Below are 71,644 nucleotides of genomic sequence, written 5' to 3' on the forward strand. Positions count from 1 at the left end.
ACAACCACAAGCACAGTGTCCCTCCTTACTAACTGGCCCATCTGTAGATGGTTATAATCTTGTCTTCTTCGCCATCCTTTCATTACTCTGTTAGGGATACCACTAGCAGAAAATAATCTACTAGAATGCATTAACTAGTAATCCATTTAAGTCTGAACAACTTTGCGTTGCAGTTTCATTAGCAAAATCCTCTTCAATACCAAGCAACTCTTTCATCTATTGGTTAAAAGAGATTAGTTCATGGTTCCTTTTTGGCTCACAAATCTTTCCCAAAATTCTGGTGACATGAGCTCCTACCATTTCTCTTTGACTTAAGTTGGTGCAATAATGATTCTTCAAATTTGCATCCAAAAGGCATATGTTGCTTTCACGCAATCCCCTCTATGACCAAGTTCTGTTGTACGTACTTTGGTATGGGATGCCAACCAAAGGAATGGCTTGATTTTTTTCAGGTACTTTGCTCTCCAGATTCAGCTCCAAGAAGGGTAGCCTTCATCTCGTGTACCTGTAGGCAGAAAACAATAAGCAGAAGGAACAAAAAAAAAAAATGCACATTAGAAGACGGAAGCCATCTGTATTTATTTATCATTCTCTCTCTTCTCACTGTTAGTTCGAGTGCGAGTGATCATGTCAATGATTTCAGGTTGGAACCAAGTTCCCAGCTTGCAAAGATCCCAATCACCGTTAAGTAGAAACTAGGAATTATTCATACACTTTTTCCGTGGTATGACAGAAGAGGCTCAAAGACACATCAAGTCATCAACCTCCAATAAGGGCATTCTCATTTCAGATCACACATCGCTTCTGTAGCCTTTTAGAATATTTAATCAAAGGTTAATGTACAAAATTACTCTTTGAAGTATTTTCAAAGGTGCAATTGCTATCTTTAAATTTTATAGGTGCAATATTTCTCCAATATTTTAAAAATGAACAATGTTATTATCCAATTTTAACAAATCCAAATATTTAATCATTATAATATTTCAATTTAAATTTTAATAATTAATTTAGATTAATAAAAATTTAAAGATCTTTAGTTATGTACGTAAATTAGTAGTAAATAATTATTAAATCTAATTTAAGACATATTTAAATTAATATTTTTTAAAAAATTATTATCATCATCATCATTATTATGAGAGAAGAAAAAGAAATGTAAGAGAGAGATTAATAAAGTAAAAAAAAAAAAAAAAGGAAGGGGAAGGTAACGGATTATATTGTGTGCGTAGGTGTATAAAGTAAAAAAAAAAAAATGAAGGAGGGACTTTCATAGCGTAGGACCCACATAGTTTTAAAAACACACAACCCCTCTTCCTTTCATTTTCCCTTCTCTTCTCGTTTCCATACGTGCGCGCAGAGAGAGAGAGAGGGAGAGAGCGCAGTCGCCGGCAAGAGGAAGGCTTATTTTTAAAGGTAAGACTTTATAATACAATATTTAGAGTATTATTTTAAGTTTTTTAATATTATATTAAATATTTTAAAAATTTTTTAAGTCATTTATTTTCTTTAATTTCTGATTTGATGATGATAAAAAAATTTAAAATTTATAAGAGAGATAAATTTATATTGAATAAATATAGTTGTTAAAATGTTAGTAGTATAATAAATATTTTGGAGTATTAATTTATTGATGGGATTTGAGTTTGAGACTTATGAGTCACTTTCTCAATCCCTATATTAAAATATTTTTTAGTCAAATCATGCAAACTAGTACAAGTTAATTATCAAAGCACAACATCACATTTTAATTTTTACCTTTAATTATCGTAAATAAAAATAAATATTTTTTTAAAATTAATTAATGAGAGTACTTATCTTTTTTTTAATTTAATAAGAGTATAATGATCAATTCATTAAAAAATATGCTAATAACTTTTTGTATTTAGGGATAAAAAAAGATTCTAAAAAACCTATTATATTTAGGGATGAAGGAGTAAACTCTAGATTCTTATGGATAGATTTTTGTTAAATTTAAAAATATATATTAATTTATTGAGATTTAGATAATTATTTAAGATGAGAAATAGATCATAATGATTATAGAATGGTGATTCTAAACTTGAGATTACGTTTATATTTTTTTGAGTATTTTTATGTGTGCATTGATGAAATAAAAAAAATTAATAATAGAAATTAGATTAGAGGTTGATTTTAGTTTGTTAGTATTTATTGATGATTAAAAGAGGAGTTAAAAATTTTATTTGAAAGTACTAACTCTAGATTTATAATAATAATGAGATTAAAAATTATGTTATATTCTCTAATTTTATTATTAGAGTTATTTTTATTAGTTTCAATAAATTTTAAATAATATGTTATGTGTAGATTGTGTTCTTGGTGAAGATTATGGTGGAAGAGAAATTATAAAAAATAATTTATTAAAAAAGCCATGAGGTAATAATACTTTAATTTATAATTAGTGTTGTTTTATGTTAATTGTGTGATTATTCAAAAAATTGTGAATTGTTGTTGAGAAATTATTTTACTATGTTTAGAAGAAATTGTGAAAATTGTGAATATTTATTTTGAAATATTTTGTCAAGTGGGATGTTATATTGTAATATTGTTGAAAATAAAAAATTATAGAGATTGTAATGTTGTGTAATTGTATAATGTTGATATGTAATTATTTGATTCTTGTGGAAGGTGTTAGAAAACTTGTCATTATTATTACTATATTTTTGTATCACCCGGTACACCCCTATTATAAGCCCAATAGGTGGCTTGTAATTTACCTTTAACCAAGTAATTTAGTACTGAGTGAAGGTTACGGCTCGAGGTCAATAAAAGAGATAATGATGGTTGTTTGTCATTTATTACAACATTTCTTGTATTTTATTTGAAATTTTAGATTGTTATTTTCTCACTTAACAAGCACATATTTAATTGTTTGTGTACATTATCATAAATCGACTTTGGTTGCAAAAAAATTTTTAGTCTCATTATGTGGTTAAAAAAATTTCAAGAGAGGAGCTATGAGTGGCATGTGAAGGAGTTTCTTAGGCTAAATGGTATAGATCTTGTAACAACCCTAGCTCACCGAGGGCCTCTCTCCCTAGACTTTCGCCATGCTGGACACACCTCCCACTTGGCCTCACATAGGACGACCCCTGTTAAGAGAGCGTCAAGAGACAAAGTTTCTCCGTAGTAGTATGTGGGATTATTCTCTTGTGATAAATTTCGCAATAAGAGCTTCCCCAAGTTTGATCTTCCAACCTCTCTTACTGAATAAAATTGAGGCTAAACTTAATACCACTGAGCCAAGTTGGTGATGAAACAAAGCAAATGGCCTAAACAATTCGCACAAACATCATTGTCGACCCTGACACAACTCTAAGATAGAATAACACAAAAAAGTTTAAAAGAAACTCGAGCATCTGCTAGAACCATACTTAGAGCATAACCCTTACAGGAGGGGGGACCAACGTGGTTACGAACCACTTGGATAAAGCGCCTTACATGCAGCCTCATGGTTTCCGCTTGCAAGTAATAGCAATTATTGCTTGCAAGTAATATCACGGATAGCCTCAAATCCCTCGTTTCCTCATCCTTCCAATTATAAACATAAGCGAAGCAACCTACACCATGAAAACTTTGTTAGAAGGATGCAACATAAAGGAAATTGGACCATTTGGGATGAAACTAAAACCACACGCTTAGGAAAGTTGTTATGCAATTGCAAAAACCAAAATACACAAAAGACTGTGAACACCACCACAAACAACACACTAAAGTATCACCAAGCACCTGCACAAAGTGCACAAAATTTGAATTGAACAACCTAGCAAGAAAAAATAACCACATCATCTCAACCACAAAGCCAAAAAAATGACTTGGTGTCGAAGCAAATCACACAAGAAAAACTTACTAACAACAGTGACAACCAGTTTGAGAAAAAAATGGACTATCTGATTCCTTGAAACACACACAATAACACTAAACTGAACTTGAAAGGGGGAAAAAATAGGAAATGCACCCCAGAAACAATGCCTTGAGGTGTGAACACTGCACGGTAACCGACTGGGTGACTACTGTTCAAGTAGTATTGTGGCAGATGGTCTAAAGTTTGGCTAGGTAGTTCGATTCTTGAATTAAGAAAATAACCATTAAGATCAACTGGCCTATTAGCTCAGTTGGTTAGAGCGTCGTGCAATAACGCGAAGGTCACAGGTTCGAGACCTGTATGGGCCAATTTTTTTGGTTTTCATAAACATTTTTCTACGTTCAAACTGCAAAGCATATATTCATTCTGACCCTCGATCCCTCTATCGATATGGTTCTCCGCTTAATCGTCTGCACACAACACATTGGAAAATGGTTTTTTTTCTTTTTTTCTCCCGTTTATTCGCGTTTTTGGAATCTCGCTTGCTTCCTCTTTCCGATTTCCAGTTTGTAGTTTAATTATCTGATGTTGTGAATGTCAATTTGTTCAAGGTTTGCTTGGCATGTTTGTTGCCCCTCTTTCTCGTTCCAATTGTCAACATACTGCCCCTCCTATTTTATTATATCGTGGTATGTTTACCTTCCGCACTCATCTTCCAATTTTACGCTTTGGCTCTCTCTTTTCCTATCGCTTCACTGCTTTCATGATCTCATTCTCGCAGCCTAAGATTTCGGAGCCCTTTTTGATTGTTTTAGTACTATGTAGGATTAAAAGCTAGAATTGTATATGATAAATCATAAATCTATAAGGGCTAAAACTAAAAACATAGCAGGAAATTTTGGGATTCTTGATTCTTAATTGCTTCATCAAATTCTTGGTTCTCGGTATGCATACATCTTTAACTTACAATCCTTCTTTTCCCTTTGGTTCATTTATAAATTTTAGGGAAAATCTATGCTCTTTTCGGGTGGGAGTACAGGAAACCGGAGAGGGCTCCTCCAGCATGTCCGTACAAGCCTACAGCAAAACGGGATAGCAAAGTGAGTGAATGCCTGATTTTGTTCAGGCAATGTAATGGGCTAATTAAATTGATTCTGTATCCATCTCTAATTTTAGTTTATGTATTAATAAAACAATCAACACCTTTTCTATCAAGGTTAAGAGGCCGTTCTATTAAAACGAAGATAGAATTGGTCATCTTGTGAAGGAAATCTTTGTTGATTTCTAGTAATAGGAAGTGGCTAGTGATATTATCCCTGATCGTTGAAGTAACCATCTCATACGTAGATCGAGATAGGTTGTAACTATCTCTAATTAGTAGTTCACAAAGATAGGGCCAGCCAGGCGGGTCATGAACCCAAATTCTGTCCTGGCAATACAATTCTCAGCAGCAACTAACCCCCGGGGGGGGGGGGGGGAAGTAAAAGCTAAACTAGTCATATAGTGAAAAAGTTATCCAATTTTCTATTGACATAATAATTCATTCAATCTTTTATCGTCTTGATGCATGCTCATTAGAAATCATTTGATTTCGAATGGGAAAGGAAACATTATATTCATTAACTAAGATAATTTGTCTGATGTATTTGCATAGATAATTGATTATTATAATATAAGTGAAGTTATTGCTTCATTGTTGCTTCTCAGTAACTAATCTGCTAGTATTCTGATACACAAACTCCGAATTAGGTGGAGGCATTTCTTCTAAAGCAACTTTTGATTAAAGTAGGATATGAGATTCTTCATGCTCAGGAACAAGTTTGAAGTAACAAATGTAGTAATTAAGTATGACTTACGTGCTTCATGCCCTTGTTATAACCCTATTCATTTCAAGTAACAGATGTATCAAATGGCACACAAGTTTTATTCCTCTCAACATCTCTTTGTAGAGCTCTTACAGGAGATTTACTGTTATAAAAAGCAGCTGAGCAGGAATGATAGTTAAGGTTTCAACAGGAAAAACATATATTTAGGATTTTGTTGTGAATCTGAGAATCTCATCCCTGCAACCTGTAAGTCCATTTTTGTCCTCGAATAGATTTGTTGGGCGCACATGTCTATGATTGTCACAGATTGATATACTCCATGGGAATCTATGGTCCTTGTCCCAAAAATATCTACCTCTCTCCAGGTATTCTGTGTAGTCTCCGTGGTTGGTGTATGATGCTGGGTTCTGTATTCAAATCATAGGCGATCCTTCCTTTTTGTGTTGAAAGAAACTTCTTCCCTTTTTCTTGTTTTGGAAGATGCCACCAAAAAATGTGATCTAGAAATTGTAGTTTTGTCAGTGTGATTTCCAAAAAATAGGATTGGTCAAAGTTAAATGAGTGTCTTCAATTTTCTCTTTTTCCTCCCGGATTCAGTGTGTGCTTGCTTGTATGTATAAAATGGACACATCACCTCTTCCTGATAGCCATGAAGATAAAGGTGTAATGCAAACAAGTTTATGTAGTCAAACACTATAATATATCAATGGAGACACAGAATCTCATTTATCTCTTTTAACTGACAAGTGACAACCAAGGTATGGACGAGCTGAGGCTGCTGTTTGCTGTGATCTGGATTGTTAATGCACTATTAAGCACAATCCAGATCAAGGTTCTTACACGAAGTGAGAAACCTCGTGAGATATTGATGTGAACATCCCCATATTGTTAGGCAGGGATTTTGTAGCCAAAGCCACGTGTTTAGGAACTATGGATATTTTTGTTTGAGTTTTTTTCATTAAAGACAAGGTTGAGTTTATGGGCTTGTGGTTACATGAATTAGGACAGTTGGTTTTATAGATAAAAAATAATGACTTTTTTTTTTTTTGGTTTTTACCATGAGTATTTGCCCTTTATACCCTTCATTTGACTTTGTTGATAATGAATTGAGTTGTGCTGCAAGTTGCCATTTTGGTAAGTTGTCCGGTTTGTGTCTGTCTGATCACAGCGCACAATTTTAGGAGCCTGATTACCACCAAGAGGATGGTGTTATGAAGGGATAACTGGAAATTGGTTTTACGTGTTCTGTGATTTTTTTACTATATCTCGTGCAGATCTTTTCCCAGAGAAAGAAAATGTACTATTCAGCTTTTTATACATTCTGATCTGTGTATAGATTTGGCTTCTGGCAATCTCTCTCTCTCTCTCTCTCCCCCCCCCCCCCTAGCATTTTATTTTCGAAAGTCATGTATACTATGAAATCATCGCCTGGACTTTATTATGGATTCTGTTTTGGAAGTCTACCATGCTCATGGCATGCGTCTGGGAGTTTATGACATCTTGATTTTGAATATTAATAAACGCTTGTGTTAATATGTTTCATTTCACGGCTACCTTGCTCGTAAACTAAAATACACCTTCATTGTTTTTGCAGGTTGATGCAGATGCTGGACCGGCTCCAGTTGAACCTGTTGAACCTGGAGGAATAGATTCGAAGCAGGATTAAGCCGGGGTTGTTACTCTGCTATAAGGTTGGATTGGACGGCAAAAGTATGACCTCATTTACATGGTTTGAGACTGTGTCCGTAACTCTTTCTATTACTGGAAAAAAAAATGAATTTATATGAGGGCTAAGGTCGTTAATGTTATAACTTGGTATAAAGATGTTACGGTGAGTATTTTGGTTGTAGAGATTGTTCCCATCTGTTCAAATGGGCAGCCATCAGACTTCAGCTTCATAATTTAGCGACCGAAAATAATTCATTTATCTGTTTTCCTTCGTTAGTTGGGGACAGATGAGAATCAAACGCGTAAGACTGAATTAATACAAGGTGGATGAAAGCACATGTTGACAGTGGAGCAACGGCATATAAGTTGATTTAAACGTTAGTAGTTTCTATCTGCGCGCGCGCGCAGTATTTCTCAAAATAATGTACAATTCATTTGCGGAGAACAATTCTAGAATCATGCAAACGATGGCATTTCCGCATATGTAGGAGACGGGGTCAATTGGCATAATTTTATGTAGGGAGAATGATGGAGAGTTTTTAAAATAATCAATTAATTTAAGTTAGGTATCAAGTGTCAAAATTTAAGAATTTATTACTCAATTTTTGAATTTTACAATTCTATTGTAATGAATTTATAACTTGTATTTTAAATTTTAATTAAAAAATATTTTTTTATTCTTCAATCATATTAAAATTTTAAAAAAAATTATAAATTTATCACAATATAATTATAAAATTGAGAAATTGAGTTATAAATTTCTAACATTTAATACTTAATTTAAATTAATTAATTTTTTTGAAATTTCTTTATCATTTTTTCATTTTATTTGCCTTAAAAGTCGGCTTTGGCCTTCCTATTTCCAGTGCGGTCGTGAACAAGAAGAAGCCGTGTTTGGCTCACCGTGTAAGATTAGGGAGGATGGTATGGATTTAGGGCTTACACATAAAGATAGAATAGATATGAAGCTGCATGGCAAAAGTATGATAAGGGTGAGGGGTTGAGGACGTGGACTTGGAGGCGGCGGACTCCCTGGTTTAGTGGAGCTGTTTTCAACTTTGCAGAATAAACAAGCCATTTGCTTCCCTTTCAGAGAGAACCCACGAATCCATGCTGCTGATCCCGTGGGGCCCCTTTGCTTCCCTTCTGAATTCTGATTCTTATTCACGTCTCTTCCTCCTCTCTTTAGGTTTTCAATGGGAAAAAATATTCATTAAAAGACTATTTATCAAAAATCCGTTTGTCAAAAATTTATTTATATTTAACTGCATATTTTAAAAATTATGAAAATTGTTTGGATGATATGGGAATTTATGCCCTCATCTAACATTTCAAGAGTAAAAAACTAAATGAAAATATACGTTACCGAGTGGACTTTAGAGAAGAAGTGTGTATTTCATTTTCTGTCTTTGTCAAAAATTTATTTATACTTGGATATATTTTTTTAAAAAACGTTTTGTAAATTGAAAGTTGACTAGATAATATGAAAATCAGTTGAAATTAATTTCAATCCACATTCTAAACGTTAAAAGCTATCCAAAGCTGCATTTTTGAATTTCAAATAAACCTTTAGATCAGCGCAATAATAATAAATATCTAAACTGCAAAAAATATTTTTTAAATGGGAAAAGCTATAACCAAAAAAGATATCTAAAAGCATTGTAGTGATATGGGATCCACGCAAAGGACTTTTATAGATCCAAAGGCTGAAACCGGGCCCAGTCTGCATCATCAATTGAATTTCCACGCCGTGACTAGTTTTTCATTAATGTGAGCGTGTGGGGGAGAGCGGGCGTCCTTGTCACAAGTATTTTAAGAGCCCAAAAGATGGTTGTTTTGCAACGCTCTCACCCCAACATGCAAGCACCCAACATCTCATATACTATTTTGGGAGTATCTTATCTTTAATTTAATGAATGTTTCTACCTTTGTCCAAACCCAACAACTGCTCTTGCTAATCAATTCACGTCTTTAATTTCATGCTTGTCCTCCCAGTCATTCAATCATACAATTTTGACCCCCCGATTCCGCGCATTGACTTCACCTTACATTTTGTACTCAAATACGCTTGCCGCCCAAAATATAGCTGACACGTTTCAGACATGTTTTTCGCGAAAACCCTGGTATTCGACCCACATGTTCAGATGTCACGCCACATGACTTGGAGAAGTAAGCCGTGACAGTGGAATAATATATTAAAACCTCATATTCGAAACCAGTGTCAGTTGACTCAAATAAAAGCCGCCTGATATATTCAAAATTTGTAGACAGAATATTATATTAAAAGAGATACCACTGTTTAAATCAAAACATCATTCATTTATAAGATTCAAAGCTGAACAATAATTAAAAATCCTTTATATCTGGATTAGTCGATAGGATTAGAAGAATAAGGTCCAGTCAACTCTGATCAGTACTAAAACCAAAAGCATCCCTTTCAAGAAGAGAGTCAGATGGAAAGAAAAACGGTGCTTTTTTTTTTTTTTTTTCCTTCTCCCTGAAATACAAAGGACACAAAAAATATACAAAGAGAGTCTCTCTGCTCTCCATGGAAGAATATCCACTTTAGGCGAAAACCCTGACCACCAAGGCTCCCACTTTCCTAAGTGGCATTGTTGATTATACATGTAGAATAATATATATTGATATATCTGAAAGGGGCGACACGTGTTGATTTGGGCGTGTTTTTATTTTATTTGGAAGGAGGGGAAAGAAATGGAAAGAGGGAATATGACGTCATGGGATGAGGTAAGCATTGCGGAAATGGGAAGTGGGGTGGGCACCAGCCACAAGCACTGGGTGGTGGAGTTCGTGCTTTCCAGTTTTTGGGCAGAGACGCGTCAAAATGCTGCCCGCCCTGTTCCCACCCCCTCACTTGTCACTATCCTTCCCTTCAATTACCAATATTTGCAAATCCAGTTGTCTTTAGAGGGTTACCATTTGAATCACACAAATTAATTATTTAATTAAAAATATGATAATATTTAATTTTATTCTTAATTATTATAAATGAAAATAAAATTTTTAAAATAAATTAATGAAAATAATTATTTTCTTCTTTTTAATTTAACAAAAATTAATAATTCTTCATTAAAAAATATATTAACAATATTTTATATTTAGGGATAAAATAGGGATGGAGGGAGCAAGTTACAAGTAATAAATTACCAACAGTCCAATACTTGCATTTTTTTAAGAAAATAATTTTAATCTTTCAAAATTATCATACTCAAGCTCCTCGTTAATTTCTACCACGATTCATAACTGGGCAATCCCTCTGTTCAGAATTTATATGTTCTTCTCCCAGGCGTGATGAAGCGAGCACTCTGTGAAGTCCCTGTCAACTCGTAAATATTATATATATATATATATATATATATAGAGTTCAGGTTCCGGTTCTTGAAAAGAATAACAATAAAATATTATGAAAGCAAAGCGCTCACCAGTGCAACTGGTTCTGGCCTAACGTCTGTGAAATTGGTATATTCCATCATCGGATTCTTTATTGCCACAGATTCTAAGTCTAATTTCCAGGCCCACCTCTGCCCCACTTCCCCAATTAGTTCTCTCTCTTTAAAAGCAAAAATTATTGGTAGCCCGCCATCCCTGACTCTCCCGATGTTGCCTTTATATTATATACACTCACGTTCCTTTATTTAATTTCGTAAATCTTATATTCCACCTCAACCCACCTGTTTATAGCTAGAATTAAAAATAAAGGCTGTAGTTAGAGAATCATCCGTTTAAATTTATTTTCATAACGGTTTGGGCTAAAAATAATATTTTTTTAAAAAATTGAGCTTTTAAACTCAACCCTGATAGACTCTAAAAAATGGATTTGAGTTCGGGCTGCCCTTTAAGATTTGTTTTTATTTTTCTCTAAAAAAATAAAATTTTTAAAATTTTTAAATTAATTTAAACTTTAAAATATATATTTATACTTTAAATTAAAATTTTTATTATTTATTGTTAATTTTTAAACATTATAATTTTATTTTTAAAAATATAAAAAAATATTATAATTAAAAATTTTAGTTTTTAAAAATCCCAAAAAATAATAATAAAAGTTTACGAGTCCAACCCTAAACTCTTTATGTAACAGCCAAACTTTAAAAAATTAAGTATTTTAAAAAAATCAAATTTAAGGGTTGCCCTTAAGGGCCGGGCCTATATGAGTCGAATCCGCTCATTTTTTAACTCTATTTATTGCTTGTAAATTCAACCTACGAGTAGTTTTACACACACACACATATATTTCTACAGTTAAATCTTCACTGTACCATAATTAGTCAATTAATATCATTGAAATAACGTGATTATTGAATTTCTGCCGCTAAGCAATTCTTTTTCTGCTTTACATAAATCAAGAATTTTAAGTTGATACATGCAGAGTATATACAGCATGTATTGATAAGATAAGACCCCCAAAGACGTGGATGTGTTGGGGAGCACCGGCATGAGTTGAATAAAGGAGGCGAGGCTGGGGATGGGTGGGTTGCTCCTGGGTGTCCGTACAGGAGCCCATGAAGCTTCCAGGAAGAAGCACCGACGTAGTATTATGATGATGATGATGATTTAAAAATATAAAATATTTTTAATTAAATTTCACTTTTAATAAAATAATTTTTTATTTTTAAACTCACTTTATTTTTTATATTTATTTTTATTAAATATCTTATAATAAATATAAAGTTATTATTTATAGAGATATTTTTTTAAAAAAGATAATAATTATATTTTAAAGAATTAAAAATATTTAATATTTTTAAATATTTAATTTTTTTTAAAAATATTTTATATTTTTAAATGAAGAGAGTGATAATAATAATGCAAAACAGAGAGTAATTAAAACTGAAAAAAAAAAGTAAAATGTCAACATCGCATCAGAGCAGGGGAGGCAAGCAGAGGAAGCCGGAAGGGTAGAAATCAGAAATGCACAAGGACGGGACATCCACTCGTGACTCACCCAACCCTTTTCATACCTATCATTTTTTTTTTTTGGGTTCAATCATGCCTGTCATTTATTTCTTACAAAAAAAAAACTTGGAGTACGGAATTTATTCCTAGAAAAGGCTTCAATGAGCACAATATTAATCGGTTTCTCTATCTGAAATTAATTATGCACATTCTAATTCTAATTCTAAATTCTTCATGTACCTCGTGAAATAAGAAAAGGATTTATGATGTCGCCAATTTTAACACCGAACTCCATATGCGATTCCCCACGTTTATACGATTAATGATAACGTTGGGAAACAAAAAGATTGATATCAATAGTGAGTACCATATTATATATATATATATATATCCCCCAAATCCTCTACCTCCCTCTCAACCAACGGTCACACCTGCATCCCTTTCGTGGAATCTATATGTGGTGGGTGCCTTAACTCTTAATTTTTCTTACCTAACAAGTATTTCATGTGGTCTTATATAAATTGTGGATTTAATCAACTGGTTGTCAAAATACAGGCACAAAATAAAAGAAAGAACATTAAGTCACAATTTTACCTTTTGTTGTGCCATGTATCTTAATTCAAGGGTTGATATAACTATGGAGGAATAATTGAAAGGTATTTTCATAAAATCATCGCCTTTAACTCATCGTTTTATTAAACATAAATTTTCAATCATCTATAAAATCATATAATTGTAATGCAGACACTCTCTAAATGAGAGGATTTGAGATACCCACAGAATTCAAATGCTTTTATAGGAAAGGATATTTTAAGTTTAAAGTATTTATTTGGTTAAAAAAGAAGACGGTATAAACTATAAAGTAATTATCATTACCATAATAACAATGATAATGATGACAATAATAATGAGCTGGGTTAGAAGGATCGGGTGGCAGAAATGATATTTTATAGAATGATGCGGTCGTCGGCTCGTCGCTGTGCATCTATTATCAAGTGCGGAAATAGTCAAAACACACGAGATTGATAAAATGGAAACTCCAAGTGGGGGAAAGTATCGACAACGGATCCAAAGGCTCCATCACCAACCGCTCAAACATAAGCGAGAGAGACGCAAACCTCTGCCTCTCCCCTGTATCTTCTCTGCTCCTCCATCTGTGCTCGCACTGTAGAAAAAAGTTCTGCGAACACCTCATATTCCTCCCAGATTGTATAGTGTCAAATATCTTTAGAACTCTACCCAGAAGAACCAGTAGCACCCCGAGAACACTATGGGCATTTTGCACGACGACGTGGTGATTATTAGGGAACCCGAGAAAGAAGGCGACCCAACCGTTATTACTGTGAATTGTCCTGACAAGACTGGCTTGGGTTGCGATTTGTGTCGCATCATTCTCTTCTTCGGACTGAACATTGTCAGGGGAGGTAACTCAGTTTTCATATTCCTTTCACTCTTGCGCTTAAACCATTCTTACTCTTTCTTTTCCTTTGCTTAGACCCTCCAACAAGTTTCTGGAAATAATGGATTTGGATTCCATTTAAATAAAATTAAAAAGAACCGTTTATTTTTCTTCTTTGTTTTGGTTGTTGCTATCGATTTGAGAGCTGGGAAATATGGTTGTGGGCTGCTTTGGGTTAACCGCCCGGTGCCTGCTTGATGAAACCGACGTAAATTAGAAAATCAGTGAGCGGTATTTCATTTTGGATTCGACCCTGCGAAGCAAGTTTCAAACATGTCAGACTGATCCTCTTTTGTTTATTTTGATGCAACGAAGACGTATCAACCGATGGGAGATGGTGTTACATAGTATTCTGGGTGAATGGGAAGCCAGAAACGAGGTGGAACTTGTTATTAAATAGGCTAATTGCTGCGTGCCCATCTTGTTCTTCTGCTTCCGGGATTTCTTACTACCGCTCTGAACCACAACCTCCCAAGCCTCCGGACGTCTTCCTATTAAAGTTCTGTTGCTATGATCGTAAAGGGCTTTTACATGGTAATTTTTAGAACTTTATTTTCGAATCCACATCTTGAATTATCAATCTTCTGGTTGTTGTCTTGCTGATTGTGAATCGGGACTATTATTGACTGGTCCTAGACGACTTCCTTCTTAGCAGTTGATATCATTCCATTTCTTTTCTTTCTGCTTCTCGACAAATCTGTACGTTTTCCAATTCTATTTCCTTACTGTGTATTGTTTAGGGAATAAAGGGGGGGGTTGCGCTGCCTGAATCTACAGAACCTTCCTGAATATGTTGGTGATGAATTTTACACGCAAATAATTAATTTTTTTTATTACGGTGACAGATGTTACAGAGGTTCTATGTGAACTGGAGCTTACCATAAAGAAAGTGAAGGTATCTACCACACCCGATGGAAAAGTGATGGATCTGTTTTTCATCACTGATACCAGGTTGGTGACCGCCTTATGCTGTCATTTTCTGCCCCCTTGTTGTTTCTTCATTTCAATTACTCCAAAAGAATCAGTCCAATGCAACTTTTTGCAGACTTGTATAGTGATCCCGTTCTATCCTTTAAAAAATTCTGCATCTGTTCAAGGAAATGCGGTACAAATTTTCCGGTGTCTTTTAAATATTTGATGGTTTTCTCCAGAAGATTTGGGATGTGATTTAGGACAATTTGAAGCAAAGTAGCTGTGTACAAAATGACTATTGGATGACAACTCAGTCTCTTATAGCCTTTTAGTGTTGTAATATTTCGCTTTTATATCAGGGAGCTTTTGCATACAGAAAAGAGGAAGGAAGACACAATTGAACAGTTGAGGGCCATAATGGGGGATGTCGTAGTTAGTATTGACATTGAATTGGTCGGCCCAGAAATCAGTAGTTGCTCTCAGGCATCTTCGTTCCTTCCAACTGAAATCAGAGAGTATGATTTTGACATGGAATTGTCTGATTCAGTCAGAAGTGCAACTCTCACATCCGAGAGTGTTTCTATCACGATGGACAACCTGCTGAGCCCTTCACTCACGCTTGTCCAAATCATTTGCCAAGATCACAAAGGCCTTCTTTATGACATAATGAGAACTCTCAAGGATTACAACATTCAGGTACATGCGCTAAATCTGAAAACACAATATTCTTGAAACATGATTATGTCTTCAATCTTCTCTGCATTTGACAGTGTCCCAGTTTTGTGGATAACGGCATCTATTTAATATCTGTATGAATCTAATGGTGTAATGGTGAGGCAGATCTCTTATGGGAGGTTCTCAATAAAATCAAGAGGAAAATGTGAGATAGACTTGTTCATAATGCAAGCAGATGGGAAAAAGATACTGGACCCTAACAAGCAGAGGTCCTTGTCTTCTCGCCTCAGGATGGAGCTGATTCGTCCTCTCAGAGTAGCGGTGGCAAGCAGGGGTCCTGATACGGAGCTTATGGTGGCAAACCCTGTGGAGTTGTCTGGCAAGGGAAGACCTCTTGTTTTTTATGACATTACTCACGCTCTCAAGAAGCTTGGCATCTGCATCTTTTCGGTACTTACATCCTCTCTATGCTCCAAAACAAAAGTGGCGTCTCCTTTATGTGTTACTCATACTGGTTCTTTACTATAGAATAATATAAATAAAATGAAAGTGTTGAACAGGCTGAAATTGGAAGACATGCGATTGGAGACCGAGAGTGGGAAGTATATAGAGTTTTGCTTGATGAAGGGGAAGGCTTGAGCGTTGCGAGGAACAAGATTGAGGAAGGAGTTTGGAGAATGTTGATGGGTTGGGAAAAATGAACCATGCTTGCCGACGCTGTCCCTTTTGGAAGGACCTTTATATGTACAGTAGTGTAATTTGGTCTGCCACTATATAGCTATCGTTAGATGTAATTGTGAAATAAATGTTGTGAAAATGTTTAGAATTTGATATAGTTTTAAAGAGCTGCTGTATTTTTCTAACATGGTGTACAGAAATGAGTAGATAAAGGAACAACTAGATTAAAAAGGGCGGAGTACAATACAAGAAGCTTATTGTAGATGTAAGTGAACTGCTGTAACTTGGTAAATACAAGTTAATGCATGTATTCAACTCTTTCTTCTCCCTGTAGTCTATAATATAATTTATGCACACACACATATTGCTAATAACCTGGTGCTTAATCTGTCCGCGACCAGTGGCGCTAGTTACACCATCTTCATTGATGGCACTTATGTGTGACGGTCTATATTTGCGGCTGTTCCTGAAGTACCCTGCATGTGATTGTTAAGGGATCCGTTGTCCGCATAAATGACTGTCCAGACTCAAAGATTTGTCCAAGATTTGATTGCTCCACTGTCGTGTGGTCCTCGGTTTCATAAACAACGATCGAGGATGTTAGGCCTCCAAAGTTCCAATTCCAAAGCTTTCATTTTCAGATTTAAAGAGGGTGTTGGGGCTTAGACTTTGGCCAGTTATCTCCTGCCCGTGTGGACGTCAAATTACAGACTTAAATTCTTTGAATGATTATTACATGCCCCAAGATGATTAATCCTCCGTGGTTGTTTGCCTTGAGATATTTTACGCGACGTCCCACTGGTCATGGATTGTGATTGCAGATATATTCTATCCGTTCTAGTCATCCCGTGTAGAGTTATCGACTGCAAACACGCCAAACACAGATGTCCAGGTGCAGTTCATATTACACGCTGTGGATTTTTTGTTTTTTTTTGAATTTGTTGACAATAGGGAAAACCTCTCATAAGGTGGTGTGACCTAAAAAATTCTCCTCGTTTACATCAGGATCTCATTTTTAAAGATTTTCTGTCTGTCATGGCGTTTGTCAGCATCAAAAAAGAAGTTTGACATGGACAAGATTCCTGGATGTTTTTGACGAAAAACAGTGCTGCTCTATTTGATGTAGTTGCCATTGACAGTTGGACACGTTTTTGCTCTTCTCCGTTTTTCTTTTTCCCCATTTTCCAAGACAGTTGTCTTTTGAGTTGTCCTTATTTTTGTCCATTTCAACAGGTGAGGAGACCTAAAAAAAAAAAAATCTGTTGACATTAATCATGATGCAGAAGAAAGAGCAAGTTTGTTTATGATATTTTTTAGGAAAAATATCGGGGAGCACCCTTGTGTAATTTAATCTCAGTCAAGATTTTTAAAATTTTTAAAATTTCACTGCATGTATAAAGAATTAAAATAAAATTAAAGAACTGATTAAAATTTTATTGACCCCTATGAAATTAAGTATATGAATAATTCATACAAAAAAATTAATAACTAATGCATGAAAAAATGACTAATTGATATAAATAAAATTTACAACTCTTATTAATACCATAACATTACTATAGATTGACAACTCTCATTCCATTCACATTAATTATTCATTCTTCATATATAAGTTGCTCATTTTTTTACATAAATTATTTATACACCTAACTTTACTTATTTATATTCATAATAATGTTATGTTGTTAATGGAAGTTGTAAATTCCATATGCATCAATTGTTCATTTTTATACATCAATTGTTAATTTTTCTCTATAAATTGTTCATACACCTAGTTTCATCAAGGATAATAAAATCATTTTAATTAACTCTTTAATCTCTTGTATGTGTAGTGAAATTTCAAAATTTTTATGGTTTTGACTGAAATTAAATCAGCTCATTGGGTCCTCATTGAAATTTTTCCTATCTTTTACACTTGGATTTAAGTGGACCATGCGATTTATCCCTGAAAAACTACGAATAAATCATACTCCCTGCCTTCGAAAATCTAAAGCATTTTTTTGGAGGGAATAGATATTTAAAATATAAAATATTAGTATTTCAATAAAAAGTATGCATAATAAATAAATAAATTTGTATTATTTTAAAGTGAAATTCTCTATTAAATAAATATAAATATAAAAATATAATATTAATTTTTAAATAATTAACTATTTTATTAGAAGACATAATTTAATTAAAAATATTTTATATTTTTTAACGAAGGAAATACCCTTCTTCGTGTTATCTTTCGCAAATTGGGAACGAGATCTTCTCATTGTCTCATTTCTTAGTTTCTCTCTGAAAATCCTATATTTATAAATAATTCATCAATCTATAATGTGCCACGTCTCAAGGATTTTTTTTTAAAAAAAAGAGAATGGCTGTAAAGTGATAAAAAAAAGAAATTAATGATAATTAAATCTTGATAAAAATTTCTGCAAAATGAGTTATAAAAATTGATTCCAACAATTATATTTAAAAAAAAAAAACCATTGTCACTAATGGCCAACCCCTCATCGCCGGCTATAGAACTACTGGTGACAATGAAGCAAATTTATTTTTCAAAGTGATCAAGGAAGGATTTGATCCTATAATCCTTGACCACCTAAAAAATTTGGTGGCCACCAAGCCTATTCAATTATATATGGTAATATATATATATATATATACATACTTCCTTCGTTTAAAAATATAAGGTATTTTTAATTAAATCTCACCCTCCGATAAAGTAATTACCTACTTTTTAACTAATCCTATCTTTCTTTATTTATCTCTATTAAGTACCCTATAATAAATATAAAATCATTATCAATAGAAACACTTTTGAAAAAAAAAAGAAACAATGATTACACTTTGAAATATTAAAAATATATTTCATTTTTAAACATTTAACTCCTTAAAAAATACCTTATATTTTTGAACGGAAGGAGTATATAGTAACCCAAGCTTCTAAACCATTTCCATATTATAATATAATGGTATGTCGTTAATTTCAAATAAGTTATTTTTAAAACACGAATGAATACTTGTTAATGAAATACTATCACTTATATAATCAAGTTCATCTTATCAATTTTTTTAACTTATCAAAGCTAAAATATATTGTCAAAATTTGAATGAATATTTGTTAATAAATGACTAACAATTGCACAATTAAACTCATCATATCAGTTTTTTTAATTTGTTAAAACCCAAATTGATTGTTGTTAATTTTAAATGAGTTGTTGTTAAAACTTGAATAACTTATTTTTTATACAGGATAAACACTTGTTTCATTAGACTCGTGTCATTATTCATCAATAATAAGTATATATCCATTTGAGTTTTGACAATAACTCATTTAAAATTAATAATAAGTAATTTGAACTTTAACAACAATTCATTAGACTTGTGCTGTCAATAATCAATAATAAATATACATTTAAGTTTTGACAACAACTTATTTGAGATTTACAATAATTTATTTAAGGTTTAATAAATTAGAAAAATTAATAGGATGTACTTAATTGTATAAATGTTAGTTTTTCATTAATAAGTATCTATTTTAATTTTGACAAATTCATTTAAAATTAATAGTAATCCATTCGAGTTTTAACAAGTTAAAAAAAACTAATATAATGAGCTTAATTATATAAATATTAATTTTTTATCAATAAATATTCATTTAAATTTTAAAACAACTTATTCATGTTAACAATGCCTTTAGATTATACGAATAATTTGACAGAGATATTAATGCATTGAGAATGCACCAGTACTTTTACCCGGATCTCTGAAACTTTTACCCGGTGGAGTTTCCTTGAGCATATCACATGAATGTTTTATTTTTTTTAAATTTATTTTCTTTATATTTTAAAGTAATACCAACACCTCACACGTTTCGTTGGCACTTCACCGAAGTAATACTTGAGGGGATCCATCTAGCTAGATTCATTTCTTTCATATCATAAAACAAAGGAACACTTGCATGTTATATCGATTGATACACTCCTAGCCACGCACAACACGGAAATATAATACAGTAACAAGCCAGCAGGAATTTCCCTGGAACAAATCTCAAGACATTCTCAACTCTATCCTAGCTTCTTGACTTACAGCTTCCAATAAATTCCAATTCTGTGGCATATTCCGGCAATCACAGCCCAGAATGTGATCTCTGCAAATATGACATATAAAAGGGTTCCCACTCTCTCTGAGCGCCACACATCCACGAATACATGCTTTTGAATCCAGTGTACCTATTTCATTACGTCAAATCTACTTAGCTTCTACTTCAAATAAAAGGGTTGAAATTTGCACCATGAATCAAGGGACATTGATGGTGCCTCTTACCAGCGAGTGTTTTGGCTCTTTATAATACCATCCGTTCACAAATGCAGCGAAGATGCCCTGAGCTGCCATGACATACACCAGCATTGCGTTCAGGCCTATCCACTCCAAGAACAAGAATGGAGTCCGAAATCCCCAGACATCGATCTGCGTACGAGGGAGAGATTGAAGCAAAGTGACAAGGTCGAAGTTTCTCTATTTAATTTTTCAGAAGCGAAAAGTAATGCTTTTATTAGTTACCAGCAAGTAAAAGCCAGAGAACACAATTCCAGCTGCGCCGGCTGTGAAACAAACGTAGCTGAAGCTGTAGAGTTGCTTGTTCAGTGGGATAGCTGCATTATTCCATGTAAAACTTTGTAGGATCCATCGAATTTATTTCAAGAGGTACGTAAATGTCTCAGTAGCTTACCATCTGTGAAATGAAGAATTATGGCAACCACTAGTAACACGATCGCCATGGAGACCCATTGCTTGAGCCTTTCTGAATGACGCTGCCCAAATGTTCATGTTTGTGTATGTTCAATAACTTGCTCGTACATAAAATATGTGATTTATTGGTGAGTAGGGAAAAGTCTGTAACCTTAAAGTGAATCAATACGTGCCCATAATGGATGCCGATGGTGCCAGAGAGGATAGCTGATATTGAACTAATCACAAGGAAAACAACTATAAAATCGATGTTTAATTGATCAACTACATCTAATGACTAGATTCTTATAAAAGTTTTTCACTCTTATTTCCGTTGTATCCCCAAAAAAAAAGTTATTCACTCTGGTTTTTGGAGCGAGCGGGAAAAGAAAATAACCTCAACAAGCCTTCGGGTTCAAAGGGAGCATGACACCAAGCTGGAGCATCATGACGAAAAGGACCTTGAGCAGGAGAGCTCAATGTGCAAGCCTACATGCATAAAAATAGAGAATTAGAAGGAGGGATTGAAATTGTCTGACCTTAAACAAAGGTGTGTAGAGGTGTGCAGGTGTTGATGAAGAGGGAAATGAAGAGATATGGTTCTTGACATATTCAAATTTACAAGTTCACCTTCAAGCGAATCCAAACAGGCTGAGAATAGAGATGATTGACCCCCCAAACTTGTCGATCCACGTATCCCACAGCGTTACATGCAGGCCCCACGTGTCCTCTCATCCCGCAAATCACCTAATAAATCGGAAAAATAAAGAAACAAAATAAAATAACACAACCACCACCAGAAAATACATGCGTCGTGTGTCTCCGGGAGAGAGAGAGAGAGAGAGAGAGAGAGAGAGAGAGAGAGAGAGAGTGTGTACGGTGTATTTCTTTGGTTCGCCTTGACTATGATCGACGAAACTCCAATCCGGAACATAGAGCGCGAAGGTCGTGACCATGTAAATGATGAACGCCACAAAGCCCCCAATCCTAGGCCATGCATTTCAGTCAAATTCGGGATATAAATTTTAGAGCCTGAAGTTGTGATGAATGCGGAAACGTGATGTGTTCTTACCATTGCCATCGATAGGCCGTAAAAATGGAGAGGTGTCCAGGGCTCAAGGTGGTCGGTCTAAGCTTGGTGGTGATTGTCTCTATCAGAGCTACGAAACAGTATACAAGCGCTATTCTCTGCACTCATATTAAAGTGGCCATTCAACAAACCAGAAAATAGAATCACATGGTGTCCTTGTTTAATTTATAATTTCCAAACCTGGAGAATGCCACACCACCGGATGAATTTCATGTCGACTCCATAGGAAAGATCATCAGGAGCATGAGAGTATCCGCCTGTAGTGTTTTACATGCGTTCTCATATAATCAGTGCATTTAACGGAGCATGTTCTTTATTCAAAGCTTATTACACTCGAGGACTTCTTATTTATACCTTGCAGAAGAATACCCCAAAAGAGAAGCTTCAAGGTCCTAAGGATTATCTTTTTTACCGCATCCTTCATCTTGGGCACTCTCTGTGTATTAATTCATTGTCACGGCACAATATTTATCACTGATATGTTTTGAAGAATTTAATTGTTCAGACTACGTGAATGAGCCGCGACAGTACTTGTCCCCAGACACAATATTGCCAAGTTGTGATTCGATCACATAAATTTAGGCTGATGCGGTTTGAAGAAACGCGTGCATATATAGTTCTGACTTTGGAATATAAAACGAGAGAGTGAGGGAAAATTAACAACGAGTTTACCTTGAGAGCAAGGGCTACGGCAACCCCGACAATGAAAAGAAAGAAAGGCATGACAAAATCAGCCAATGTACACCCATTCCACGGGGAGTGATCGATTCGAGGATAAGCTCCACCAGCATCGTCCACCAGTATCATCAACTAAACCGAAACATACTTCAAAGCCACGATTGAAATAATATATATATCCCATGAATTAGAACAGGTAGACTAACCACCACGGTGAGGCCTCTGAATGCGTCCAAGGTTGCAATCCTCTTTGGCTTCTGCTTCACGAGCGGCTGCTCCTGCTGTATTTGCCGAACGGTGCCATCACTCTCCACCAGAGGTGCTCTTGCGTCTTTCTGATGGTCGGGCTCATCTTTAATGGAGCCCTTCAAATCATGGTTCTCATCCGTATTCCGTAGCCCTTCTTCCATTCTCTTAGCTTCAACATCCATGGCTACTTCAATATCAGTCGACGCCCTTCTCTCCGTAGAGTCAAAAGGTATCCAGAGAGTACTGGCAATAAATAATTGGCTCGCACAGAGTACTGGCAATAAATAATTACAGAGGGAGCAACAGAGTAAGAGGCCGGCCGAATTGGCTCGCACTTCATATTCATTGATGTGGGGTGGGACATAACATATATAGAGACTCTGGTGCTCACGGATTAATTAATATTAACACAAGAGAGAGGAGGCAGATTAAAGGCTTCTTTCATGAACACTAAAAGGCGGAACATGGCCCACCACGTGATTGAATGCAATATGAAGTGATCGATCGTGTTAGATTAGAAGTAGTATAGTTCAGACTTCTGAGTCTGGAATTAAAGAAACAATAAACAAACAGAAAAGAAGCCTCTACCAAAAAAAGAAAAAAAGAAAAGAAAAGAAGCTAGTTGGTTTTTACTATTGGATAATCTAATCCAGCCCGTGTTTTGTTTCTTCTTGTCGCTGGCTAGTTTCGCAGTCTCTAATGATTAATTAATGATCCATGTGTGTGTCTCATTTCGAATCCTAAAATTAGTTTTGCTTTTCGGTTAGATAGATGATCACAAATAAATGTGTAGTTAAATAGCGGAGCAAACCAAACTGCGTGGACTGGGACGATGTTGGGCGGGGCCCACCTTATCTCTTTCCCCTTACCCTACATAGGAGTCGTGATGTGCCGGGGCATTCGATTTCATAGTTCTTGCCAATGGACAGGGCAGGTCACGTCACGCTCATTAATAAATATTGAAATTGAAATTATATACAAACCATGAATATATCATATACTACCTCCCCCTCAATAAATAATAGTAATCCATAGTCAGGCCCGGAAGTTGTAGGTTAATTGGTGCAATTTTATTAACCATTAAAAAAAAAAATCCACTGATCCCTGCATTTTTCTGTCCAGCCTGCTTGTTTGGTCATGCAGTGGAGGAATCCCACCACCAATCTTGATCATACGTCGCTTGACATCGTAGTAGCAGCAGCATAACAACAAACAACAACAACATCAGAGCCTGGGCTAAACTTTAAGGCGCGCGAAGGTCGCGTGAGTGCTAATATAATCCATATTCCTACCATGATTTAGAGGAAAAATAATCTTAATGCCTAAATTTGACGTTAATTCGTAAATCAGTCAATGAACTTATCTTTTGGAAAAGTGCTACTCAGAATATTTAGTTTTGCGGCAAGTGTCACATTTAAAAAAATTGGAAACATTTAGGAACTAATTAGACAGTTTCCTGTATATTGGACAGGTTGGATTTAAAAAATTTGAAACAAATATCTTGAATATTATTGATATTGACATATTTAAAATTGTTAAATTTTTACAAGACCTCCTATTTAATTATTTTCTTTCTTTTTAAATAGTTCATTCATACACATCTTATCTTTATTTTTCAAGTCTATAGTAAATTACCATAGAGTTTGAAATGATTGAATTTTTTATGATTCCATCATATTTGATTAAGGCACGAAAACTGTTGGATAAGTATTCTTTTATTTAAAAAAATGATGCAAAAAATGTGAATTATATACTTCTTTATATTTGAAATATATACAACATAATTATATTTCTTATTTTGATTTCATGTGAATAGCGTATTGTTAAAAAAATTATAACACGAATGTTTTTTCTTTAAAATTGTATATAATTATATGTCTAATAACTTAAAAGTGAGAGAATTAATCTTTGTAAATTATTAAGGTTTGATATAAGAAAATTGTAAGTAATAATATAGATAAACACTCATCAACAATATGAAAAGGTTCTCTAAATTGATATATTTTTATTTCATTTTGTGATAGTGGAGTGCAAGATAATTTTCTATCATTCAATACAAATGACAACAAAGATGCTTGCCAAGAGATACAACAAACTTCCTTATATACTCAAGTCCATTCCATTGTCACTCCATAAAAAAGTTAAGATAAATGGAGTTACTACTTTCGTAAAACTTAAATTTTATATTTAAAATTTAATAATAGAATACATAAATTTTTAAAGATAGATAGTAGAAAATATTGAGAGACACGAGATAAATGAAAAAGTTGAGACAAATAGAGTTACTGCTCCCGTGAAACTTGAATGTTATATTTAAAATTTAATAATAAGATATATGAATTCTTAAAGATAGAGACTGAAGAATATTAAAAGACGCAAGATAAATGAAAAGGTTGAAATGAATGGACTTACAACTCCCATAAAACTTAAATTTTATATTTAAAATTTAATAATGAGAAACATGAATTTTTAAAAATAGAGACTAAAAAATATTGAGACACACAAGATAAATGAAAAAGTTGATATTTATGGAGTTACTATTCCTGTAAAACTTGAATGTTATATTTAACATTTAATAATAAGATACATGATAAATAAAATGGATCAATGAATGAAGAGAATTAAAATTTAATCGAAGTTAATTGACCAATAACATTAAAAAAATTATCATCAATTAATGACTTTCTACTAGAGCCGGACAAACGGGTTCAACCCAATGGGCCAGCCCGTTAGCCCATAATTTTTTGCAGTTTGGGTTAGCAAAATGAGCCCGTTATAAAAAACAAGTTGGGCTAGCCCAACCCATCAAATTGTGCGGGCTAGCTCGCAAACCTACTGATTTTTTTTTTAAAATTTGTGAGTCACAGCTTGTTGGACTTTGGAGGCATGTGTGGACTGATGGTGCACAGTCCAGTCCACACAAGCCCAGTCCAAACTTCCAAATCCAATTTACACAAGCCACAGTTGACAGCAGTCCAGACGAGTAGATTCACGATCAGGATTCTGGATCACTACTCACGAGCACGACCCAATCTCAGAAAAGAAACACCACAGTCCGCAGTACCGCACAGGCGCACACACAGAGTTATAGACACAGTCGCACACGCAGACGGTAGCAAACGCACTCAGATCAGAGTCTCAATCTCTCAGACACAGCCGCAGAGATGCTCAAGCACGAAGTCGCGAACCCTAATGCCCTGAAGTCCTGAATTCACTCAGCTGATTAGTTCAGCTCTGTCGCTCTTCTATGAAGACTCTACTGTCTTCTCGTCTATCGCGAAGCCGCTCAACGCTTAAGCATAAAGTCGCTCAAGCTCTATCGCACTAGGCTTAAACCCCAGTGTAAAATCTCTACTGTCTTCTCGTCTTCGGCTTCGCCTCGTCAGCTCGTCGCCCTTCGGTCAAGACTTACAGAATCACCCTTCGCCCTTCTCTCATTCTCTACTGAACAGTGAACAAAATCTGAAATCGCCTCAGCCTTTAGTTGAAAAAAGTCGATTCTCCACCCATTCGCCTCATCGCCCTTCAGTCACGTCTTCTGGGACTGGTTCTGCCGACTTAGTCTCCTCCCTATCTCGGTGTCTCCTCTGCAGCTCTGCCTTCCTTTCTCACACTTGCAGTCTCACACTTAAAACTCAGCCACTCAGGTAAGCCGTTCCTCTATAGACTGTACCAGTATGCCTATATTGCTTATGATTTTATTCCTTGGTTTCATTAGTTTTCTTCAATTACTGAACCATAGATGATATATATGACTGGTTGTGGTTGGTCATTTCTGATTTATATAAATTATATATTCATAGATAAAATGTCTGCTGCCTTTCAAAGGATTGATTCTCTATATGATAAGTTAGATTTAGATGGGTCTGAAACTGATGATGAGTTAGAGTTAGGAAATACAAGTGTTGCTAATGTTGTTGGTCCGAACACTGATGATGGAGAAAGAGAGGGATGTGGTGACACTCGTGAGAAAAACAAGAAAAAAAGAAAGATAAAACAAGAAAGATCTGTTGTTTGGAAATCTTTTACTAAAGTAGTTGTTAATGGGATACCAAAAGCAAAATGTCATGGTTGTGGAATGTTGTACAAAATAGGTAGTAGATCACATGGCACTTCTACTCTTCGCCGTCATGTTCAAACCTGCCAACCTCTTACAAAATATCATGATGTTGGTGTAGTGATGTTAAATCATGAAGGAAAACTTGTTTCTAGAAAAATTGATCTTGGAGTTTTAAGAGAGATGCTTGCTATGGCTATTATTGAGCATGACCTTTCTTATTCTTATGTTGAATACAAATGGGTGAGGAAAATACAACAGTATTTAAATCCTGATGCAACTCCTTTTTCTAGAAAAACTGCTGTTTCAGATGTTAGGAAATTGTATGTCAATTAAAAAAGAATTTTGAAGCAAGCAATGATAAAGAGTCCTGGTAGGATATGTTTAACATCTGATTGTTGGACGGCAATAACTTCACAAGGATACATATGTTTAACTACTCATTTTGTTGATGACAAGTGAAGGCTGAATAGCAAAATACTTGCTTTTTGTAAAATGGAGCCACCACACTCTGGGGTGGAATTAGCTAAAAAAGTGCATGAATGTTTAATAGAGTGAGGAATTGATAAAAAAGTGTTTTCTATTACACTAGATAATGCTTCAGCAAATGACAACATACAAGAGATATTAACAGAGAGGTTGAGTTGGCAAAATAGGTTGGTATGCAATGGAGAATTTTTTCATGTGAGATGTTGTGCTCACATTTTAAATTTAATAGTTCAGGAGGGTTTGAAGGTGGCAAGTTCTGCCTTGCAAAAGATCAGGGAGAGTATTAAATATATTAAACAATCAGAGATGAGGACAATTACTTTCAAGAGGTGCATTGAGCAAGTTGGGGGTGTTGACACATCAATGGGCTTAAGAACAAATTGTCCCACTAGATGGAATTCAACATATGCAATGTTGAAAAGTGCGATTAAACATCGTCGAGCTTTCAATAGCTTTTCTATAATTGATAAAAATTACAAGTTTAGCCCTTCCAGTGAAGAATGGAGGAGAGCGAAGGAGATATGTACTTTATTGGAGCCTTTTGATGTGATTACTAACTTAATTTCAGGGACATCTTATCCAACTTCAAACATCTATTTCATGCAAATAGCAAGAATTGAAATCTTGTTGAATGAACACATGATGAGTGATGACCCCATGCTTCAAGAAATGGCAAGCAAAATGAAAGATAAATTTCATAAGTATTGGAGTGATTACAGTATGATTCTTGCACTTGGGACTGTTCTTGATCCACGAATGAAATTTAAAGTGATTGAAGTGATTGAACATTATTATCCTTTGATTGATCCTTTGCATGGCCATGCAAAGATTGAAACTATCAAGCGCAAGTTGATTTATATATTTGATCAATACAAAGAAGTGAGTGGTGCACCACAATCATCTCCAACTACTGAATCATCTCTAGGTCCGGGGTCATTAACATCAACTCATCAATCATCTATGGGTCCACATAACATTGTGGAGAAAAGGAAGGATGGAAAAAAAGCATTATCTCAAGCTTATGGTGTAAGTTTTTTAATTTCATATATCTATTTTTAGCACTTTACTTTAATTGATAATTTATTAACACTCATTTCAATTCAATACAGGATTTTCTTAGAGTGAAGATTCGTGATGCTTCTGCCATTACAAAGTCTGAATTAGATTATTATTTAGAATAAGCAACTCTTGATCTTAATACATTTTTGGAAATGAATGTTTTGGATTATTGGAAGAATAATCAACATAGGTTTCCAATCCTTTCAAAATTGCATGTGATGTCTTGAGCATTCCGATCACTACAGTAGCTAGTGAATCGGCCTTCAGCATTGGCTTGTGCGTTCTTACAAAGTATCGGTCTTCACTCCTTCCAGAGAATGTTCAAGCTCTTATTTGTACAAAAAATTGGTTGCTTGGATGGAATTATGATAGTAATTTATTTCATAATATTATATTTTATTATTGTTAATTTGTTTAACATGCTTAACTTATAATATATGTTGTTGATCTATGTGTGTGTGCTTGTGTGGCAGGTGAAGCTTCTGATGAGGAAGAAAATGATGATGGTGAAGTTGAATTAATTGTATCAGATGAAGATAATCATGCAGAACAAGCCTCCAATCTCATCATTAATTTAACATGAGCTATTTTGAGCATTATTTTCTTCACTCTTCACTTGAGTTTGAGTAGATTGTTAATTTGTTCTTTCATTTGAGTGGACTTTAGACTCAAAAAGTGTTGATTAATGATTGTTGAACAATTTAAATGAGGATGATTGTATTTATAATTTTAAATGCTTGTTAACTGAATTCAATGTCCTAATGTAAGTGGAAAAAATAATTTTAGTGTATTTATGCAGGCTAGCCCGTGGGTTGGTTAGCCCGTTATAAAATGGGTTGGGTTGGGTTTTTCAGCCCGTTTTAATTGGGCCAACCCGCAAAAAAACTAGCCCGTGCGGGCCAGCACGCGGTCTAGCCAGCAGCTCGTTTGCCCAGTGCTACTTTCTACAAGATTTATATATTGATATATTGATGTTGATGATACGCGATCATGCACACGCAGTGGGATAAAGGACGCATGTATATGGTTTAATCACGAAATGGGGTGCATGGATGGTGCACATGGAGAAGGGAAGGCAGCACTAACTAGCTATGTAATTTTCACAAATCGATGGTAAAAAAAGTTGTAAAGAACCATTGATTCTTTGTCAAGTCTCGAGTGACTTGATTATATATTATCGTGAAACCTGTCATATGTCACATTAGACATAAACAAGTTAAATTTATTGTCACAACTTCCATCAAAATTTCAGTAGTCTTTATTGATGGCTGGTTATTATAAATTATTTGTAGAGCAGAAATCCAATGCCTACTGGCTTTCTTTCTTTCTGTTGGGGGGGGGGAGTTAAAGAATCCTATTGATTTTGTTTTGCGGGCAGAAAACATAATGAGAAATCCTCCATTTCAATCACGGTCCAACTTATGTGAGCCCGACCCATAAAGATATAAAATCATCATTGTTACCAAATTTAGCAGCAATGCTGGAGCTATGGGTCGTTAGCGCAAATATCAGCCGGTGACAAAGGATGATTTTAAACTTTTGTTTTAGGAGTTTGTTGACTCGTCTTGGGCTTGCTATTCTCTTTTTAGGGCCCCTTCTATTCCTGCATTCCAAAACTCAGAAAATAACGAGATTCTAGAAGGCTTAATCATCAATTAAAATGTTAAGATTTTTAAAATTAATATTTATACCAACTCAACGGAGGTCATATTCTTCATTAATGGCAATTTAATTTAAAATCATCCACTCTCAACAATCATTAAAAATATAAAAAATCTCATTATAAAGAATTGAGAGGTCATTTTGGAATACGTCTACAGAAAAGCAAATTGTTGTGCCAATCACATTGCTCACAAAGCCTCTAACAATCATTTTAATACTACTTTACTTGATGAGGTTCTTGTAAAAGCATTTTAATTTTTGATATGACTTGATTTTGATCTTTTACATGATATTTTAACCGTAATTTTGTATTCAAGTTAAATCATCGCCGTCCTTCTCTGATTTTGCGAATCTTTTGCAACCATTGTTTGAGATTTTGTCCGAAATTTCTTATTAACAGTAAAAAGAAGTCTGTCGCTTTTCCCTCCCAACAAGGATGGGTGCATCCGAAATGATTGAAGGTGCCATTTTTCTACCTTCACGGTGATGACGTGTATTGGCAGTTTTAATCCAAGCATGGGCTATTCTTTAACTTGTACGCTGCACTTGTTGCATGCAAAACTACAGTTTTATGGAGTAATAAAGTAAGATAACTTCCGACTGACTACAAAAACTATATTAATTGAGGGATGTCACATATTGTATCGCCTTTTAAATTTTTGAACAAAGTATATCGTTATGTTAATTTTAAAACTAAAATCTTCTTGTTAACAATCATTACTCAAATAATAATAATTAAAATATATGCACATCTTATCCCTCACCTCATGAAAATATATGCATACAAAAAGCATAGAATCGAGGGAGCTGCTAAATGTGGGGTTCTCGACCACGATAAATAAATAGAAATGCCAAAATGAAAAAGGAGATTTGACAATTTGACTTGGTAAGTGATACCACGTCAAGAGTCGAAAAGAGGGCTGGGTAAAACGTGTTTTGACTTTTGACTCCATCTTTATTGCTATTGATGGAGCAACACGTCTTGCCTGGTCATCATGGGATGATCATTGTTGACATCCTAACACCGGCACTTCCACCTCCTTCATCATCCTTCATTTAATTTGTACATCACAACACAAATAAGAGTCGATTATATTAGAATTTGCGAAACACCGCCACTTAATTATAATCAGAATCGGCTCCTCCAACCGTCCCACGTGCCACGTATCCCTCGCTTGAAGGAAACCTTAAACTGCAGTTCTAATTCTGCAGACATTTTAGGGCATGTTTTTTTTTATTTTTAAAAATTATTTTTTATTTTTGAAAATCTGTTCGCACAAGTGTTTCTTATTAAATTGTTTTTAAAGTTATTTTTATTTATTGTTTTTAAAAATAAAAAATAGAAGTAACTTTAAATTATTTTCATTTTATTTTTCTTATTTTTAAAATACACTATTTTTATTATTAAAACTTATAATTATCTTGATCAATTTTTATTATTAATTACTATCATTAACTGCCTATAATTATTACTATCAATTCATTTTTTAATTTTAAACTATTTTTTAATTGACATAACCAAATGAATTTTTATTTTATTTTGTTTTAGAAATAATTTTAAAAACTGTATTATAAAATGATTTTAAAAATAAAAAATAAAACAGAAACCAAACAGGCCCTTACTCTCTCCCGATTTAATTCAGAAGAATATTATATTTCTGGGCTTTATTTTTAAATTAACTTCAAGAGAAACATTAGGCTGGATTTAACATTGTTTTTTTGCTTCAAATTTAAAAATTTATTGGTCTGATTTTTTTGGATAATCAAAGGAAAAAAAAATTATTGGTCTGATCCTTCAATTTATATTTAATATTTAATTTATTTTGACAAATCGTAAGGAAAAAAAAAACATTACTCATTCCCTTAAAATTATGACTCACATTAAAAATGCTGCATAGGTATTTGTAAGTCTGAATTAAAATTGAAATTGAAAATGTACACATTCCACGCCGTTCAGGACATCCCGTCATTTCACTTCGTGTGTTGAATTGTGGAGCACAATGAACAAATAAGAGAAAGAAATTTTTGCTCGAGAGAGAGAGAGAGAGAGAGGGAGAGAGAGGGAGGGAGGGAGAGGGAGAGAAATTTGTGAAGAAAAAAAAAAAAAACCAGATTCAAGGAAAAAAGTGAGCAAGGTAAAAATAGTATTAATTTACATTAAAAAAACAAAATTAAAAGAATGATTATTGTTATTATCATCATCATCAATTTATCATGATCATTATTGGGCCAATAAAGGATTATGTATGCGAGCTGTGTCTGGGATAAAATGCTCCGTGCAAAGCGACTGTTTATAAAGGTGATCATGTCAGCTTCGATCGTCCCTTCTCATACGCATCTCTCCATCTTCCTTAATAATACCCCAATCCCGCCTCTCTTTAATTCCCAATCTCTTCCCCCGTCTCTGCAATTCCCTCTGTATCGACGTTTTGATCGACGGCATGCGTCTCTGACCGGTCACCTTCTCCGCATTCCAGTGAACTGGCTCCGTTAATCCCCCCCCCCCCACTTTGATCCATTGCCTCTGAATTTTCGGAGCACTCTGCAACAGCGAAACATTTCCGTTCCCTTTCCCACTTCCAGATCCGTTAGCTGTTCGGTTCTGATGAGGAAATTCGGGAGGAGAAGCATTGATGGATTAGGGGCATCCCGTGACTAACTTTCTTGGCGTTTATGTTACTACTTCTCTCATTCAGAATCCAATCACGAGCTACTTCTGAACTCGTTCCTCAGCTCCACAACTTAGGGTTAGGGTTTGTTGCGTTTCAGAAATGTTTAAGAAAATCATGAAGGGGGGCAAGAAGCCCTCCAAGTCCGACCCTAACGAGTCACTGCTTTATGGCTCCGGTCCTACAGGGAACCGCAATTCGGCCCCGGCCCCCGCCAATGTGGTCGTTAACCATGCCTCTCGGACTGGGGCAGCTGCATCGGGCCCCAATTCTATGGCTGGTGCTCCGCCTTCAGGTACTATCGATCCCCTTCCGATGTTCCGGGATGTGCCCGTTTCGGAAAGACAGAACTTGTTCCTTCGGAAGTTGAAGGTTTGTTGTTACGTTTTTGATTTTACGGACACCTTGAAGTCCGCTCGCGAGAAAGAAATCAAGCGGCAGTCACTAATGGATTTGGTTGACTTCATACAATCCGGGTCGGGTAAAATTACAGAGGCTTGTCAGGAGGAAATGATAAGAATGATATCATTAAATATATTCCGATGCTTGCCTCCAGCATCCCACGAAAATACAGGACAAGAGGTTACTGATCCGGAAGAAGAAGAACCTTGTTGGGAGCCAGCATGGCCTCATTTGCAGCTTGCGTATGAGTTGCTTCTGAGATACGTGGTGTCATCCGATACGGATACTAAGGTTGCCAAGCGGTATATTGATCATTCGTTTGTGTTGAAATTACTTGATTTATTTGACTCCGAGGACCCTCGTGAGCGAGAATTTTTGAAAACCATTCTCCATCGCATATATGGTAAATTCATGGTTCACCGGCCATTTGTTAGGAAGGCAATTAACAACATTTTTTATCGTTTTATATATGAAACCGAGAGGCATAGTGGTATTGGCGAGCTTCTGGAGATACTGGGGAGTATAATCAATGGATTTGCACTGCCCATGAAAGAGGAACACAAGTTGTTTCTGGTGCGGGCGCTAATACCATTACATAAACCAAAACCGGTTGCCGTATATCACCAGCAGTTGTCGTACTGCATCACTCAGTTTGTTGAAAAGGACTTCAAGCTGGCTGATACAGTCATTAGGGGCTTGTTGAAGTACTGGCCTGTAACCAACTGCCAGAAGGAAGTGCTCTTCCTGGGGGAACTGGAGGAAGTTCTGGAGGCCACGCAAGCTGCTGAATTCCAACGGTGCATGGTTCCCCTGTTTAGAAGGATTGCACGATGCCTCAATAGTTCTCATTTTCAGGTTTGTGGAAAATTCTCTCTTTACAATGTTTTTGGTTGAGATTTGAATGCTGCAAGTTGAACAGTTTTCTATGTAATCTTGCTATATGGAGAACGCATCCAAACTAAAGTCCAATTTATTTATTTGCCTGTTCTTCTAACTGAAGTTGGTGTTTCGCCATAATTTTCTTTTGCCCAGCATAGGTTCTAACTGTAAGCTGCCTGTCTAACAACTTCAATAGGCATATCTTTTTTCCTATTTACTCTTTCATTGGTAAACTCTCATGTAATTTGATTTTTTTTTTCCCAGTGCTCTAATTCTTTTAGTCAAGTTGTAGTTTTTGATTGATTTTATTCCCTTTAATAGCAAAAGGGCAGAAGACATGTTTACATTATTTATTAGAAAGGAAAGCATGTAAAATGAAATAAGTCCTATCTTTATGGCTTAACTATCTTCTGGGCTTTTACGCACAGAAATTCACTTGTAGACAGACAAGTGTTCAAGCATATTTCATGTACATGGACTTTTAATCTATTTTGGTTCATCTTCTTCAAAGTAGCTAATAATGAGCTGACAAAGTTGATTAAAATTGAATTCATCAGATTGTTAATATTTGATGGCTTGGGTCCTTTGGATGGCAACTTAATTTTCTGTTTAAGAAATTTTTAAGTAATAATTTATTTGTTTCTTGTTACCCCTATCTATGTGAAGATACATATAATGACATTTTAAGAATGCCAGCAAAATTGGAAGTTGGAGATGAATTTGTCTCCTATGTGCTGAAAGTGAGAAGTGTTGAAACTCGAAATCTTGGAATATATTTTTTCCGTAGTGGAGGATTTACCCTAGTCAGTGAGCCTGTGCTTGAAGTAGCGACTATATTGGCATTGTTGTAGGATTTTCTGCTGAAATTTTAGTTATCTGTGAATATAAATTTGGACAGTGTATAGAAATATGAAGGAGTCATGTCTGATCAAGAAAGATCCTGGGAAAGGTAAGCCCGGAGCTTGGTTATGGGACTATCTTTTAGGGTCTTAACATGTAATAGATGGTCCCACGGTATCCAATTAAAGTTAGAGATTAAGATCAAATTGCCTTACAGGGTTTATTCAATAGCACTCTGCACCCTGTGGTTTGGAAAGTTTGATTCACCCACCATGTTGTTGTTGGCTAGCAATTAGCACATGAATCCTGATCCATCTATTTTGTAATTGATGGAGATGATAGACCCAGTAATGTGAAAGTTATTTATTTTTGGCTTGAACCATGGGATAACAAATTATGATAGGCAAAATTTAAAGGATTCTATCTGAATATCTTCTCAAACTCTCATTTGAATCCAGTAAGAAGTGGGCCTCCCGAGTCATGAGTGAAACATTACTGATTGTACTTTCCTACTTACGTTTCTCATTATGGAATGATCTTGTCAAGATGTTAAATGGCATGAACTAGAAATTGCTAGTTCGAAATTGTGCATTGGTCAATTAATATGTTGAGACCTTTGGCAAGTATTTCAATTGTTTGTACTTCGTAGTGCTATATTTGGGTCTATAATGAATTTGCTTGGTCACAAATGATTTCTTTCTGAAACAGTTAATTGACTGATGTTTTGTTATTTCAGATTCACTGTGTATTGTTTTTATGTATACATTCCCACATGGCTGATTTTATATTGTTCTCAGCAAAATGCACTGCTAACTCTAAACATTTTTCTAACCCTTGTGCATTTGTTTTTGAGTCAAACATCCTTTATCCTTGCTTATAACTTTGAAACTATTGTTTCTTGGTTGGCTGTATTTTTACAATTATTGGCTTGGAATTCCTGGACTTGTATTCAAAGTCCTTAGCATTATTCAGAGTTAATCTCTGGCTTAAAATTATTTTTGATTCTTCTGCGTTTGTACCAATGAAAGTACCTTCAATGTTTTTGTGCAGACATGTTCTTTTACTGTACTGTTTCCTATATGCAGCCTTTAATTCGATGGAGTAAATTACATGGATCTCCTGTGAGTTGTTTTGAAATTATGCAGATTTTTCTTTTATTTTTGAAACTTATGCAGACTTTTCCCAAAAGCAAAAGTAAATTACATGGACCTTTTAAGTTTTCTAAAATTATACAGATTTTATATTTTCAAAGCCTCACATACCTCCTCTAAAAACAAAAAGTAAATTAACATACTTCTCATGAGATTTGCAGAAATATAACAATCTTCCTATTTTTAGGGATGTTTGTTTACATTTAGGGGAAACTGTGCAATTTACCCTTTACTCCTGGGGAAATTTGTGCAGGTTTTGAATATAGAGGGGATGTACATGACAAAATTTAAGAGAATTTTGCATTAGTTTTTAAAATATAGGGATATCCATGTAATTTCAGTAAAACTTAAAAGAGATATATGTAATTTATATTTTGCTGCCGCCAGAATTTTTTTTTTTTAAAATCCCTGTCGTCATGCCCCCACCCCACAAAAAAAAAAAAAAAAAGAATGTCAAATGTGATTTATTAGGCTTGCTAGCGACTAGTGCTAAGTTTTTAGGTTTAGGATTTAGGATTTATGATTTAGGGCAATTAGAAATATTTTTTCATTGAAGAAAATATTATTTTGTTAGCTCACATTAAACTTTGGTGGTCTGTTAAAATTTAAAAAAAAAAGAAGAAGAAATATTTCATAACAGACAATTTCTTTTATGATCTAGGATTTAGGGTGATTAGAATTTCTTTTTCCAATTAAACAAATATTTTCTCACATTAAAATTTGGTGGTCTGTTAATTTTTTCAAAAAAAAAAAAGAAATATTACACAGTAGACAAAATTTCTGAGGATATGCAATGCATGTGTTACAGCTAAGGTATTGAAAACCAGATTGGTCATTAAATCAATCAAGACACTAGTTTAAAGGTTTAATGGTCAGAATTGTAGTTGACCTGTGATCAAATTGGTCATAAACAAAGCATTTTATTAAGCTCTTTAAGGTACTATTTTAATGATTCACTGGTTCAACAAGGTGGGTTGACGTATATTTCGTTTATGGTTACAACTGATGCCTATTGCTTCGGTTAAGCTGTTCACCATGCTACCAAATGGTAGTGGTGAACTTGGGTTGTTACTGGCTTGTGGTTACTATCAAGATATGTTCAGATAGGATCCAAATTTTTTTTTCGGTTGAACCAAAAGTTCAGCTGGTTGTTGTGGAATGGAGCAGTAGGAGAGAGGGTAAAATGGTGTTGCCAAATCCTTACTTAGGGTCTTTTTTTCACTTAATTTATTTCTATATTTACTTTTTAAGAGAGGGGGAGTTAATCATTAATGGTCTTTTTAAATAAATCCTCCCTTGGTCACCGAAAATTGTCTTAGTCAGTATGTCGGATTTGGGACCTTCTCCGGATGGGGATTTGAATTACTTCGCTGGTGCTGTGACTTGAATGGTGTGCTTGTATAGTGTTTTTAAATATGCCCTGCGGAACGGTTTGCTTAGGGACATTTGCGATGCAGGTTGCAGAACGAGCCCTCATCTTGTGGAACAATGAGCACATTGTAAGCTTAATTGCTCAAAGTCGGAGTGTGATATTACCAATAATATTTGAAGCGTTGGAGAAAAATATCCAGAGTCACTGGAACCAGGCAGTTCATGGGCTGACTGTCAATGTTCGGAAGATGTTTATGGAAATGGATGATGAATTATATGAAGAGTGCAGGAGGCAGTATGCAGAGAAAGAGGCCAGAGCCGAAGAGTTGGAAGAGCAGCGACTATTGAATTGGAAGAGACTCGCAGATGTTGCTGTTGAGAGAGGGGGTGATGCCATGATCATAGATTAGCCTCATTGCCTTCGCATTTCGAAGGATGATTGATGGATTATGGATTTGCTTCCCCTAATATTGGTGCCATTTTTTTTTCTGGGTTTCTTTCTTTCCCACTTAATTTTTCCCCACTTCTATCATCATTTTGTCTGTCAGATGATCACCAGGCGGCAAAAGTAGTGATAAATGTAACTTTAAAATGTGTTGGAAGTCTGTCACCTATATCTTCAGATTAAGAATGTTCTGTGAAATATTCTGTTGTATACTGAGAGAAATACGAAGTTTTCCCTTCATTCTTCTTGCTGGCGCAAAATCTGAATCTTATAATTAGTAGATTTGACTCAGCATGTTTCTACGTTGCATCATTCAGAAATACCATTGAACTTAAGGTGAGTGTAAGCCTGATAAATTATTACATTCGTTATTTACAAAGCATGGCCGTGAATTCTTTTCCCTATAGCAATGTTTTCACCTTTGAGTGCCAATATTTGAGTGACAAGTGAAATACTTTGTGGCAAGTTGTCATGAGAGAATTATGAGAAATTCAAGAGGACTTAGCAATTCATCTATTTGTCCCTTTGAGTGCCAATACGAGGAGAACCTTATTCATTTACTTCGTGATCGTGAGAGAGCGGAATAGATATGGAGAGAAATTTTATCCACTAACGGTCATTTTAGTTTTTCTCTGGTGATTTGCAGTTTTATGGCTCACTTGGCATGCCAAACATAATCCTGGACACGGTTTTTTCAGGAAATGGCCTTGGTCGAGAGTTTTTAGTTTGGTTTACTGGGGACTCTGGACCTTTTGCTGCTCTTTTGTCTTTGAAGGACAGAGTCCCAAATCAAACAAGATCATTCACATGTGTCTGCATCTTCTTTAGAAACAAGTGGTAAACAACGAATTAAAGCACCCAGTCTTTTTAGATGATGTCAGCTCGGAAGATATTTGGAACCCGCATCAAGCAAACTGTGTTTGCGTTGATGGCGATGGCTCTGTATGGAATCAACATCGTCCAGCTTGTGGTGGAGTCATAAGAGATACCAATGATAATTGGGTCATGGACTTCCACAAGAACATTGGTACATGCTTAGTAACTGATGTTGAGATTCTAGCCATCAAAACTGGACTAGAGGTTTGCCAGCATCTTAATCTTACCAAGCTATCCATTTACTCTGACTCTACTAATGCTATAACCTTTTAAAGAAAGATTGTGCTCTAGATCATCATCTACACAGTGATATCGACTATATTAGGGAACATTTGCTCCTCATGGAAGAAGTGACCATTCATCACTCTCCTAGATATATTAGTAGATGTGCTGATTTCATGGCCAAAATGGGCCAAGGTGGTCCTACTGAAAAGATCCTGGTGCCCTTTGTGCGTGTAGATTGTTTGCCTTTGTATTTTGGTGACAAGAGCCTTATTTTGGCTCCCTTGTAATTTTTTCTGTTTTGTTTTTCTTTTATTTCAAGCTTAGCTTGCCGTCTATATCTCAAAAAAAAAAAAAAAAAGCAAATGTTTTCACCTTCTAACAGCTTCTCTTGCTATTTTTTTTTTTAAAGAAGAATTGGATAGTTAGTGGTCACCAAACCTTGAAAGCTCTTTGAATAAAATGTTATTTTATTTTCTTCATTATTAAATCGAACTAATGTTTCATATTTTATAAAGTATGGAAATGATTTAAATTTTTCTTTTTATGAGAAATGAGTGAATGAAGAAAAGGCTAAGTTTTGTAGGGCACAACAGTCAACAAACAAACCCTAAATTTAGATCTAATAAGCGTTCCAAGTATTATAACACAATAACAACGGTTTGATTTAATGAGTTGGTTGTCGATGGTTTTGTCTTATAACATTAAAAAAACATCCAATCTCAAAATTTTAGTAGAAACATTATAAGTAAGGAGGATTCTAGTCATGATGATTATTTTGAATTTTTAAAGGAAAATATATATTGTTAATTTTTAAGTATTAATATTTAATAGTTATAATTGAGACATTTATCAAATGAGTATTTTTAGAATAGTGACTAGGGGTAAGCATTTAGTCGGTTCAGTTTTAATTTCTCTAAAATCGATTGATCGAATTATATAAAAAATTTGGATCGAATCAAAATATATAACCGAATTGAATTTTAATGGTTCGATTCTATTGGTCTATTCGGTTCATAGGCTTTGATTTCGGTTTATAAAATTTAATTATTCATATATTCTTCTATTCAATTTTTTTCCCTTAATGTTAAAGGCCCAACAAAAAAATAGCAATCTTATACCATAATTCATGAGAAAATTAATAAGACTCAATACTATTACCCTAAAAATTAAATTGTAGACATTAAAAATCAAGACATTACATTAAATAAAAAAAATACTACTACTGCAAGTAGTATAAAGATATTTATTACTTATCTAAATGAGAATTTATTTACATTTTTAAAAATATAAAAAAAATATGAATAATTTGATCGATTTGATTTATTTAATTTTAAAATTTTTAAACTGAATCGAACCTATCAAATAAAATTTTTCTTATGAAAAAATTGAATCGAACTAAAAAATTAAATAAATAAAATTAAATTAAATTCAATTTTTAATTTTGAGTCAATTTTGCTCAGCCCTGATAGTGAATGGTTTGAATTCAAACCCAAAGAGAGAAGTTAAGTGCATCAAACCTTTTTAAGGAAAAACAAGTGAGTTGCGCGTTACTCGTGCTTTTTCTCATTATCGATGGTTCATGAACAGAAATAAAAAAAAAAATTAATATTAATAATTTTTGTGTGTTCAAGAGGAGAGAATGCCTATCCTGTGTGCAGTCTGAGTCTCTATACTTATATTGGCGTCTCCATTCTCTCGAAGGGCAGGAGCCGGAGGGCGCATACAGAGGATAAAATCAGAGTGGTCAGGGAAAATGTCGAAGAAACGAGGAGCTGCTTTGCTTCAGAAGGATGCTCCGTGGAGAGCATCATCGGAAAAACCTATTCCCAAAATTCATCATTCTCCGATTCTCCGTCTTTCCCAAACCCCTCATACCGATTATGCCATCTCCGTTATGAAGGTTCCTCTTTCTCTCTAATTTTCGCGGCATTTCCGATCAAATCCTTCACGTAGCAGTTCATTTACTTGCTTATTTGTTTTTTTTTTTGTCTCCGGGATAATGCAGCACCCCAATCCCATTGGAAGTGGGTTGGCCGAGGAAGCCATAGTGGAAGCAGCGGGTCCAGACTGTATCGTACCGGGGCAGATAACGCCGCTCAAATTACTTGGCGTCAAGGTACTGCTTTCTTTCTTGGAAATTGGAACTGAATTTTATATTGGTTGTTTCTTTTCTATCTTCCTTGCATGGAAAGACCTGAGAAGACTGAGCTCATGGGTTGTGTTATTTATTGGATTGTCATGTTAATATTAACTAAAGTTGCTTTCGCCTCGTTCATCTAGGTTAATTTTATGCTTGATGCAAGTTTGCGAATTTTGTTAGTTGTTTTTGTTTCAAGCAATAGGAAACCTGCAATTTAATTGATAACCAGCTTCTATATTGGCTCAGGATTTCATGATACTTTGGAGTTCCTTAATCTCACGTTTACTTTGTAACGGATAGCACCGCATTGCATAAAATTTTCTAGTTTTGAATAGTAGTTAATCTGCCATCGGTTCAGGCTTTTTAAATATCACTTCTTTTTGACTGTTTTGGTTTTAGATGGAAGGAATTGAAGGTGTGAGACTCTCGAGTCCGTGACCCATTATTGCTATTCCTTATATATTATGTATATATATCGCCTGAGAATTACCTAACCTACTCGAGCGCGGCCCTGCCAGATTCAACTTATACTCCCTTTCATTGATTTTTCTTTAGTTAAGTCTAGAAAAAACTGACATAGGCTGCTATACGTTTCAAAAATATTTATACATAGGGTTTTGTCAGATGAAACCCCAATTAATGAAATCTTCGATACTCTAAGTGGGATATGCTTAAGTTTCATAAACCACAGGGATTTTTTTTTTTTAACAAAAAGAAACTAATATAAACCACTCCTTTGGTTTTTGTTGGTATTATGGGAGATTGGAGAATCCAACCTTTGGACATGTGATTCCTTGTACAGTCTTCTGTTGCCCTTACTTTTATGGTTCCGCAAACGCCCCCACATGTTATATGACTCATCTCATGAGCTACAACATCGAGAACAGAAAGCATTTAGCTCTAGACTATCGGGAGAGATATTATTGGTTATGCCTATTTTAGGTAGAATATGTCTGCACGATGGTCTGCTTGACACTTTCCTGGTCTCTTTCATGTTTGGACAGGTCTGGCCTATCAATTTGGACATGAAGATTTTGGAACCAGTTGGACGGGAACTTAAGTTGCTTGGGAAGGTTAAGTCCATCCTTTTATATATCTCATGCATGCAAGGAACAAATATAAATGGACTCTTTTATTGATGTTGAACTTGACAAAGTTTGCATTTGACATTGGTGAAATTTGGCTTAGATAAAAGAATTACTTACACATTGATACATGGGAATTAGGAATAATAGAATAGGGATAATTAGGCGAATTAGGGATATAAGGGTAGTTTGGGTATTTAGTATATTCTCTATAAATAGATCTTTAGGGTGTAATGGGTCATTGTGAATGGAATTAATCTTATCTTCCTAATTCCCCTAATTACCCCTATTCTGTTATTGCTAATTCCCATGTATCACACGTGGACTGAACAATATGTTAAATCCTTTTCTGTGGGAGCTCATTGGTCCTGATTTGAAATTGAACTTTTTTATATAAACTTGCATATAATCAGGAACGAAGCAATGGTGCCTACGAGCTTTATGTATATGCTCTTGTACTTTTGAAATGTGACTTGATATTAGTGCATATCACATTATGTGGTAACATTGTCGTGGTCAAATGCTAATATTACTGTCTGGCCCAAATTACCTATGCTATAGTAGTTTGAACTTCTAAATAATTATATGCCATTAAGGTGTGGCTTTATGAAAAGTAATTTTCATCATCTTAAATATCGGAATGGGATGCGATGGGCAGAAAAATTAAAACCTATCCTTCTGTTACAATTTCTGTGTATAAGATTTTCGCATTAAATGCACAGAATCTATTTGAATGTAGTATTAGTACTTGAGTGAAACTGGTGGAACCTATAATACATTTATGATCAAGATTCTCGACTATCATTTTTGCTCAGTTGGGATTTATTTATAAATCTTGCTTCATTGCTTGTTGAGATGTCACGTTTTAAAATTTTCTTGTTTATTTATTGATGTTAAATGCGATTACTTCCAGTCCCAGATAAGTCGCAATTCTGAATATTTTTTAACTTTCATGATTAAAATGGGTCTTTATCTATTTGCAGTTCATGGATGATGCTGTCAATCTTATGAATAAATCATTCATAGATCGCTAATGTTGTGGTCCTATTGATATAATATTATACGAGAAAAGATGAAACAGGTGCAGTTTGAACGTCGAGAGATTAGAAGCGTAGGCAAGATGAGTCACTGTAGATTTGCCTATTTTTATTTTATTTTTTGTGTTACTTGATGGTCCATTATCCAAGTCATCTAATCAAGATGGTTTTGTTGGATAGGGACATGGTTTGTGAAACTTACCAGAGTACTCCAAATGGAATCTATATATAGCTTTGTCTTCTTTGGTATTTGAGGTGGTGACAATGTTGTTTCTCTCTTCCTTACTAAATCTCTTGCATTTATGTTCTCTTTTGAACCAAAAGGCGCGCATGTGTTGAAAATCTGATCCTATCCTTTCATGTTATGAAATGGAGCCCCCATATTAACTTTCTTGTCCGTTGAGCTGAGATTTCTGGTGGGCTTTTTACATCCAAATGGAACGAAAATTGCTGGAATAAACTTCACAATGTTTTACATGGTGCGGGGGAAAAAGAACCACCGTTTGACAAACTTCCCCGACACGTTGACGATTGAGGTTTTAGTTAAAACAATGCAGGTTGTATAATTCTAGAGATTTTATTTAGCAGTCATTCTTACCAAGGATGACTGCTGAGAAAATCAATTAAGTTGGCGGGAAAAATCAAAGGGAGGTTAAGAAAGAAAAGCTTGATTTCCCAACAGGAATCTTGACCCTTTAAATATTTTGATGTTCGCGGTTTCAAGATGTAACCAAACTACCAAAGGTTTTATGAGGTCTTCAAAGGTTATTTTTTTCCGGAAAATACAGAAGAAAATCAAAGCCCTATTTTCAAATGTAACAAAAATATAATATCCTATGAAACATTATAAACATGCAGCATGCTACGAAAATAATCAAATACAAATGTCAGATATGGGATGCTTCAAATCGCAAATAAGGTACCAAAGAAAAGAGTAAAAAATATCAGAAGCTTTGAGAGGGGTAGCAATATTTGAGCCCACTTTTTCGGCACTCCGGAAGTTACAGGCTCGGTTGCTTCCAGTGTATCTGAAAAGAGAGATCTGGATGGAGATCCAAATTTTGGTTCTGTATACCACCTTCCAATACCCAATCCCTATCCATTCAACTTTTTTCTTTCGATTCCCCCGTTTTCCATACCTTTTCTTCATAAACATCTATATCTTGTTTTGCAGAGGACAAAAGTCATATATCTAAAATCGAAGGGCAACCCTGACATAAAATGACAGAATTAGTGATACCATGAGTATTGAACAGTCCAGTGCATCTAATCTCATATGAGATCATGACCTAATATTTACCCTTTTCGAACTACAATATAAAGCATCATTTAAAAACTTTACTTAGTCTAAAATATTGGGCATTAGATAATTTTTATATTTGTTTTTTCAACTATACTCCCAATTTATCTTTTTTTTTTTTAAATAAATCAAGCATTGAAATTTTAGTTATTATTATCAATACTCTTTTATAGGGTATTTAATGAGAGTATAAATAAAAAGATGTGATCATTTTTAAAAATTTAAGATTTTAACTAACATTGTTCATGAAATATTAATTAGTTAGATCGGAGAAAGTACGATAGATACATGCTTTGGTCAGCAGCAATTTAATTATTTGTTTAGCCAATAGTTTGTGGAGTGCCCACACATCCACCGGCGTTGTCCACTTACGCCACTTAAGAGTTTCCAGTCCCAATCCCTTTTCGCCTTTTCCCAATTCTCTCTTCCGATTCATTGCTTCCTGTAACTGTCTCTGTGTGTGTGTGTGTGTGTGTCTATATATGCCTTACAGCCCTCTCCTAGTAACTGCAACGTACGTACATTGTGATTTGTTACATATCAAAATATGAAGCAAAGCATGGGAGGAGAGATTTTGCGTAAAGCGCCTTGGCTCCAAGAGGAAGACGAGCAACTCACTACCTTTGTTACTTGTCTCGGAGAACGAAGATGGGATTCCCTTGCCAAAGTTGCTGGTATGAATAATGTTGGACGTGGCTTCATCTATTAATGCAGCAAATTAAATATGTGAGATATGGAAATAGCAGTGTCAAATATTAGTTTGTGATCTTTTGCAGGGCTCAGGAGAAGTGGTAGGAGTTGCAGGTCGAGGTGGATGAACTATCTTCGTCCAAATCTGAAGCACGGCCCTTTTAGTTTTGAAGAAGAGAACCTTATTATTCAGCTTCACCAGCAATGGGGCAACAAGTACATAATTCTTCCCCTGTTCTCTGCTTGTGCTTTATACATGGCACTACTGATTTGAGCCCTCAGTGACATGTCACTTTTATTAACTTCACTTGTTGAGCAATCCAGGTGGTCAAAGATTGCTCGCAGTTTACCCGGAAGAACAGACAATGAAGTCAAGAATTATTGGAGAACTCATTTGAGAAAGAAAGCACGAGTCCAACAAGGTAAGAAGTGCAATTCTTAATGCATGTTTTCCAAATTTATAACTCATTAATTGCTGTTGCTCTTACTTGCACTTGTGTATTCAGATGAATTCCAATATAAACCAGCTGACAGCACTGAACAAGGTGCCTTCAGTGATGAGAACACTTATGATATTAATGTTGGCAAGGATTACAGCCAGATGAACCTTGAATGCCAAGAAAATGTTGGGGAGACTCAGGATAATTCCTTTCAGGCTTTTCCAACATCTGAATGGAAAATGACAAATTCACCTTACGAGATTCGGGTATCAGGCTGGATGGCAGAATTGCAAGAAGAACAAAATGGAATAGAATATGGACATCATTGTAATAACACCCAGTCCGATGAATTTTATTCTACATGGTTAGACTCTGAAACATGGGCTTATTCTTATTCAGGTGCATGAATTGACCCTAGAATTCCCATTCAAAATGTTTGTTTATTTGCTAATTAGTGTAAAAATTACATCATGCTGTGTGAATATAAATGTAGTTTTCATTCTCCATCACTTATTGTAATCGCTTGTTGGAATTTATGTGAACTATGTATCTTTCCCCATGCATCCTAAATCTGAGAGTGAACATAGCACGAGTCCAAGTGCGGCAGCACAAACTTACCGCTAGAAATGGAAGCCTTGAAAGTTCCGATGAACTGAAAAGTTCTATGACAATGTTTTTTTTTTTTTTAAAAAAAAGATCCTTTGGTAAAGAAGACATTAACTTATAATTTAATGTTCAATTATTATCAATTCGATTATGTGTAAGTATTATATGCGAATTATCAACATATGGTAAGAGTGATATAATATAAGTAATAATAACAAGCCAATAATAATAGATTATTCAAGCATTTTATCACTTAAAAGTGTGGAGAACACAGATTCCTATGTCCATAGAAACGACTTCATTTCTAAGTTACCTTTACTTGGCTCACTATTTAGCAAATTATAAAATATTTTTTATTTTTATTTTTCGGCCTACAACGTACGATAACTCATGACTCATGTTTGGTAGGTTTACCAAACTAAAACGAAAGGTCCCATGTATAAAACTTTGTATGATATTATTAGTTTATCTAGGTAGGTTGTTGAAGCATCAAACCGAACTAAATGTTAGTCCTTTGGCCATTTTGTGTTACAAACATTATCATATTTTGTTAGATAAAGCGAAGGCAGGAAGAAAGATTTCAAAAGAATGGACCCAAGGGGCATCCAGCATTTCAACTAAGCAACAAGTTGAACATTATTCCCTTTTTGTTGGGGGCATTTAATTGTTATAAATACTGAATCAGATCAAGAAAACTATGCAGACGGGTATTAAAATAGAAGTAGATAGATAGATAATGGCCATTATTGGCCGGAGGCTTGGTCAATAGGAAAAGAAAATAATATCTGTTAGTCAGATATCACAAGTTAATGATAATGAGAACAAGATACGCCTGTATATATGCACCAAACGACCACAAACGAGCGTCACATGCTACATATGGAAAATCAAATGGAAGAATGATAAAGAAGTTCCTAAAAAAAGTAATTAATTCAAGTTAAGTTTGAAGAGTCAAACTCTAAAAATTTACAACTCAATTTCTCAATTTTAAAATAAATTTGCAACTTATTTTTTAAATTTTAACATGACTAAAGAATTAAAAAAATTTATTTTTTTTTGTTAAAATTTAAAATATAAATTGTAAATTTATTATAATGAGATTGTAAAATTGAAAAATTAAGTTTTAAATTTATAAAATTTAACATTTAAAATTTAACTTAAATTAATTAGCCTTTTAGGACGTCATTCTCCCAAATTCAATCCTTGCTTGCACTTTTTTTAGGTTAGAATAATCGGAAAAGATTGCACAAACACCTACCAAACAATTAATCACATCATCTCGTACGAGAAGAGTAATGCTGAGGTGCCACATCATAAAGGGATTAGTGTTGGGTGGGTGTAATTTATAAAAATTGAATGGATAGGAAGTGGATTGGAACTTCCCTATCTTTCTACCCGTTCCAATCCTTTGCTTTAAAATATCAAACATTTCATAGCCCTTAGTGGTAGCCATCTTAAAGTGCAAATAAATTAGAAAAACAAAAATTATACAGCATTTATATTTTCGCAAAATAAAAATGTTGGCGAAAATTGGGCGTGCTGGAGTAAGCAACAGTCTCAAATAAATATAACTGACTCTTTCAAAACAAAACAAGTTCTTGGAATGCCCCTCAACGCAATTTTCTCATATGTTAAAAGAGATGAGTTAATACAAAATAAGACAACCATGTAGTTATAAAAAATAGGTATGAATCAGAGTTAGCTTACAAGGAAACGTAAATAGACGTCTGCAAACGGGTTGAGTAAGTAAAATAACGCTAAAATCTAAATAAATGGGGAAATTAGATTTTAGAGTGATTTTGGCGTCTGTGTTTTTTTTCACACATTGCTTCCCCTTCAAGTGGCGTTGGCGTGTTGCCTTGGATAATGACAACTAAGGTGGGAAGAAGAAGGCGAATATGTACAGCTCTAAATGACGCCTACTCTTGGACGTGTTTAAGGAGCAGGCTTGTTCCAATTTCATTCCCAATTAAAAGAAGCAGCATCACAGTTTGAATGCTTTGACTCTTCAAAATGTTAGGCAATGCCACTCCTAGGCACAACTATTATCACAATTCACATAACACCGCCCACAAGAATGCTACTAAACACCATATCCCACCCACAGCATAAGACTCCGGCAGCAACCTCGTCGTCCTCGCCATGTCGTCCGTGTATTCAGGTCCTGTCACTGTTATCTCATCCCCTTCTCCGTTCGGCCCTCTGCTCCACATCCCCAGGTTGTTATCCCTGCCATTTTCCACATCCCATTTAATCAGAAATGCAAACATGACACATGAACATCCCAAAATAGATTACTAAGTACAAGACAGCCAAGAAGAAAACCTGGAAATGCCGAGCACACCGGCGTGCATTACGAGGAAATCAATGTGATCGGCCGACTTAGGCTCGACGCTGTAGGCCTTCTCGTACTTGACCTCCACGCCTTCGCCGGAAGCCACGAAGAATGCTCCGTTTACCATTACGTCCCCTTCCGATCTCCAGTTCCACCCCTTCCACTTCCCTTCCTCCGTGTCCACTCTCTTGGTCACCTCCTTCGCGAACGGATTCGTTGGCGCCGTGTACCGATTCCCCTGGCTGTTGATCGTAGGGTTTCCGCTGCCTCCGATCGCGTACATCTCCCAGTGCGTGTAGTCGTTGTTGACGACATGGATGTATCCCTTCCGGCACCTCGGCATCCTCTGCACCAGCTGCTCGCCGAAGTGATTGAAGGCGATGGTAACCTGCATGCCGGAGTCCGGCTGGTACTCGTCGCTGTGGCCCAGCAGCATCACCTCGTTGTGATGCGAGAAGTAGTTGTTGGAAATGGTGATGCCCGTGGAACCCATAACCGCGTCGATCAACCCGTCCCTGCACCGGGACAGCGTGCAGTGGTCGATCCATATGTCTTTCGACCCGAATATCGATATCCCGTCGCCGTCCGATTCCGTTCGCCACCCGTAGTGATCTGGGCTCGACCGCACGTTAGCCTCCCCTGCTCACCCACCCACACCACAAAAGTCTTTTTTAACCTTGGATTCTTCCTAATTACGCATATTCCGCAAATGTAAATTCACAGTCGAGGGTAAAATCAAAATTATGTACTGTGCATAGTGCTAGGAGCGTAGATAAGTTTACGGTCTAAAAGTTGACTAATCGCTAAAATCCAGAATCATGACCGGGCCCGCCAAGAAGAGTAGACAACAATAATTTCTTGACTCTTGAGACAGAGATCAGTCAAGTATGCATTAAACTTGCACTGTGAGTTTGTGACTCCAGCCATGCATTTTATTTAACCACAATGTCTATTGAACCTCAAAAGATTATCATTTGGCAAAGCAAGCACCTTTTTTTGGGTATTAGCAAAGCAAGCACTTTATTATGACAAAATAATGGCACGAGTCATCAAACGGCGAATACAATCGTCTCCAACTCCAATATGTCATCTTCCTCTTTCATATTTTTAATTAATCCAGTTAACATAACTGTACGTGCCATCCTGTTTCCGGTCGTTAATATTAAAGTCGGGCCTGGGTGAATGAATTCAAAACTTTCAATAACGATTCCAATAACAAAACTGAATACGAACATCTCCCTTTCCCGCTTTAGGTTGATTATCCACTTTCACATTAAACGAATTTTACCGAATATCAAGTTAAATAAAGAGAAATGCTGCAAATGATAGTGACCTGAGGGATGACAATGGTGGATGTGAACGTTGTGAATGATGACATTGCTAATATACTGGAGAGTGATGCAGCCACCGCCCACAATATGAACGTCAGCCCCACGGCCATCGATAGTTTTGTGGCTATTGAAGATGAGCTCCTGAGACAATTTAATCATCATATTACTGGGAAACACAATCCACAGTGGCTGCGTCTGAATCACGGCGTATCTGAGAGTACCAGGTTTCGGGTTCACGGCGTCGTCGTCAGAGGAGTCGGTGACGATGTAGAATTCGCCACCCTGGCCTCCCTTGGCGTACTGACCGAACCCAATGGCGCATTCAGCTAACCTCTGCCTGTTATTGGGCCAATCTGGGTCGCATTTCCAGCAATCGTCAATTGGGTTCCCTGTTAAACACGACGGCTCTTGTATCTGCGACTCTGCTAGCATTTTCCTTCTCACAATTGAAGCATTCACTTTCCTACAATAGAAGCATGAATAAACAATGATAACGAAATGGATATTCACCCAGATCTAGCCATTCGACCTATTCTAGGATGCTAAGTTACAATGTAGGACCACCCACTGGAAAAACAGAGTGTTCTGCATCATACGCCTAAGAAAAAGGGGTAACATGTACCTGTGAAATTCTCGAACGACAGAATCGGGGTCGGGATGCTGGCCAGGAAGAGTGAGGTTCAGCATTGCTCTCCCAAGCGGTGAGAACGACACCAGAAAGAACAGAGCAATGCAGATTAGTTGGAGCATTGTTGAAGAAGATGAAGGAGGGTCAGCAGGTCACTGTTCTCACTCACTCTCAGAGCCCAACGGCCATGGCCAGTAACTTGTCCAGAAGAGTTGCTAGGGTTGGGTTAGAAGCATTAATAATAAGCCGAGATTACACTAGCAAGTGAGATACAGAAATGGGAGAGAGAGAGTGTGTGTGAACAGAAGCAGAGAATAATTGGCTGCATTGTCCTCCTAATACTCTGTTTAACAGTGTCATTTTGTATTTACGATTTGGAGGCTTTTTACTTGTAATGATAGTTAAGGCGTGTTTAGAAGAACTTATGACAATAATGATGCGCAAAGGTAAAGAGCGGGAAAGGAGAGAGAAGAAGGAAGCTTGTGGCAATGTGGATGGGAATCCGGCTGTTCTCGAGGAACTGGTCTGGGGTTTTTGACGCAACTAGCAACGCATCGCGAGAGCGTGAACCTGTGTTTGAAAATGGGGCCTCTCTTTGAGCTTAAAATTCCACTTTACTTTACTGTCAGTGTATGTAACTTCTGAGGAAATTAAATGCACGCACCAATGAGTGCAGGTACCTGCTGGCTCCATTTTTCCGGGCAGTATGGCCTTTTGACTTTTGGATACCTGTACCCTAAATTGAAGCTCCACTATCTAGTGAATTGATTAAGAATGAGAAATAAAATCCAGGGGTGGATTAAAGCCAAGTAGTAATTCGCTCCCCTGCGTTTTTCAGCATATCCATTATAATGATTGTCTCGACAGAACAAAAAGAGTACTATGTATTAAAAAACACTATCCACCATGATATATAATGGACATAATCCGGTTGCTTTAAGCTGAATTGACGTAATTTGCGGGGTTATGTGCTTTCATACAGAGCCAAAAATATGGGTCGGATCCGGAGGACCAGGCTTGAAAGCTCTATTTAAATAAAAGTTTGGGTTTTAAAAATAATTTTTTTAAAAATAATCGGGCTTGAGAGTTTGGCCCTGATAAACCCTGTAAAAAAAGATTCGGGTAGCCCTTCAAGTCCTGTTATATTATTATCATCATTATTATTTTCTTTGGTGGAACACGTGTTTGCAATCAATGACCTGCTCACCTTCTCTGGAATCTCAAAGTCGTGAGCCTAAAGTCATAATTTTTGTCAAAACTTTCTTGATAGCAAAATTTTGCAGCGCTTTGTTTTCAAAAATCTAATTTGTTTACCCCTTAAAACCTCTTCCAAGCACTATATTCACTTCAAAATCAATCTCTAACCATCATTCATCAACCATACACAATTTTCTTCAATTAAAATGCAATCAACCCCTAAAAAGAATTATTTTTCATGGGAATCAAACCACACAAAATTGCATTTACTTTAATAAGCTCAAAATAATTGCCAAGACAAGTTTATAAGCATAAAAACAACTTAAATAGCTTGACTTCCCTGAAATTTTCCTTTCTTTTATGCTCTTTTGTTCTTTGGACTTATTTCTTGCTTCTCCAAAGGCTTATACTTCCTCATATATTCTTGTTAACCTACAAAAGAGATAAGATCACACATAACTTCATCAAAACAACTAAACTACAAAAGAGAAATCAAAAGATAAGGTGTAGAACTTGGGTTGCCTCCCAAGTAGTGCTTGTTTTATAGTCATTCAGTCTAACTCTTCTCTTCTTCAAGAGGCATCAAATAAGGGCAAGGTGATTACTTCACGGTCTACCTCACCACCCCAATAATGCTTTAATCGTCGCCCATAAACTTTAAATCTTTCTCCTTCAATGCTCTCTAGCTCAATAGCACCATGAAGGAATACTTAGACCACATTAAACGGTCTCGACCATCTAAACTTGAGTTTTTCAATAAATATTCTCAATCTAGAGTTGTACAAGAGCACTTTTTGGCCTGACTCAAATGCTTGCATAAAATTTTCTTGTCATCCCATCTCTTTGTCTTCTCCTTGTATTACCTAGCATTCTCATAGGCATTTAACCAAAATCCATCAAGTTCATTCAGTTGGAGAAGTCTCTTTTCACCCACGGCCTTAAAATCAAAGTTGAGCTTTTAGATAGCCCAATAAGCACCATATTCTAGCTCTACGAGTAGATGACAGGATTTCCTAAAAACTAACTGGTATAGAGACATGCCGATAGGAGTTTTATAAGCCGTCCGATAAGCCCAAACTGCATTGTTGAGTTTGGTGGACCAATCCTTTCTTATCACCCCTACCATCTTCTCAAGTATCTTCTTAATTTCTCGATTAGAAGTCTCAGCTTGCCCGTTAGTTTGAGGATGGTAGATAAGTGCAACCTTATGATTAACACCATATTTCATCAAGAGAGATTGAAATTGATTGTTGTAAAAATAAGTACCACCATCACTCATAATGGCTCTTGGTACTCCAAAGTGGGTGAAAATTTGCTTCTTCAAGAACTTGAGCACCACTTTAGCATCATTAGTGGGAAATGCTGCCGCTTTAACCCATTTTGAGATATATTGATTGTTGAAAGACATGGGAAATGGTCCCATGAAGTCTATGCCCTACATGTCAAATAATTGTACTTCAAGTATGTTGTTGAGTGGCATTTCGTTCCTTCTAAAGATATTACCCATCCTTTGGCACCTATCACACTCTAACACAAAGTCATATGCATCCTTGAATAAAAAAGGCCAATAGAAACTACTTTGCAAGATTTTAAATGCTATCCTATCACCCTCGAAGTGGCCTCCATAGTCAAAAAAATGGCAACATCTTTGAATTTCTTGTTGCTCATACTCAGGAACACACTTTCTAATCATTTGGTCAGCACATTGGTGAAATAAATAGGGTTTTTCCTAAAAATATAACTTAGCATCATCAAGAAACTTCTTCTATTGATGAAACTTCAAATCAAAAGGCAAGATGCCACAAACAAGATAGTTGACAATGTCTGCATACCACAATGTTTGAATATTGTTAACCTTAAAGAGTTGCTTATCAGGAAAAGCCTTATCAATAACAATATTAGATTTAAGTTGACCATTAATACTCAACCTAGAAAGATGGTCCGCAACTTGATTCTCAATACCCTTCCTATTAACAATCTCTAAGTCAAATTCTTGTAGAAGTAGTACCCATCAAATTAACCTTGCCTTAGATTCCTTCTTACTGAATAGCTACTTTAAAGCTGAATGGTTGGTGTAAACTATGACTTTAGTACCCACAAGATATGATCTAAACTTGGTAAAAGCAAACACCATTGCAATTAGCTCTTTCTCAATTGTGGTATAATTTTCTTGAGTATCATCAAGTGTTCTGCTAGCATAGTAAATTAGGTGAAGCACTTTTTCTTTCTTTTGGCCGAGCATAGCACCCACAGCAAAGTCGCTAACATCACATATCACAATGAAAGGCAAACTACAATCAGGAGCCATCATGATAGGCGTAGATACAAGTCTTTTCTTCAACTTTTCAAATGCTTTCAAGCATGAATCATCAAATTTAAATTCAACATCTTTCTTGTGAAGAGTGCAAAAAGGCTTGACTATTTTGGAGAAGTCTCTAATAAAGCGGCGATAAAATCTCGCATGGCCAAGAAAACTCCTCACACCCTTAACATTAGTAGGTGGAGGAAGTTGCTCAATCATTGAAATTTTAGCTTTATCTACCTCCAAGCCATTTTTGGAGACTTTATGGCCAAGAACTATGCCCTCCTTAACCATAAAGTGGCATTTTTCCAAATTCATGACCAAGTTGCTCTCTTTATATCTTTTCAACATATTGGCCAAGTTGATCAAGCACACTCATCATATGAATCCGTAAAAATCGTGAAGTCATCCATGAAGACTTCTATAGTTTGCTCAATCATATCAGAGAAAATTGCCATTATATACCTCTGAAAAGTGGCTAGTGTATTGCATGACCCAGAAGGCATGTGCTTGAAAGCAAAAATTCCATAAGGATAAGTGAATGTCATTTTTTCTTGATCCTCTGGAGCTATGGCAATTTAGTTATAACTCGAATACCCATCAAGGAAGTAAAAGAATTCCCTTCCAGCTAATTTGTCAAGCATTTGGTCGATAAAGGGAAGAGGAAAGTGATCTTTCCTAGTAGCCGCATTTAGCTTTCGGTAATCCATACATACTCTCCATCTAGTAATAGTGCGGGTAGGAATTAGCTTATTGTGGGTTTTAGCCACTACAGTCATACCTCCTTTTTTTGGAATGTATTGAACTAGGCTCACCCAAGAGCTGTCAGATATAGGATAGACAATGCCTGCCTCAAGCCATTTTAAAATCTCCTGTTTTACAACTTCCTTCATAATAGGATTCAACCTTCTTTGATGTTCCACGAAAGCTTTATGATTATCTTTAAGGAAAATCTTATGCATGCAAATTGAAGGGCTAATACTCTTTATGTTAGCAATAGTCCACCCAATAGGTCTTTTGTGAGCTTTTAAGATTTTCACAAGTTGCTCTTCTTGTTGTGCATTCGAATCCGTAGCAATAATCACTGGCAAGGTCTTGTTGGCTTTCAAATAGACATACCAAGTATGAGAAGGTAATGTCTTCAACTCAAGAGATAGTGGTTCTTTAATAGAGGATTTCAAAGATGGTCTACCAAGAGAAGATAAATCTAAAGATTCAAATTGGACACGGTTTCTAGAATAAACTGGTGATGCATTCATGATAGCCATACACTCTTCTCCATCTTAAGTCTTTAATTGAGCTCTTATCAACAAGGCTTCCAACAAATCATTAGGAATTACCTCATTGAATTCTTCTTGTGCAACTTGATCAAGCATATCAACGAAAAAGCATTGCTCAAGATTATTAGGAGACTTCATCAACTTGTGCATGTTAAAAGTGACTTGCTCATCATCTACTCGCATAGTAAGCTCACCTTTTTCAACATCAATCAAAGTTTTAGCGGTTGCTAAGAATGGCCTTCCTAAGATAATAGGTGTCGCACCCGAAAAAATGCGACGCGGACGGCGCGTGAGCAGAGGTCCTGGCCTTCATGACGAGAACCAAATTGAACGAGGAGTCGCCACCAAGATTTTGAGGAAAATCTTGGGAAACCGTTTAAAAGGAAGATAAGGGTGGTCTACAAAAATAGAAACTAGGTTTGGGAATCGGTTGAGTGTGGGGAAAGTGTTAGGCACCCCACAACACCGGTTTGTCAGAACGGTTACCTGAAGTTTGTTATGCTCTATTAATAAGGTTTCATAATTATTTTAATTATCCCTTTTATATTCATATGTTTAAAAATAATAATAAGAATTAAGTGAGAAATATTTATTTATTTACGAAGGAGGGTGGACTTGACTCAGAATCTGACTCTGAGGCCTACGTACCCTGTGATGGGGATCAAAGTCCACGTAGTTCAGGCTTGAAAGTTTGTTGGCGAGAATATTTTTTTTGAAGAGAAATTAATTAGAAATAATTCACCATTTTGCAAATAAAACAATTTTTAAAATTTTGATATGTGTGTTTTAAATTGTAAAAAGTGATTTAATTTCAATTATTTTCTCAATTTTTGAATTTTTGGAATAAAGAGAGAAAAGAGTTTAAAATTATTTTTCTTTTATGTTTTATGATTGGGAATTTAATCACAGTACCTGCAGAACCTTATTAGTTCAGATGGTAATGCAATTATTCTAAGTATCTGCAAAGATTCTGAAATCTCACACGATAAAAGAATTTAGCAATTTAATTTATTTATTTTTAAGTGTTAATAATAATTTATTTAAGCATGTATGTACATTTGTTTTAAAGAATTTTAATCATCATACCTACATAGCCTTATTGCCTTATACGGTAATATGATTCTCCTAAATATCTGCAGAGATTCTAAAATCTCACACGATAAAGGAATTAAATTTAAACATATATTTAATTTAATCAATTTAATATATAATTTATATATATTTTAAAAACTTAATCGTTATATCTGCAGAGTCTTATTGACTCATATGATAATACGATTATCTTAGAAGTCTACGAAGATTCAAAAACCTCACATGACTAGAAGATATAGTCAGTAAATGTGATCACAATTTTGGTTAATTAACTTTCTAAATTGTATATTATATCATTATTTAAAAATCATTTATTATATATATTAAGAACCACTATATCTGCGAGGACTTATTATCTCACACGATGATGTGATTATTTAAGTCCCTACGAAGATTATTGAAATCTCATATGAAACTTAAATAAATTATTAATTTGGATTATAAAAGAAAGTTAATTTTAACAGTTGGTCATTGAAACCATTGATTACTTTATATGAATTAAATCTATATACCTCCGAAATCTTATTGATTTACACGGTATGAGATCATTTTAAATGTCTGTGAAAATTCTAAATATCTCACACGACAAGTAAATGACTAGAAACAAATTTTCTCCTATTCATTTCATGTTTTTCCAATTAGGTAAGAATCAAATTCTCTCCCCTCCGCCTTTTATAAAATAGGCTTGTCATAATAAATGAAATCATACATGTAATCATGATGGAGAGTGCCATACGATACGAGTGTAACAATATTCTTGACAAGTAAAGGACCTTAGGACTAATGGAGATGAAAAATCATGCCCATACATATTAATATACCCTTTCATGCTAAAAACATATTTAAAGACCTTGCCTAATAATTACATTAATTCTTTCATTATTTGAAATAAGGTTATGCCTAAAATCAAATTAAGCTTAGTTATGACAACAAACAAGAATTATTATTTGCAATCTCTTTATCCTTCTTTTTCACACTCTCTTTTCAAATGACAATTACTTTATTTATTTATTTATTTATTTATTATTATTTCTATTATTTTTGTCAAAAAAACTATAAGTCCTTACCAAAATTTGTTCATGGCAGCAAGTCGAACTTCCATATAAAGTCTCTCCTTCTTACTCAAAAGGAATGAATATGAAAAAGCTATATAAATAATTAATTTCATTGAAACTAAACCAGATATGCAAATAATCAAGTTTAAACAAGCATAGTTCCATCATCAAAATCAAGACAACTTTCATACTCATAGTATAAGAAAATGGACAGACCGATAGGAAAGCATGGGAAGATGATTTTCATCTCTACAATAGTCAAAGCATTTATCATTTTTGAATTAGAAGAACCTCATCTCCGTCTCTTCCCGGTTTACTCTTTCTCTCCATTTCTCTCTTTATGTCTTGGATCAGTACCCTTTTCTCTTTGATCTACGTCTCTGAATGGGTGGGAATAGCAGGTCGGTGTTCCCCTTCTCCTCTCTTCTCGGACATCTATGTTTCTTCTTACTTTTTCTCCAGCAAAACCGCCGCTCTCTCTATTTCACGTTCGGTCTTCTCCTTCTCAGTTTCTCTCCTTTTCTCCAGCCAGAACAGCTCCTTCTCCCTCTCAGCTTTTCCAAAAAAAAGCTCCTCTGTCACCTCCTTTCTTGTCTCTGTTTTCTGTGTTTCTGTTTGGTCTCCTCTTTCTCTCCTCTTGTGTTCTTTTGTGCTCTATTTTTTGCTTCTTTTGTGTGTATTCTCCAGCAAAACCTCCACCCCTCTCTCTGTTTTACGTTCAGTCTTATATAGAGGATGGAAGAGGTGAATCATTGCTCTCCTACTCCGCTTCCTTTTTTTCCTTCTCTTCTGCTGCATTTTCTGTGTGCGCCCTTAAATCTCTCTGCTCTGTTTCTCTTTCTTTTGTGTGTGAGTGCTGCATTTCTACATTTCTACATTTATGCCTTTATCTCTTCTCCCTTTTTTTCTATGCTGTTCTATCTCTATTATTCTTCATTTCTGCCTCTATTTCTTCTCACTTTTTTTGTGCTATTCCATCTGCTTTCTCTACTGTGCCGTCTCCTGCATGCGTGCATGCATTCTTAGTTCTGTTTCTTTTCTCTTGCTAGCTGAAAGCATATGTGTACGTGTTTTGATTGCTTGCTATTCTTTCTGCTCTATTTCGCTTCTTCTGCGCCTAGCCAAAAGTGTACGTGCGTGTGTGTTCTCTTTTCTCTGTTGCATGTGTATGCTTTATATGTTTTTGTTTCTCTCCTGTGTGTGCATGTTTCTGTTTCTTTTACTCTGTGCCTACTTTTTGCATTTCTGTGTTTGGTCTCTCATCTTACTGTTTTTGTGTTTCTGCGTTTCTATTTCTGCTACATGGCTGAAAGAGTGTGTGTGTGTATGGCAGTCCGCTTCTTTTCTCATTTCCTCTTTCCCCCCTATGCAACATGCACGTTCTGCTCTTCCCTTTTTTTTGTTTATTAACTTCAAGAATTAGATTAAGAGGAAGAAGAAAGAAAAGAAAGAAAAAAAATTAATTTTGAGTTAAACTAGAATATTTCTCTCTCTTTTTTTTGAAAAATAACAAGATTAAAGAAAGAAAAAAAATTAACTCTCAAAAGTTGATTCTCCAATATTTTTGAATAATTAGGATAATTTAGGGAGAGATTTTAAAAAATTTAAACAAGATTTTTTTTTGATTTTTTTAATTTAATCTTAAAAATGATTAAATTTCATTTTTGTATTTTTATATTTTTTGATTATTTTAATGAACTGAAAGAAATAAAATCCTAACTAAAAAAGGATTATCTAAAATAAAATTAAGTCCCATCAATTAAATTAAATATTTTTTTAATTTCTTTGTTTTGAAAATATAATCCTAAAAAGGGTTAAATTTCATTTTTGTATTTTTTATATTTTTTAATTATTTATTATTAAATTTAAAAAAATGGCCAGATAAAATACGGTGTTCATAGTTGCCCTTCTTTACTTGTTTCTTATGTAAGTATATGAAAAAGTGTATTTTTAAATTCTTACATAAGTAACAAGTAAAGATAGATAGAACACGTATTTTGGTCGGCTATGCAGTACCTATGAAAAGACCTAATTGCCCCTGACACGATAAGATATGATTAAATGCAAGGCTATTGCTTAACCAACACAATGACATGATTTTTTTTTAGCAATGTGATGCAAATAAAAATAACGAAATAACATAAAAGAATGCAAAACTATAGAATAACAAACACGGTAAAATAATTTTTTTTTATTTTTTTAGCAATGTAATGTGAATGAAAATGACTAAATGACAATGATCCAAACAAAATATATGTTGACTAGATGCCCCCTCTTCATTTGATTTCTAAGTGAGAATTTCATGAGAAGATATTCTTATATTAGAAATGAATGAAGAGAGAAACATGTATTTTGTTTGGAGGGACAAGACTCTTAAGTACCTATAATTAAACAAAAACAAAACACAACAAAATAAAATAAAACAAAGAGTTTAAAATGAAATGTGATTTAGAAAATAAACAAAACAAAACCTCAATAGAGATGAATCGCCTATGTTCCAAAGGACCTGATGGATGCATGCCTTTACAAGGCTTAGAGGGTGCCTGCCGTGACAGGGATTTAAAGAATTGTGCTAGCCGGTACTGGGCTTTAGAGTGCCTGCCGTAATAGGGCTTTTAAAGAATTGTGCTAGCTAGTACTGGGCTCTAGGGGTGCCTGCCGTTACAGGGCTTTTAAAGAATTGTGCTAGCCGATACTGGGCTTTGGAGTGCCTGCCGTTACAGGGCTTTTAAAGAATCGTGCCAGCTAGTACTGGGCTCTAGGGTGCCTGCCATTACAGGGCTTTTAAAAAATCATGCCAGCCGGTACTGGGCTTTGGGGTGCCTGCCGTGACAGGGCTTTTAAAGAATGGTGCCAGCCGGTACTGGGCTTTGAGGTGCCTGTCGTTACAGGGCTTTTAAAGATTCATGCCTGCCGGTACTGGGCTTTGGGATCCCTGCTGTGACAGGGCTTTTAAAGAATTATGCCATCTGGTACTGGGCTTTGGGCTGCTTGCTGTGACAGGTCTTTTAAAAAATTGTGCCAGCTGGTATTGGATTTTAGGGTACCTGCCGTTATAGGGCATTTAAAGAATTGTGCCAGCCGGTACTGGGCTTTGGAGTGCCTATCATAACAAGGCTTTTAAAGAATCGTGCCAGTCAGTACTGGGCTTTGGGGTGCCTGTCGTTACAGGGCTTTTAAAGAATCATGCCAGCCGATACTGGGCTTTGGGGTGCCTGCCGTGACAAGGCTTTTAAAAAATTGTGCCAGCCGGTACTGGGCTTTGGGGTGCCTACCTTTACAGGGCTTTTAAAGAATCGTGCTAGCCGGTACTGGGCTTTGGGGTGCCTGCCGTTACAGAGCTTTTAAAGAATCATACTGGCTGGTACTGGGCTTTGGGGTGCCCACCGTGACAGGGCTTTTAAAGAATTGTGCCAGCCGGTACTGGGCTTTGGGCTGCCTGCCGTGACAGGGCTTTTAAAGAATTATGCCAGCCAGTACTAGGCTTTATGCTGCCTGCTGTGACAAGGCTTTTAAAGAATTGTGCCAGCCGGTACTGGGCTTTAGAGTGCCTGCTGTAACAGGGCTTTTAAAGAATCATGCCAATCAGTACTGGGCTTTGGGGTGCCTAAGAATAGGTTCTATCTCACGTGAAAAATACGAGAAACTCACAGGTGAGGTAACTCACAGGTAAGGTTCATTATTTCTTCTCTTACTTCTTTAGTTTTTTTTTAATTTTCCTTTGCCCTAATCTAAATAAGGCATGTTTCTATGACAAGGAATGTAATGTAGTAATGCGTCATATATGATCTTTTTCATAGGTGCTAAAAATATGTACAATATACCATGGATGGATGATTTGTAATGTAAAAGGTTTGAACCCTTGTTTGTCTCAATTTATGAAACTTTTTTTTTTTTGCAATAAATGCAAAGGGTAAGACGTGCTTATTTGCCCCAATACAAATGCATGAATAATGCAAATGTATTGCAAAAAATTTTTATTAGAAGGCTTGATGTTGACAACTATTTTAATATATATTCCTTTTTGAAAATTTTCGTGCATATTGAATAAACCATTTTGAATACAAGGTAATACCTCCAAGTCCATTATTTAACCTCAAAGGCAATAGGTGTAGTATGCCATTGCCCTTCTTTAGAAAATTCAAATGACCAAATTCTCGTCACTTGATCTTGCCTTAATGTTAGTGAGATCAACTATTATGATCGAATACTGATAGCACACATACTCTCTTTATCATTTTACACCTATGCGATAATCTTGCTACCTTAAGGGCGAAAGGCAAGAATAAAGATACCATCATTCTACATCAAGTAAATGTATCAATAAATATTGTTCCTTGAATGTGAACTTGCTGTAATATATGAGATATGAATTCGAATATGATAACACGAAAAGAGAAGAAAGATGGTCTCAAAGGAGCAAGGATGGAAAAATTCATTCTCTAATGCCAAAATTTATGGAGAAATGAGAATATCTTGGTTTATGAGTACAAATGGCCAAAGCGCAAATGGGATATGTGGATTCACTTAATCATATCTCTCTTCTTTAACTTTTCAAAACCCCAACAAGTGCTTCACTGACCTGCCATTGATATGCATAGTTTGAGAGATGATGGAGTCAACTTTCCCAAACATAGATACTTAACTTCTGATGCCTTCCTTTTCTTCTCCTAAGACATCCTTTTGTCTTGGTGAACTTTTCTTCTTCTTATCATTTCTTTGCCTGTTCTTTGCTCTAACTTCTGCTTAGGTTGCCTTTACAGGTTTTCAACCCAACGAGCTATTCTTTCTATAATTATTGTGTTTGTATATTATAAAAAATGAATTATTTTTTAACCAAGATTTAAATTTTATTACTAGACTTCTAAATGTGTGTTGTTTAATTTTTAAAAAATTATGATAATTTTATTTTTTTTTAATTTCAGAATATTTTAATTAATTTATAATGTTTGATTTTATTTTTATTTTTTTTTAAAAGGGCTTGCGAGTCCGGTCCTGAATCCTTTACATAAGAGCCGGGCTTAAAAAATAAAATTTAAAAAAAAATCAAATTTTAGGACCCAGACTCTTAAAAACAGAGTTCATAAGAGCTGAGCTCGCATGTATTTACAGTCAGCCATGAATTAACAGAGCGATAACTTTGTTGTTTTCTGGTAAGCTTTTTGAATGAACTTGCCGTTTGGATTCGCGCTTTGGCTGCCATTGTTTTCTTGTCTTCTAATCCCGCTATTTTTATTCGTAGAAAAAAAAAACTATATCACATGATTTAAAAAAATTAATTAATTATATTGATTATGTATGTTAGTAAAAAAATTAAACTGCAATATTCTTCATTAATTGGATTAATCAAGTTTTTATCAATTTCATCGTTGGTAGTCATAAGAGATTTATAACTACAAGCATTACCAACTTTTAACTTATTTCTCCTCTAAATATAAATAAAAACAGAGGGACTACCTTCTAATTAGTGCATATGTCGCCACATACAAATCACAAATGATACTAACAAGTTTTTCAATAATAGCACTTTTTTATTTAATTAAACTTCACGATAATTGCGAATGAAGGCGACATATAACCACACTTGAATAAGTAGATATTGTGTTCTTTAACCTTCCTACGTAAAAACCGGCCACTCGAGGAAGTTAGACGGCATGAGATTGTTTAGAAAATAGGCCAAAATGCTCGTAGTTTTGTTCTTGCAAACTTAAAATCGCTCTAAAGAGCTAATTCGAAGGACTCAAACATGTTAATGAAGTGAGAATGTTCTGGCGAGAAGCCAGCGGCTTATGAGAAGTAACCCCATCACTCGGGTTTTATCCGGGCAGTGTCTCAGGCTCAAGCAAACCCAAAAGGCTTAAAAGGAGGGAATGATGGTCCCACACTCTCACTTGTCACTTTGTCAGGGCAGGTGAAGATATGGAGCTGATGTGCTTACAGATTGCTCATATATAACCCCCTTCAATTTTATTTTTAAATTATTTTTATTAATATCATCAATCCCAATATAAAAAAATATAAAAAATAAAATTTAATAAAATTAAAAACACAATTGTTAAAAAATAAAAATATAATATAATATTATTTTTATTTTTCTCTCTCTTATTTTTAAGAATAATTTAAATATTTTATTTAAAATAAAATATTATTATTAATTTAATAATTTATAAAATGAATGACTTTACTTGTTAAAGCGTGACTAATAAAATAGAACGGATGGCGTATTAGTTAGACGCGCGCAGTACTGTCCCTCAACTACCCCATATTCGGTTGTTTCTTTTCATAAACATTTGGGGCCCATTCAAAAGAAAAAGGGTGAAGAAAATTTAAAAAAAAAACCCACAAATATGAATCTGCAGAGAGCCTCGTGATGATCCAGTTGCCTTTAAAGTCGTTATCTTTATTGATGCTCCGCACCCCTTTTTTAAGGAAAAGCGATTAAAGTTCTCTAGTTTTTTTACCCAGAGTTTTGGCTTCTGTATAAAGTCTTTCTTAATTTCGGGTACAAAGATCAGTAAATCATGGAATATGAAGTATTGCATTATCGATCTCGTAAATAAATAAAATCTTCGGCACGGGAGTCCCGTACAGATAGTCAGTGTCGCTAGGAGACCATGGCCGCCACATGAAGAAATACTCTCACCTATACTTCTTTTTTATATAAATAATTTTTACCAACTTTATCAATATTGATATATTAAAAATATAAAAAATAAAAATAAATAAAATTTTAAACATAATTTTTAAGTAAAAAATAAAAAATAAGCTACTTATATAATACTCCTTCTGTTTTAAATTATAAGATATTTTTTAAAAAAATTAACGTTTTAAACTAAGAGACACTTTAATAAAAATAAAATTTTATTAATGATGCTTTTTCAATATTATCATTCTCATATATTTTCTTTGTTCAATATTCTATTATCAATGGAGTATTAAATGAAAAGTATTTTTAAAAATTTATATTTTTATCTTGAAAAAATAAAGTTATAAAGTGCATTTAGGGCCTGTTTGAATACCCTTTTAGAATCAATTCTAGGTTCAAAATCATGGTTTTGAAAAATTTTATCCAAACACCCCAATTTTTTCAAACTCTATTTGGTTTCCAAAACTTTATTTGGAATAAGCTGAAACTTATTCTATTTTGAAAAATCAATATCATAATCAATTCTTGAAATTTTATCCAAACACCATCACATTCTAATAATCAATTTTTTTCTTAATCAATTTTTTTCAATTAAAATCCAAACACACCCTTAATAAACTTTTTGATATATGAAATTTTGTCTAAAAATGTCTTATAATCTGAGACGGAGGAAGTATTATTTTTCTGGCTCTCTCTCTTACTTTTTAAGCACAGTTTAAGAATTTTAATTTAAAATAAAATAATTCTATTAACTAATGGCTTGTAAGATAAACTAAATTATGCTTTTAAAATGTGACTAACATACAGAAATCTGCGAACGTTGCATGGTATAAAGAACGGCAGATAAAAAGGAAAATGAACATTTTTAATACAGTATTCTCTTGGATTCTATTTATAAGATATGCTTTAAAAGGTTTATTTAATTTTAGTTTTACATCATGGCGTTGTGTTTTAGGTAATACTCCTCTATTTAAAAATATAAAATATTTTTTAAAGAGTTGGATGTTAAAAAATATAAAGCATTGTTAGTCTTTTGAAGTGTAATCATTATTTTTTTTTAAAAAAGTCCCTCTATTGATAATAACTTTATGTTTATTATAAGATATTTAATATGGGTAAATATGAAAAGATAAAATTAATTAAAAAGTAATTAATTACTTTATTAGGGGATGAGATTCGATTAAAAATACTTTATATTTTTTAACGAAGGGAGTATCTAAAAGATATTTTTAAATTATTTTTTATAAAAAAATAATATGAAATTATTTTTTAAATTTATTATATAAAAAAATATTTGTAATTTTATACATTTATTTTTTTTATTTTTTTATGTTAATATTAACGATGTTGGTAAGTATAATTTATAAAGAGCACTGGAGGAGGAATAGAGTTCATATTCTTTTCGTCTCCAACATGGAAAGTACAACTCTCCGAACTAATCTCTCCGTAATTTGCTCCTGTTCCCGTCTTTATAGTTTCGAGTATTTGGTATTAGTACTGCACAAGGGATTGAATGATATTCAATTTTAATCTAACCTAAAGTCCAATCTTCTTTATAAAAAGAATTAAATTAGATAATTTATAATTTGATCTTGTCCAATAATAATTTAAAAATTAATAAGATTAAACTTGATTCATAAGACTAAAAAATTAATTCTATTAGTATAGTACTCACTTAGTTTTTTTTCTTTTTTTTTCTATAAGAGGCAATAACTCATTTGAACTTAATAAACTAAATTAAAATGATAAAAATACTTATGATAATAATAAATTCATAATAATTTCAACCAACAAGAAAAAATTATTTATATTATAGTCGAAATGATTTAAATTTATAATTTTAACAAAAATAACACTCAACAAATTTCAATAATACTATATTATAACAATAATTTAGAAATAAACTCAACAAATTTTCATACAATTATCTCTTTAATGTCAATTATTTTTGAAACATTTATCAAAAATAAAATAATTATAATTATATTAAATAAATTAATAAGACAAGACTGAATTAAATAATGTAAATACCCAATCTCTTGTTTAATTTAATTTGAAAAAATAGTATAATTTTTTTAATTTTAAAAGATTAGTATTTGTACGAATCAAACAGAACTAAATTACCTTGCGTTGAACTGATTAAAGGACTTTTACACACCACAATTTGGTACATGGTAGAAACGAGGGCCACCTTAATTAATTTGGATTGTCTTCACATGAGGTGAACTTTAGAGAGATGAGAATGTAGCTGCCGTAAATTAAGCTGACAGAACCGGACAACCTTCCCCAACAAGCAGAGGTCAGTCTTGTGGAGGCTCAGAATAAAAAAGAGTATAGCGTGGTTACCCAGAACTGTGATGAAGCAGCAACTTGGCGGCGGTCGTTTATTGTGGAGGTTTGCTTTGAGCCGTCAACCTTCATCAGAGACTGTGCAGGCACGCGGATATCAAATCTTGATATTCGGGTGACACCACTTAGAACACGCTGATCGAGGCCGGCAGGGAGAACCCACGACTCCTCAGAGAGAGCGAGGAGACGTGCAGTGGTCGCACATGCTACGGTGATGGCCTTTTTGACTATGGTCACTCCTTGTTGCTTGGTGGGCCCCACCGCTTTGACTGGTTTGATACTGTAACTCCTTTCATTTTTGGAAATGACAAAATGGTCTAAAAAAATTAATTAATTCAACTTAAAATTAAGTGTCAACTTTTAAAAAATTTATGAGTTTAACTTTTAATTTTACAATTTGATTATGATAAATTTATAATTTATATTTTAAATTTTAATAAAAATAAATTTATTTATTATTTAATTATGTTAAAATTTAAAAAATAAATTATAAATTTATTATATTAAAAGTGTAAAATTAAAACTGAACTTATTAATTTTTAAATTTAACGTTTAAAATTTAAGTTAAATTAATTAATTTTTTTAGAACTTTCTTATCAGTTTTCCCTCATTTTTCTCTGGCTTGGTGGGGTCTCCTATCGTGCTATTTTATCTCCTATTAATTCGTTACTCTACGAGGGTAGGGTTCGCCGATTTCAATCTGAGCAACGCAATTAGGATAAGTTCATTATTATTATTATTATTATTATACTAGAAATAAAATATTCGCCCATTATATTAAGTTCATGCGCGGTCCCCCCAGCGTAATTGTCCTCAATATTCTGGTCATTCTTAGGCTTAGTTTGAATGGGGGAAAAAGTAAGAGGATAAGATTAAAAAAAAACGTGAAAAAAAATTCCTAAAATGATAAATTTTTTTATTATTTTTGAGAGTTTTTCTTCATAGTTTTTTCTCTCGTTTATTTTTCTCTCCAGTGAAATAAAGAGTCATTCTCTTTAATCAATATCATTAAAATCATCTATATATTTGAAACCGTGGCGAGTGGATCCCTTTAAAAGTGGTTCATGCAATAAAAAAAAAAAAATTAGAAGCAGTATGACTACAATTATCAACGTCAGTGTATAATATATTAGAAGCAACAGTACTATTTACAAAGTATCAACCATGCAACTTACATCAGAATCATGCAATGTATATATAAGGCTCGAATCTAATGGAAAATGACCGATACATCACTATATAGTATAAAATTAATTATATACACTTATTGTGCATCTGTATGAATTCTTCAGTTTTCTCCTGCATGTCCAAGACCTTTTCTCTTCATTTTCTCAATCAAATGATGGGAGGGAACCACATTCTTTTCATTTAGTTTAATCAAACAAGAGCAGGGGATCAAAATCTTCCCTCATCTCCATCTTTCTGGATCCTTCAAACCGAATGCACCGCTTACAATAACAATTAGTAAAGAAGCTGTGCGATGCATGGGTTTTATATTATAATTTTTATAAATAAGTTTAAAAAAATAATTTATAATATATACTTTATCTATATATATCATCCAATATATAATGAAATTGTGTAATTATAATAATTAACATATATATATATATATATCAATATCAAAGTAAAGTAAATGATAAAAACTAAATGCATATTATGTAAATAGAGGCAGTGGAAAATATATTAACAAAAATTTATAATTATTTAGATTAAATTATTGAAGATATTTCTATAAATGATATTAAAAGTTATATTTTTAGAATAACCATCCTTGGTGAGAATTAATATTTTTAGAATCTTCATGTTTCAAACACGAGAAACAATAACATATAATTTATTGTCATTGAAAATATGATGAGATATGTACAAACTATTATGATACAAGATCTAGTCTTAACTCTTATCAATGGCATTGCAAAGGCCAACGCAATTGAAAACTTCCTCCTTTTCATAGTAAGTGAAAAGCTGACGACCTTAAATCAAATGGATATAGAGAAATATATGGTATATATACTTCCATTCTTGTAATTGATTCAGATATTTCTTAAGCTTCAATAACATGTTTTCTAACTCATATAACTATAAAACATGTACCACTACAGAATTTCATAAACTTATCAATGTTCCGATTTGTATTAAAATAACTGAGCCACCCACTTTAAGCTTTATTTCATAATTCAGGATGCTTGACATTGTAATTTAATTTAGAAAATATGTATAGTGTAAGTCATTAATTATCCCCATCATCTTTAATAATACTATCAAAACTCAAATATACAGCTCTCTTTTTGAGGAGTAAGATCAACACATAGTTGTTTATCTTTTTAACCACAGGTGACGTAAGAGCTAATATAGCCTTATCTTTAAAATATGAAGAATTATAGATATTGGTAAGGAAATTTGAAAAATTCAAATCAACAATGGACTTTATTGAATTACCTAAATCATTTAGTAACAAATCAGTTAGGATCTTAATATTCATAAATCCTTCATTAACTTTAACAAAAGTTTTATTACCAAATGAGATAACTCAGTTATCAAAATTCATAAGAGCACGAATAAATGTTCTATTATTTATTACTAACAGTCTCATCTTTATTGTTAGTGTAAGAAGTTGACAATTATCCAAAACAAAGAGTTAATAGTTGCAAAAATAATGTCTTCTCTTAACCCACTTAAAATAACATGAATGCTAGATTTGCTTGAAGTCTTCATCAAACATGTAACTTTTTCTTCAAAAGGAGAATCACCAATTAATGGCTACTTAACTTTAGAATACCCTTTAAGCATTTATCAAGAATTTCAAGATAAAATTTATGTATCATTGGAGCCTCATCTCATCTAATCAATAATTTGTGAACTAATAATTTAATCAAGTTACTCCCTTGTTTCATGCTACATATAGTGTCTTTAGTCATAAAAAGATAAATAAAACATTTAAGTGAGTTGTTTATCTACCTGGGTGTATTAGATAAGTCATCTTGCTTGATGTTATATTGAAAACTATTTTATTTCTATATTTTAATGAAGCATAAAGTGTCTACCAAACATACATCTTTCTAGTACTACTATATCCATATGAGGAACAAAAATATTTCCTTTTTCAAATTCAATGGCATTAATAATTTTATCATAAATCTTATTCTTCTTTTTTTTTAAGAAGTTAAGCTTCGATGCAATCCTATCATATTTTAGTTCACTTCTTATTAATTTATTTTCACTTGCATTCAAACTTGACATGTTAGGTAAAAGTATAAGCTCGTAATGTTTAAAATTTTTCTGTTAGATTATAGTATTTTCTCAATTTCAATTAGAGTTAATAAGTCGAGCCAGTGGGCCTAATGTTGCCAACAAGTGATGGGTTGGATTGTATAATTAGAAGTTCAATTAAATGTTGGTTAGTTTTGACTAGCACCATTTAAACTAACCCATCAACCTACAAGCTAACTTGCTTATAATTTTCATTTTAAAATTTTAATTGTTTAATTATCCATTCCTTTCTCTTCCAATCTTCTTCATGTTATTCCAACATCTAATTAGAGTAATCTTTCTTGTTTAATCAGTATGATATATAGCTAGAGTGAAATATATATAGTACCTAATATCATTTATTTTAACCAGAGTGAAATATAATCATTTGATCTTCTCCTTTCTATTTTGCTAAAATTACATGGACCACCCTTTTATTTTTAAAATTCACACTTTAGTCTAATTTTTAGTCCTAATAGGAATATTCAAATAAATATTTTAAAATACTTTAATTTTTTTAATTTTAATTATATTAAAAAACCTAAGCATTAATTTTCCCTTATAATGTATTTGCCTATGCTCTCCCTCATTCAATTTAAAGAACTTTAAATAATTAAATGTGAAAATTTTAGAATAATTAATTTATAAAATTTGTGATCAGATTAATAAAATTTAAAGAAAAATAAGCATAAAATATATTGATTAATTTATTCTCATTTTCTATTACTTTCCTATTTCATTAAGCTTCTTGTATATAAGTGTTCAAAATATTATTTTAGATAAATTATGCATTTATATTTTAAAAAATTATTAAATAAATAAGTTTGCAAAACTAAAAAGTTTAAAATCTGAATAAAATGTTAAGAAATATAAATGCATTAAATTTTTCAAATATATTGAATGATTGTTAGATAACACGCACACATATATATAAAGGGTATTTGATTTAATACATGACTTAATAATTAACTAATAGTTAGATTAATAGAAATGAAATTTTTAAAATAGAAATGAATGTATATAAGTGTTCAAAATATTATTTTAGATAAATTATGCATTTATATTTTTAAAAAATATTAAATAAATAAGTTTGCAAAACTAAAAAGTTTAAAATCTGAATAAAATGTTAAGAAATATATATGCATTAAAATTTTTTAGATATATTGAATGATTGTTAGATAACATATATATATATATATATATATACAAAGGGTATTTGATTTAGTACATAACTTAATAATTAACTAATAGTTAGATTAATGAAAATAAAATTTTTAAAATAGAAATGAAGTTTGTGTTTTAAAAATATTAATTTTAGTCAAGGTTTGTGTATGTTTAAAAAATAAAAAAGGCATATATTTAATTAAATAAATTAAAAAAAAGTAAATTTATTTTACTCTTTTAATTATTATAATATATGTGTGGATGAAAATTTAAATTAAAATTGAAAATCCTTTTAAAATTTCAATTTATCTAACTTAAAATTTAAAATTGAACTTAAAGTCTTTTATATTTAAGAACTTAATGTCTTTTTATCATTAACTACATTATATCAGTAACACAAAATAGCTGAATATATTAATCAATATTATTAATCTATCCTACTTCAATTATAGCATTATCAATATTTTAACTACTTCTCCAAATTAAGATTAATTTGGTGGAATCATTTTATTAAAGATATGTTTTAGAGATAATTTTTTGTACATTTAATTGGTCAATATTTTTTGCACTTGTAACTTATTTAGATGACATAGTTAAATTTTAAATTTCAATATTTATTAATTAAATAAAATGATTGGTTAAGTAAAAATATCATTGAATTAATTAATACTATGTTTTAATAAGAAAATTTAGATAACATTATTTAATTAAAAAAATATGAGTATTTTTAAATTTGAAACTTCACACAATAAATAATCAAATCTTACCCCTTTGAGAATATTTGATTTTATAAAAGTTCATTAAATGTCAATATTTTATGGTGATTTAAGTTTTAAAGATTTAAATATAAATGAAGAGAAGGATAAAAATAATTTATATTCTTAGAATATATGCTG

At 34.0% G+C, this 71,644-nt stretch overlaps 6 protein-coding genes across 7 annotated transcripts; 4 read left to right on the forward strand and 2 right to left on the reverse strand.

The window, feature by feature from the left end:
* Positions 1–4,283: 4,283 nt before the first annotated feature.
* LOC129286905 (uncharacterized) lies at positions 4,284–7,576 on the forward strand. Its single transcript, XM_054923006.1, has 4 exons — positions 4,284–4,317; positions 4,435–4,512; positions 4,828–4,923; positions 7,244–7,576. Exons 1-4 carry the CDS (start codon positions 4,315–4,317, stop codon positions 7,313–7,315), a joined length of 249 nt encoding a protein of 82 aa, XP_054778981.1. The 5' UTR covers positions 4,284–4,314; the 3' UTR covers positions 7,316–7,576.
* A 5,653-nt stretch (positions 7,577–13,229) lies between these two features.
* LOC129302283 (ACT domain-containing protein ACR10-like) lies at positions 13,230–16,285 on the forward strand. 2 transcript variants are annotated; one of them, XM_054941061.1, is made up of 6 exons: positions 13,230–13,658; positions 14,009–14,227; positions 14,539–14,644; positions 14,965–15,301; positions 15,446–15,730; positions 15,831–15,970. In XM_054941061.1, exons 1-6 carry the CDS (start codon positions 13,505–13,507, stop codon positions 15,834–15,836), a joined length of 1,107 nt encoding a protein of 368 aa, XP_054797036.1. In that variant the 5' UTR covers positions 13,230–13,504; the 3' UTR covers positions 15,837–15,970. The 2 variants fall into 2 exon arrangements, with proteins under 2 accessions (XP_054797036.1, XP_054797031.1); XM_054941056.1 differs by having other exon boundaries at positions 13,238–13,658; positions 15,841–16,285.
* Positions 16,286–19,841: 3,556 nt separating this feature from the next.
* LOC129288261 (uncharacterized) lies at positions 19,842–23,044 on the reverse strand. Its single transcript, XM_054924769.1, has 13 exons — positions 22,652–23,044; positions 22,440–22,577; positions 22,122–22,203; positions 21,948–22,024; positions 21,750–21,865; positions 21,556–21,664; positions 21,308–21,424; positions 21,075–21,166; positions 20,850–20,916; positions 20,679–20,760; positions 20,510–20,601; positions 20,273–20,416; positions 19,842–20,178 (listed from the first exon to the last, which is right to left on the reverse strand). Exons 1-13 carry the CDS (start codon positions 22,874–22,876, stop codon positions 20,032–20,034), a joined length of 1,488 nt encoding a protein of 495 aa, XP_054780744.1. The 5' UTR covers positions 22,877–23,044; the 3' UTR covers positions 19,842–20,031.
* A 9,181-nt stretch (positions 23,045–32,225) lies between these two features.
* LOC129318644 (serine/threonine protein phosphatase 2A 57 kDa regulatory subunit B' beta isoform-like) lies at positions 32,226–37,768 on the forward strand. The gene is made up of 2 exons (XM_054963532.1): positions 32,226–33,887; positions 37,360–37,768. Exons 1-2 carry the CDS (start codon positions 32,733–32,735, stop codon positions 37,681–37,683), a joined length of 1,479 nt encoding a protein of 492 aa, XP_054819507.1. The 5' UTR covers positions 32,226–32,732; the 3' UTR covers positions 37,684–37,768.
* Positions 37,769–40,453: 2,685 nt separating this feature from the next.
* On the forward strand, positions 40,454–43,330 carry LOC129287995 (uncharacterized). The gene is made up of 4 exons (XM_054924299.1): positions 40,454–40,719; positions 40,825–40,935; positions 41,964–42,032; positions 43,028–43,330. Exons 1-4 carry the CDS (start codon positions 40,573–40,575, stop codon positions 43,076–43,078), a joined length of 378 nt encoding a protein of 125 aa, XP_054780274.1. The 5' UTR covers positions 40,454–40,572; the 3' UTR covers positions 43,079–43,330.
* Positions 43,331–48,018: 4,688 nt separating this feature from the next.
* LOC129303213 (probable pectate lyase 12) lies at positions 48,019–50,902 on the reverse strand. Its single transcript, XM_054942367.1, has 4 exons — positions 50,406–50,902; positions 49,786–50,246; positions 48,443–49,091; positions 48,019–48,346 (listed from the first exon to the last, which is right to left on the reverse strand). The coding sequence occupies exons 1-4, from the start codon at positions 50,531–50,533 to the stop codon at positions 48,166–48,168; spliced, it is 1,419 nt and encodes a 472-aa protein (XP_054798342.1). The 5' UTR covers positions 50,534–50,902; the 3' UTR covers positions 48,019–48,165.
* Between the last annotated feature and the right edge of the window lie 20,742 nt (positions 50,903–71,644).

This window comes from Prosopis cineraria, unplaced genomic scaffold (assembly GCF_029017545.1).
Source record: "Prosopis cineraria cultivar Desert tree isolate PC_DT_omini unplaced genomic scaffold, ASM2901754v1 PC1, whole genome shotgun sequence".
Classification (NCBI taxonomy): domain Eukaryota; kingdom Viridiplantae; phylum Streptophyta; class Magnoliopsida; order Fabales; family Fabaceae; genus Prosopis; species Prosopis cineraria.

Bases quoted from the DNA above. Each gene is read 5' to 3' on its own strand.
- LOC129286905 (XM_054923006.1), top strand. The intron at 4,513-4,827 runs GTATGTTTACCT...TTATAAATTTTA, and splicing joins TCCTATTTTATTATATCGTG to GGGAAAATCTATGCTCTTTT. The intron at 4,924-7,243 runs GTGAGTGAATGC...TTGTTTTTGCAG, and splicing joins CAGCAAAACGGGATAGCAAA to GTTGATGCAGATGCTGGACC.
- LOC129302283 (XM_054941056.1), top strand. From the start codon at position 13,505: ATGGGCATTTTGCACGACGACGTGGTGATTATTAGGGAACCCGAGAAA. The intron at 15,302-15,445 runs GTACATGCGCTA...ATGGTGAGGCAG, and splicing joins TCAAGGATTACAACATTCAG to ATCTCTTATGGGAGGTTCTC. The intron at 15,731-15,840 runs GTACTTACATCC...AGTGTTGAACAG, and splicing joins TTGGCATCTGCATCTTTTCG to GCTGAAATTGGAAGACATGC.
- LOC129288261 (XM_054924769.1), bottom strand. From the start codon at position 22,876: ATGGATGTTGAAGCTAAGAGAATGGAAGAAGGGCTACGGAATACGGAT. The intron at 21,425-21,555 runs GTACACACTCTC...CCGATTTATTAG, and splicing joins GCGAACCAAAGAAATACACC to GTGATTTGCGGGATGAGAGG. The intron at 20,417-20,509 runs GTAACTAATAAA...CCTCGTACGCAG, and splicing joins TCTCTGGCTTTTACTTGCTG to ATCGATGTCTGGGGATTTCG.
- LOC129318644 (XM_054963532.1), top strand. From the start codon at position 32,733: ATGTTTAAGAAAATCATGAAGGGGGGCAAGAAGCCCTCCAAGTCCGAC. The intron at 33,888-37,359 runs GTTTGTGGAAAA...TTTGCGATGCAG, and splicing joins TCAATAGTTCTCATTTTCAG to GTTGCAGAACGAGCCCTCAT.
- LOC129287995 (XM_054924299.1), top strand. From the start codon at position 40,573: ATGTCGAAGAAACGAGGAGCTGCTTTGCTTCAGAAGGATGCTCCGTGG. The intron at 40,936-41,963 runs GTACTGCTTTCT...ATGTTTGGACAG, and splicing joins TCAAATTACTTGGCGTCAAG to GTCTGGCCTATCAATTTGGA. The intron at 42,033-43,027 runs GTTAAGTCCATC...ATCTATTTGCAG, and splicing joins AACTTAAGTTGCTTGGGAAG to TTCATGGATGATGCTGTCAA.
- LOC129303213 (XM_054942367.1), bottom strand. From the start codon at position 50,533: ATGCTCCAACTAATCTGCATTGCTCTGTTCTTTCTGGTGTCGTTCTCA. The intron at 50,247-50,405 runs GTACATGTTACC...CTTCTATTGTAG, and splicing joins GTCGTTCGAGAATTTCACAG to GAAAGTGAATGCTTCAATTG. The intron at 49,092-49,785 runs GTCACTATCATT...GTGGGTGAGCAG, and splicing joins CCACCATTGTCATCCCTCAG to GGGAGGCTAACGTGCGGTCG.